The 72089-nt window shown below is 33.9% G+C and overlaps 1 protein-coding gene across 1 annotated transcript; it reads right to left on the reverse strand.

Moving 5' to 3' along the window:
- Positions 1-18707: 18707 nt before the first annotated feature.
- On the reverse strand, positions 18708-57880 carry LOC114332987 (transmembrane protein 127-like). Its single transcript, XM_028282793.2, has 5 exons — positions 57648-57880; positions 50025-50251; positions 35756-35923; positions 30772-30906; positions 18708-20792 (listed from the first exon to the last, which is right to left on the reverse strand). The coding sequence occupies exons 2-5, from the start codon at positions 50248-50250 to the stop codon at positions 20617-20619; spliced, it is 705 nt and encodes a 234-aa protein (XP_028138594.1). The 5' UTR covers position 50251; positions 57648-57880; the 3' UTR covers positions 18708-20616.
- Between the last annotated feature and the right edge of the window lie 14209 nt (positions 57881-72089).

Genomic DNA, 72089 nt, shown 5'->3' on the forward strand with positions numbered 1-72089 from the left:
AAAATATCTAACTTTTTTATTATCCAACATAATGGAATGAATTAAAAAACAGAATATTAAGAAAACATGGGGCTATAGTTTTAATTTCAGTATTTTATAAATGCTAGAATATTCCACAGTGTGATGCGAACTTTGAGAAAAAAATCACAGTTTTATTGGTAGTTGGTACACCCGGTATATAATGACAATTTATCTATCTAGAAAAAATATAACTACAGCGACATTGTTAAAGAATACGGCTATGCCATATTAAAAAATCACTTAATTAGAGAACAGGCTTAGGAAATTCGAGACATCAAAAATTACCCAAAGTGGTAGTGCGTTAATTTGTTGGAGAAGTATATCTACGATATCCTGATTGTCTCCTTATTAGCTACTAAAAAGGGAATCAGCATCAATGCAGAACAATTACAATATAATAAAAAAAGAGAAAGTCTCTGAAGATATCTACTTGCTCCAAGTGATAAAATTTAATAGAGTCAAACCGTGAAGATGAATTGTGGAAATTATAAAGGGCCAAGAGCCATTTCAAAATTGAGTTATTAGAGAGATATCGCAAAGGCATTTTTACCGCATGCTAATAGCGGAATACGCTATTTTGACATGTACGCAAGCGCAGAGTGAATGTTACGCTAATACCGGATAACGTGTCCCGCTACTTAGGTCGAAATAAGTTAACGCTAATTTGACATTTGGGATGAAACACAAAAATAATAATTTGTTGAATACAAATTTTATAAACTAAAAATTGTAAATCATCTTGTTTCCTATGTTGAGAAATGCTTTTGTTCTTATTTTGTCTACAATAGACTACTTTTTGTGCTTAGGATATTAGTTATTCAGATATTTTATATTATTTTTATACTGATTATTTATATTTATTGTTGGTTAAATTATTAAAATTAAAATGCCTCAATATCCAAATTCATTTTTCAATAAAAAACATTTACAGTATTCCCCAACATTAATTTCTAGGTTACATTTAATTCCAAACGTCGGTTGTCATAATAACGTTAAGCCCCGCCCCAAAACATTTGCGATAACTCTCTTGATGCCTGTGTTGAAATAGACAGTTATCCGTTATTTACGTCTTGACACGTTATTAACGTTAACTTTTGCGATATGTATCTCTCTATTGACGTAGAAATATTCAAGGTCCCCGCTTTTCGTCCTAAGAAAGGTTCTCAGTACCAGCAGCAAAACTAGAGTTTTAGGAGCTTTGCATAGATGTTGGTGGCTGTATTACGACACCATTTTCTTTAGAAAGGTCGTAAGTCCAACGATTCAGATGTCGCTATGTCTAGACATCTGCATCTGTCAGCTGTGTACTTTTGTTTTGAATGTGATAACAGTTGATTGCAATATATTAAAATGGAAGAAAATGTCCCAATCAGCTCCAAAACAATATCCCAACGAACAGGTTTGAGATACAAACCTAATGATTCCATTATAACCTACTTTAGTATATTCTTTGCAAATCGCATTAAATGCAAGTTGAACTGTACAGACGTAACGCAAAAAACAAGACGTTCTCTTTTTCAAGACTTTTTAATATTTTTGTGCACTGTTTTGAAAAGTTTTAGGACTAATGCGATTTGAGTATTTGCACGATGTTTAATGAAGATGACTTGGTTTGTAAGTGTATGAGCAAGATAGTCGAGGTCAAGTTAAAATATGCTATTCATTTCCTAATGGCAACGAAAAATTTGTCCGGGTTTGTACGAAAAAGGTTTGTCTGGTTCATAAAAAATCAAATAATTGAAAAATCGAGAGAATACAACAGAGAAATGCACGTAATATTCATAGATCTTAAAATGGCTTTTGATACAATTAATCGGACGAAAATGATGCAAGAGCTGGAAAATCTTGGAATCCCAGAAAAATTAAGACATATGCTAACAGTAAGCCTAAAAACACCACAGCAAAGATGGCGTGAAACAAGGTGACTATCTCCCCATCACTGTTTAACTTGATACTGGAAGTAATAGCATATGCAGATGATCTAGTCATCATAGCGAAGACGAAGATTACACTTATAAAAGCAGTGGAAAAATTAGATAAAGACGCGAAGAGCATAGGGTTAGAGATATAAACCAGCACAAAACAAAATACATGACGATAGGGAAGGATGACTCAACTCAGAAATATTTAATAACACAGAACCATAACTTTGAAACTGTATCCACCTTTAGCTACTTGGGAATAACAATAGGGAACACCGGAAAAGAAAACGGAGGAAATAATTCTGAAAAGCAAAAAAAAACATGGAATGAATATAAATATGCTGAGAAGCAAGACTCTAAGTAAGAGAACAAAGATGAACATAATATATATAAAACCTTAAAAAAACCTGTAGTTACATATGGGATGGAAACGACGATTAACAAGAAAGAGGAGGATAGCTTTCTGAAATTTTACAGAAAAATAATGAGAACGATACTAGGCCACAATGTAACAAGAGAAGGATAAATAAAAATGAAAACAAATGCCGAAATTGAAGAAGAATTAAAGGGAGAAAATATAGTCAGATACATAAAACCTTTTCAAAAAATAAAATAATAATTTTATTTTTAATTCAGCTGCAATGCGAAGGCAAAATAATCTTACTTTTCAATTAGAATACGGAGCGCAGTTCAGTCCTCTGAATCGCGATTTTCGGCTCTTATTGGAGCCTCATCGGAGAGAACGTAGAACGCCTCCATGGAGAACAAGCCTACGTTCTCTCCGATGAGGCTCCAATAAGAGCCGAAAATCGCGATTCAGAGGAATGGACTGCGCTCCGTACTCTAATTGAAAAGTAAGATTGTTTTGCCTTCGCATTGCAGCTGAATTAAAAATAAAATTTTTATTTTATTTTTATATTGGTCTTTACTGCTTCGAGTAACTAGGTCCATTTTCTGTTGGAATTTACCAGCTGAACGGACGGGGTCGTGAATTGTAAGTTTTTTGAATTCCCTCTTGTCTTCTTCGCTTCAGCATCCATTTGGCTTGCAAATTTTAGAAGCCTTGGAGGTGTTACCAAGGAAATGGACCAATAAGTTTTCAATTTAAAAATCTTTTTAGTAATATTTTAATATTTTCTAAATATTATTAATAATGCTATTAGGATCGAAAACTTCATCTTTTAAAATCTTTTCGTTTGGAATGGATACATATACATAGACGCCCACACTCAGATATGTTGAGAAGGGTAAGAAACTGGACACCACTATGGCCCGGGTGTAGAAGAAGACCTAAAAGAGAATGGCTGAATAATGTGTGGCCGGAAAGTCCCTTTACAATAATGAACTGATTTTGTTATACTACAGAGGGAAAAAATAATAACACAATTTTGTCACAACATAACACTGTCAACAACACAACTTGGTACGACGCCATGTTAGTATGCTAATCCGTCTCAGCATGTCCGGGGTTACTGACGTAAAAGCTTGGCGAACTCCGTTTAGCAAGTCGTCATTCGAAATATATCTGCGTTGTCTAACCTCCTCTTTAATGATATTCCACAGTGAACTGTTCGGCGTTGTCAAATCTGGACATTTTGGAGGCCAAGGAATTGGAGAACCTCGCCCAATCCATCGTTTCGGGAAAATTTCATTGAGGCGTTTGCGAACAACGAGAGCAAAATGGGGTGTGTCGTCATCTTGTTGAAAATAAACAGTGTTAGCAGTGCCCTGAGCTGTCAATTGTGGTAATAACCACTCATCGATTATCTGCAGATAAGAGTGTTAAGTTATAGAGCCTTCAAAAAAATATGGCCCAATCAGATAAGCTGCAGTAATTCCAGCCCATATCATAACATAAGGCGGGATTTTTTCACTTTCTCAAAGAAATGACGGTTGTCTTTTGCTCAGAAATAAACATTTCGATTTCAAGAAATCGTACACTCATCGGTGAACAGAACATTTTGTTTGTCATATGCTTTCGGAAAGCGTTGAAAAGTAATTGACATAGTTCAATTTTATACTTGCTTGTGGCCGCCATCATGTTTCAATCGCAACTATTGTTGTGTGGCGACACCCTTTAATTACTAGTTTTGCTAATTTTATTTTTTGATAACTTTTCTCAAAACGAAATAATATGGGTCATATAAAATTTACATTTAATATATAAACCAGATGCTAGAAAGGACCGTTAAGTTTTACGAAACGAAATGTATCCCTAACCATATGTTTTTGGTGTGTTCAGTTTAACAAACTGAATTCCCCATAAATTAATTACCTTATCAGACCTTATGTAAATAACGCACTTTGGAAATGCATTCGAAGACGTTTCTTAAAACTACAGAAAGGTTCCGAGCTTTTAAAACGCCAGATGTAGTAATTTATTGCCTTTTCTAACCATATTGTAAAACCGCAAACATGATGAATAATAGTGTTGTGGTCTCTGCAGTATCGTCACGGCAGGCACGCAGTTCAGACGCACCGTCGCTGCCCTCAAACAATAAACAACCCTCTCACGAGATGAATAAGCACGCCTTTTAACCAAAAATAAAATAAATATTACTGTTCATTGTTTACACTTATTTTTAATCGATTCCGTAACCTACCATCGGAACAGTTGTCTGTCTGTGTGACCAGAGAGGTGCCCTTGACGATACGCATGTGCCGGAAGGCAAATAAACATTGTCCCGGTGTTGAAACATTGTTATGACTTTCCGGCCACCCTATAGAAGAAGAGCAATGAATGTCAAAGACTGGAAAGTTCAGTGCAAGAACAGGAAGAAATGAAAAATAGTCACGAAAGCAGCAAAGACACACAGCAAGCTATAAATGACAAAGAGGGAGTAATCCATTTCAACTAAGAATTGGATTTTGAACGTCACGGCGTTAGCTACAATCCCTAGGGATTCTAAATGCTTCATGAATGAATGAATGTAAGAAAATCTTTTAACATCAAGATACTTTTGATGATAATGATAAAATATTGCGCGTGATTCTAGAGTAGACAAAAGTTGTGGGGAATGTTGTTACACTTATAAACACCGATGAAAAAATGAATTTGGATTTTTATTGAACTCCAAAATCAATTCTGTACAACTAAAGGAAGTCATAGCTAAATTTCAATACCTTTACCACTTGTTTTATTAATCAATATCCACCAGTTCTAAGAGGTACAATAAATGAAATCGTATAAGACTAGATTATATCTTTCTATCACATAAATTTGTTACATTAATTCATAATATATAAGATATATATGACTCTGATTTAGCAAAATATAAATTTATGATATTTTCCAAGATCAAGCTACCATTTGTAAAATATTTCAATGTCTACTGATAGTGTACACTGAATATTTGTAACGAAATCAATTACTTAAACTAAGGCTAAAAAGAAATGAGAACAGGCAAGTTTTCAAGTAGAAAAAACATGAAGCTAAAGAAGACTCCACAAAACTTAATTTAGATCTAAATTACACAGGAAATGAACAGAAGGTAGTATAGGACAGATATTATAGAGATACATTTATTCAACAGATGATAAAACGTTAGTTACATAAACGTTAGATAAAAGTTACAAGCAATAACAAAAGAAAGAAATAAAAATTAGGATTCGAATAAAGAGATAAGAAAAGCTTAAATACCAAAAAAAACGAAATGTTTTTAGGAGACAGCTTCAGTTAACTCTTATCAGGCATTTTTGTGAACAGAAATGATAAGAGCATAAACTAAAGAAAAACTAAAAAAAAAACACGAACACATGGTAAAATGGGAGAATGGAAGGAATAAATAATTTTTTTTTCTTTTGTAGGGAGTAAAGACAACGAATATGTATATCAAATTAATGATAAAAAAGACGAATCTTACAATTCCAAGTTTACTACAGTTTTTCTCGTTGAAGTTCTAGACAGTAGTGAAGAAAAATTATAAATATGTAAGTGTACTCTTTTATTGTTATGGAATGTTAAAATGTAAATTTTTTACCAAATAGTAGCTTAATCGAATGTTTCTACATATAATACTACAGCAGAGGACTATCAGACTATAAGAATAAAAATAAATATAAAATCACTAGATGTTGGTCCATTTAAGAATAAAGTTGAATCATTCTCCAGGGTTTTTACATCAGAGTTCACTGAAAGCATTAAGGTGACAGTTCCCTCAAGATTAGGTGACATTTTCTTCTTTTAGTCTCCATTTTAACAATTTGGCTCATTGAACTAGTAATTTTCTAAAAAGACTAAGTTTTCAATCTAATTGCACATAAAACAACATCCAAAAATGTTATTCTACGTCCTACCAGACTGAAAACAATGGGAACCTTCTGTGGTTACACCTCCGAGGCTTCTACAATTTGCAAGCCATAACGGATGCTGAGACTAAGGAAGATGAGGGAATTTTACAATTTATAATTCACGTCCCATCTGCTCAGCGCGGTAAAGTTCCAACGAGAATGGTTCCCTTCGTACTCCAATAGGAGTAAACATGTAAATCAAAAATGAATAACCATTTTCAATTTCGTTGCAACACGAAACTACAGTCGCATCATTATTCCAGTTAAATCAGAGAGTGCAGCAAGCACCTCTACCGGTTTCGAAACTTATTAGTCTCTCATCAGGAGGCACATATGCTGCTCTCTCTGACCCAACTAGGACCAACCCCGGCGTGCAGTCACGGATTGCAACGAACGAAATGGCAGGGATGCCCTAGCGGCAACTGCTATCAAAAATATTTATAAATTGTAAAATTCCCTCATCTTCCTTAGTCTCAGCATCCGTTATGGGTTGCAAATTGTAGAAGCCTCGGAGGTGTTACCAGAGAAGGTTCCCATTGTTTTCAGTCTGATAGGATGTAGAATAACATTTTTGGATGTTGTTTTATGTGCAATTAGATTGAAAACTTAGTTTTTTGATAGCAGTTGCCGCTAGGGCATCCCTGCCATTTCGTTCGTTGCAATCTGTGACTGCACGCCAGGGTTTGTCATAATTTTTGTCAGAGAGAGCAGCATATGTGCCTCCTGATGAGAGACTAATAAGTTTCGAAACCGGAAGAGGTGCTTGCTGCACTCTCTGATTGAACTGGAATAATGATGCGGCTGTAGTTTCGTGTTGCAACGAAATTGAAAATGATTATTCATTTTTGATAGTAATTTTCTCTTTTTTATGTTCTTTTTTTGTTTATCTCCAAACTAATCTTCAATAATCACTTTCCACTATCTTTTCTTTTAGTCGCCTAAACAAGATGGGGTTAATGCAACATATTTTAGTAAAATTATTAAATATTCTAATAATTTTTCAATGTTGATACAATTAATCACTTTTTTGACTTTACCATATTTTTAAACAGACCAATTTAATTTATTAAGTACAAAATGTTTCATCTGTTTAATAAAAGTCAAATTTGTAAAAAAATATACTAATGATATGCATTCAAAATATAGTTTGTTACTTTTCCTTAAACTGAGATCTAAAATTTGGATTTCTAGCGGATTTAGTCGGTTCACTTTCCTTTTGAGCCCAGTATTGTTGATGTAAGTTTTTTTTTTATTTAACCTCTCAATTTATTTACAATCTGTAAAACAAGTTACAATGAGTAAATGTTGTGACCACTAGTGTAGGTGACTTGGAGAAAATGATTCATTAATCATTTTCTTTACAAATATCTTACATAGATATAAAATTGTTTGTCTCTGGGAATTACGGCACATATAACTAAAATCGCGATGGTAAATCACTAGGTGTATTTCGTCTAAGTCTTCGTCTGACTGGTTGTCTCATCAGGTTTCTGGCTAGTACATTTGGATGTTGTGTCAGTCTGTCTTCGTATTTCTGTGCGAAGTTAGTAAGTTCTTCTTTTACTGTTGCAATTTCTAGATCGCGTTTAGTAATATTATTTGCAACATACCATGGGGCATTTGTGATTATTCGAAGAACCTTCGACTTGAACCTCTCCAAGATTTCGATATTGGAGTTTGATGCACTACCCCAAAGTTGGATCCCGTAACTCCATATTGGCTTCAAAATTGCTTTGTAGACAAGTACTTTATTTTTCATCGAAAGTGATGATTTGTGACCAATCAGCCAGTAAAAATTGTGTAATTTGAGACCAAGTTGTTTACGCTTCATAAAAATGTGTGTTCTCCAGTTTAATCTTTGGTCCATGTGCATTCCAAGGTATTTGACTGCTGCTTGCTGTTTTAGTTGGTTGTTGTTGATATATACAGGCGGGCAGTGACCTTTACGGTTTGTGAAGGTAATATGAACCGACTTTGTTTCATTTGTTTGAAAACGCCACCGTTTGAGCCAAGTTTGGATGTTGTTGAGGCTGGTTTGCAAAAGTTGAGAAGCTATCCGTGGGTCCTGATGTACTGACATCACGTTGATGTAATTTAAGTCTCTTTTTATTAAGTCTAGAGATAAAAGTGACATTGAGAGTATATAAAAAGATGCCGGACAAAAGTGATGTGGAAAAAGTTGATGTTGAAAATTACTCTGATTACTTCGATTCTTCGTATCAGAGCGGGTACCTATTTTGATTTTGAGTACTGTATCTACTCGGTTGATATCGGAGTCGGACCGGTATTCCACGAGTGTTCGGTATCAGTACAGTTAACAAAAATTTTATCGATGAAGGGCGAAGGCTATGAAGAGTTTTACAGGATTACAGGGGCTGAGAAGTAGCTGAAACAGAGGGAGGTATATCATTTAACAAAGCATGCACCCAGAAACAGATGTCTATACGATTTGTCGAGGTAGATAATTCACAGAATTTCACAGATGTTAGTTCTTTTGAAAACAAAAAATGCAACACATTAGATTTTAATAATAAATACACACTATTCTCATCAGACCTAGAAAAAAATAGCTTAGATTGACCGGAAAATATGTAGAAATGATAATATTTCTAGACTATGATCATCAACTTTAATTTTACATGTAGGTATGGCATTGTTTTTATTAGACCAGGGGCCTGATTCTAATTCATTTCGACAGTCGCAATTTTATTTCGACACCGCCATGACAGCCGGAGAGTATAGCGATTCTTGGGGATATTAACCTTATCATGTTGAGACTGCTCAGAATTTGGGTTGGCGCTTCGGTTTCTTGGATTTTGTTGATAGTCTGGGAAAATTATCGAAAAAATACCATTTTTGGGAAAAATTATTTACCAGCTATTTTATTGCTAAAATCGAATCTTAAGATTGCATATATTAGTAATATGGGGTATGACAAGTCCGCAGAAAGTGTGTTATTTTATTTATAAACAAATTAGCACTCCTAAATCTTCTTTTTTTTTTCAATTAGTGGTCTGTAACTCCTATAATTTTTCCTTTGAGCCAAAAACACTCAAATAAAAATTCACCGTAATTTAGTTCTGCACAAAGTTATTTTTTTTCCGATTTCCTTCAACAAAAATTTTACTCAGAAAATCCGAGTTTTCCCAAAAAATCTGCCATTTTCAATTAAAATTTTAGGGAAGTACCTAATTATTTATCAATAATTAAATAATTGAAGACATGAAAGATTTATTATAGTAGATTATACAGAGGGGCTAAATTATGGAATAAATTCATTTCTTTAAAACGGACGATTTTGGAGCAAAATCCCGAAAGAGGTCGATTTTTATTTTTAAATTACAATTTTTTGGCATATATTTCATACTAGTGACGTCATCCATCTGAGCGTGATGACGTAATCGATAATTTTGTTAATGGGAATAGGGGTCGTGTGGTAGGTCATTTGAAAGGGCGTTTAATTCTCTATTCAGTAATATAAACATTAATATCATTAGGTATTTATACAGGGTTGCCAAAAAAAATTTTGAATTAAATTAATTGGCGCAACAAGAAGAATGTATGTAATTTATTTAACTCAAAATACATTGTACTGCTGTCAGAAAATAGAAAAAAAGGTTTATTTCACAAATAAACATTTCTTTTCGCTTAAATTAAATCACAAACAGCCTCCCTCCTACCTATTGGCAGTTTGAACTTTTAATTTAAGCTAAAAGCAATGTTTATTTGCAAAATAAACATTTTTTTCTATTTTCTGACAGCAATAGAATGTATTTTGAGTTAAATAAATTACATGCATTCTTCTTCTTGCGTCAATTAATTTAATTCAAATTTTTTTTTGGCCTCCCTGTATAAATAATGATATTAATGTTTATAATACTGAATAGAGCATTGAACGCCTTTGTAAATGAGCTACAACACGAACCCATATTCCTATTTAAAAAAATAATTACGTCATCACGCTCGGATGGATGACGTCACTAGTTTGAAATATATGCCAAGAAATTTAATTTAAAAATAAAAATCGACCTGTTTCGGGATTTTTCTCTAAAATCGTCCATTTTAGAGAAAATGAATTTATTCCATAATTTAGCCCCTCTCTGTATATCAGGAGACCGGCGACAATCTAACCAATAGTTTAGCAATAATTAAAATGTTAATTAAAAAATTTCGGTCGAAATAATAACCAGAAAGATTATGATACACCAGAATAACTATGATTTTCATATAAAAAAGCACTATACCTATTCAACGTACCTTACAGGATTGAAATTACAGGATTGAAATTGGACCATTTGAGCGGTCTCAGGAATGTTATAAAGAAACAATTTTTTGGCTTATAAACAAATAGAACCCCTCAGAAAATATTAGATTAAATTAAATTAAGTTAACGCTGTTGAAAAGAGCACGGCTTCTGTGTCCTTTTCGAAGAAAAACAAATTGAATTGCGAGGAGTGATTCCAGGTATAACCGGTCAAATTTGACCGGCATTTGCGACAGAGTTATAAACAACAGGATTTTAATCTTTGAACCATTAGATACCTTTTAATTCCGGTCCTCTTTGTACATACAAATTTTCATATCTTCAAGACACTCATAACAAAAAAGATTTATGTCACTGTCACCAAATTATTTAATTATTGATAAATAATTACTTCCCTCAAATTTTAGTTGAAAATTAAAGATTTTGTTTGGAAAACCCGAATTTTCCGAAGAAAATTTCCGTCGAAGGAAATTGGAATAAATTATCAATGTGCAGAATTAAATTACTGTCAATTTTTATGTGAGTGTTTTGGTTTAAAGTTAAAATTTTCGGAGTTATAGAGCAATAATAAAAAAAAAGATTTCGGAGTGCTAATTTGTTTATAAACAAAATAGCACACTTTCTGTGGACTTTGCACAGCTATATTACTAATATAGGAAATCTTAAGATTTGATTTCAGCATGTCCAGCAATAAAATAGCTGGTAATTAATTTTCCTTGTTTTTTACTAATTTTCCCAGATTATTACCTCACATCTTTCATTGAGTTCATGATTCATGTTGTGGACATTCTCAATTATTATATTTCTAATTTACTATTCTATCTAATTCCTCAAAACAAGCAAATTTCAATTAAACCCAGCTATATTATAATACCTTTTGATTTAGTTTTCCTTGCAAGAAATAAACAAAACACATCTAAACTAAACCTAACCTCGCTTTTGGCCATTCATTCATCTCCGTGTCAAATAATTTCGACAGTCGCCATATTGAAAGCGACTTGTTTTTGGTCGAAATTTGATTTAGAATCAGGGCCCTGGGCATTTAACACTAAAAACACAGGATTTATTTTTATTTAGCGTATGGCTTAAGTATATCACAGAATATATTTAGATTTATGCATTATACAATGCATCACAAACAGATGTCCAATTTTTTTATATATTCGATTGACCCTTCGGTTGCCATTACAAAGTCTATAGGGTCGCCTGTGTATGCTCTGCGTGGGCAGTCCTGAACAATGTGACTGATCGTCAGTCTTGCAGCGCCGCAGTCACAAGAAGGCGAGGGGAGTTTACCCCATCTGTGGAGGGAGTCGGCGCATCTTCCACAGTTTGTTCGAATTCGATTAAGGGCTACCCAAATCTTACGGGGACGTTCAAATTCGCCAGGTTTCCCTATGATGTCCGGTAGACTATGGTAATGCGGATCTGTCCTACTTTCCCAATCTTCTCTCCATCGGGTATTTAAGTCAAAGTTGGATTGCTGCAGCGCTTGAGCAGACTGTAGAGGGGGTAACCTGGATCGGAGACGGTTTCCAAGAATATCGGGGATGTCGTTGTGGACTAGAAGCTGGCGACTGTCCATTATTTTGTTATATTCTTTAACCAATGCATGTTCGCGGCGTAGGTTGGGTGGTGCTATATTACTAAGGGTAGGTAGCCACATTGTAGGGGTGGGCTTAATTGTGCCTGTTATCATACGCATAGTACGGTTTAGTTGGGTGTCGACCAGGTGGGTATGCCTGCTATTTAGCTACACTGCAGCACAGTATTCTGCCACCGGATATATCAGGCCAAGAGCAGAGGATCTTAATGTTGATGCTGTGGACCCCCATGTAGTGCCGCAGAGTTTCTGTATTATATTGTTGTGTGTTTTCAATTTTGCTGCTGTTTTCGTCAGGTGTTCTCTGAATGTGAGCGTTCTGTCTAGAGTAACCCCAAGGTATTTCGGGTATTTATTGTGTTTTAACAGCTTGTTATTAAAATACACTCGCAATTCTCTGTTTGCCAACTTGTTGTTTAGATGAAAAGCTGATACTTCAGTTTTTGTAGTACTTGGCTGTAGTCTCCATTTCTTAAGGTATTCGCTGAGGATGGATAAGTCATTCGTGAGAGTGATTTCTGTAGTTTCTAAAGATTGGTGGCTTGTTGCAAGGGTCCAGTCGTCAGCATATCCAAACTTCCGAGATTCGGTTTCAGGCATGTCAGCAATATAGAGGCTGAAAAGTAAAAGGGCAAGGACAGAACCCTGTGGAAGACCATTGTTAAGTTTCATCTGTCTACTCGTCTCCTTTCCCATTATAACCTGGAAGGCTCTGTTGGTCAGCAATTATCTTTCTGCAGGGGATAATGCGGGCCAGTTTATATATTAATCCCTGTCTCCAAACAGTATCATATGCTGCTGTTAGATCTATAAATACTGTTGCTGTCTTTTGTTTCTTTTGAAAACTAGCTTCTATAAAAGTTGTTAATGACAGCACTTGGTCCGTACAGCTTCGATGAGGGCGGAAGCCAGCTTGTTCAATGGGGACATTTTCTAGTATCCTGTGACTAATTATGTTGAGGAGAAGCTTTTCTAATAGTTTATATACCATGCTGAGTGGAGCTATGGGGCGGTAGTTTTCTGGCTTATCGTTTGATTTGCCCGGTTTCGGAATTGCAATTATCTTTGTTCGCTTAAGTGAGAAAGGAATGTTACCTGACTGACGTATATCATTAAAGAACATTGCAAGCCACTGTTTCGTGTATGCACCACTGTGTATCAAGAACTCTGGATGGATACCATCAAAGCCAGGTGCTTTACCTGATTTCATTTCTTTCAGCGCATGTGTGATTTCAGAAATAAGTATTCTTGCTGAATATTCGGAGTTCGTTCTGTTCATTTGTTTTAATGCCCTTAAGTCTCTTTTCACGTTGGTAGTATGTGTTCGATCTCGTGGAGCTCTGGATAGAGATACTATATGGGAGGCAACCTTGTTAGGAGACATTTTAGACTCTCTGGATTCCAGCTGGTTAGTTCCTCCAATTTTCCGCAACAAGGACCATGCCTGCCGGCTTGATTGTTTGAAGTCAAGGTTTTCGACAGTCTTTATCCATTTTTGGCGTCTAGCTGTATCGATGTTCTGTAAAAGCTCATCGGCTATTTCTCGGTCACCACTTTCGAGAAATTTCGTGTATAAGTCTTCAAATGTTTCAGTCCATCCAGGCATATATTCTTTGCGATACCCCCTAGGGATGGTTTTCTTGGCAGTGCTTATTACTGCGCCCACAAACCTCTCATAATGTTTGCTGGTTGGAGGGACCCAGCTCAAGGTCCGGTCTAGTTGTTCAGAGAACTTCTTCCAGTTTGCTTTTCTAAGATTCCACCTGGGTCGAGGATATGATCTAATTATTGGAATTGATATTCCGATGGTGATAAGCACCGGACGATGTTGAGTATGTGGGAAGTCTTCAAGGACACTTCTCGTAGTTGTTAGTGGTCTGTCATCGGTATCTTTTGAGACAAAACATAGGTCTGGGTTATATTCTTTTCTCCATGCAGCTGATTTAAATGTTCCTCTGTCTTTGGCATCAAAAACTAGATATGTGTTTTGCTCTTCGGACCATTCTACTAGTGCCTCCCCATTTTCATCATTCGTGGTGTACTTCCACATTTCGTGGTGGCTGTTGAAGTCGCCGATGTATATAGTAGGATGTGGATGAGTCTTTAGCACTTCTGGGTTCCATGTAGTGGCTGGAGGTTTGTATATGTTAACTACGGTAATATCTCCGATCTTGGTGACTACTTCATGTATATTATTTTCATTGGAAGCAGAAAGTAGGAAACCATTTTCTATATTGCAGCGAATGTAGGTTGCGACGCCGTAATGTTTATCATAGGTGGCTCCCAGTAAATCGTAGCCAGGTATCTTTCCCCTTAAATCAAGCTGGACTTTGTCTTCAGTATGGGTCTCTTGTATGGCAACCAGGTCAATGTCGTTATCGTGTAGGATTTTTTGCAACACTTGGCATTTTGCCTGGCTTATGCCCTCGATGTTAAGGTGACAGACTGGGATACACGGTCCGAGATCTCTAGTCAGTTGGTTCTGAGAAGAACCTTTATTTGTTCCCATCGTATGTTTACGTATAGATAAGATTTGTGTTTGTGATCTGTGATGTTGGCAGGATATTGTTTTTGTTTTTCGTTCGTCTGCCGCCAAAACACAGGAATAAATCTATTTCTAAAAATAGTAGGTACATAGAGACTTGCAACTTTTTACATTGTATTTAGGATTAGGATGACGTCTGGAAAAAAGTATACAATAAAAAAAGTGGAAATGCATTACTACATTTTTGAAGTGTATAAAACGCATCGAAAAATGCATAAACATGTTAAAATCAGTATATTAAGGGCCAGATTTTCTTATTTCGGGGTATTTAGGGTCAATGAACACGAATTTGCAATCAGAACCGACCTCCGAAGCACCTGGGTGCCCAGGGTTACTGCTAAGGTACGTCATCTAGTGTTTCGAGGGTTTGCTTTTGGCACTTAATTGATGCAAACAGATTACTCGAGATTACTGACATTGTGGAGCAGCAATGGCAGAACAATTACATATCATTTAATTTCTATCCATTAAATAGATCGGTGAAGGTCGTTATGATTACCGGTCCTCAAATACAAAAGTAATCAAAGTAATCAAAGTAACGAATACTTTAAATGATTACTTTATACAAAAGTAACGATTTGTAACGAATACTCGAAAGTAACTACATATAATCAACATCACTACCGGACAAACGAAGCATTATTGTATCCATTAGTGACCAGCCATTCGTTTGATGTCACCAGTCCATCTGGTTTGAGGTCTCTACTTCTCCTATTTGCTCTTGGTCTGTATTCAACAATTCGTTTCGTCCAACGGTTCTCTACCATTCTTCCTATGTGTCCTGCCCAGGTTAATTTTAACATGGCAATCTTTTGGATTACAGCTGTTACTTTTGATCGTCTTATTTATTCATTGGAATTGTGATCGTTGAGCTTAATTTTGAGAATTCTCTGTTGCGTAAGAAAATATATTTAAGTAGTATTGGAAAACAAGATTGTTTTAAATTTATGCCACTTTAAGCAGATGGCACATACGTCTCTGTACTCATTTCATAATTGGAAAACTGAGGTAGGTAAAGAATTCGTCTAAATAAATAGATCACCTACTTTTTCTACATAACAGACAACTTACTAGAACGCAAAAGGAAAGTAACCACTTATATATTTTTAAGACACTGTTTCGAATATTTTCCCGCATTTGTATCTAACGACCACGATTCAGTTCTATAAGAACTAAGTTTTATAAAATATAGAAAGTGAAAACAAAATTAAAATGCAACAAAAACCCAAAAAAAAAAGCAAAATTGCCTACATTACCTCAATGACAGTTAACACATGGCATCAATGACAAATGACAATTGCATTTTCATTTTACGAATTTAGCAGCAGGTAACTGTTTTTAGTCACTAAACGGTCCAAACGACGAAATTTCAAGTAGAAATCTTTAATTTTCTACAAAAATTGAAATTTCTTTAATATTTTTCAATATATATTGAGGTTTTCCTATTAAATTGCTTCAGATGTATTTGTAGAACGGAGAACAAGATGTGATGTAGCTACATTCAAAATTACACAACACCTATACGCAAATTGTTATACATACCAACTGGACGTAGTAATAATCTAGGGAACATATTCGAAACAGCCATTCTAGTCATCAACTGATGTAACAACAACAATTATTTAAGTCAAGCGAACGCTACAATTTTAAGTAAGAATAAATACATATTGAGAATAATATGCAGGATATCACAAAAAGGAATTTTTGTATATTTAATGTCACATAATACTATTAATTAAATCTGTAAACTAATACTTTACGGTTTATCACCAGTTATAGTAAACGATTTCGTGTTTTTACAATAACCAGCAGCTATTACTTTCTTCCCAAAGTTGTCTTAAATGTGTACTACATCGTAAAATAATCTGGTTGTATATTTAGTGTAACGTATGAAATAACTAACTTCCAGCTAGAGACGATGTTCGATATTCGAAAATGAAACCTGATCTAAATTACCAACTTTATAAAACTAAAGAGACTAAACTGTTTATTAGTGTTTTAGTTTTATATCCGGCTCGAAGGACCAATCTTTAAATTAGGTATCCATACTTCTTCGAAGATGTGAAATAGTTAGCAGTCAAATATTGTGGAGTAAATCATTTATCACCATTGCTGGTTGCTTTCTTAAAAACTAATAAGGTAAGTGAAAAAAATTGACTACAAAATTTAGACAAGTTATAAAATACTACATACTGTATTTACTGTAATTACTTTGACAGTCAAATTTATATTAATCAGTCAGTAATGTATTAAGAAAAAAAATTAAAGAAATATTTTTAGTCTTGAATCTTTTCTTGTGATATCCTGCATACTAAAATAAACTTTATTCGTTTTGTCATATTCGAGAAAGATTTTTGAAACAATCTTAAACATAGAGAGAATTTTATCAGAAAGCCATCTACTCTGCTTAAGAAACTAATTACTAAGCTTTGGTACTTTCGTTTAATTTTTTAAGGTCAGCATATATAATTGGCAGATTCTCTTTATACAGCGTGAGTAACAATTATTAAATAGTGGATTAAAAAAAACGAAAGATGTAATGTGGTAACCTGCGCATTCTTTCATGTTTCCAGTAGTATCCACTCCATTTTGTTGTCTTTAATAGTAATCTAAGGCTCAATGCACATTTGCGTGTTTTCAAGCCGCGTGTACGCTGCGGGCGATCGCTGGCGGTTCAGCAGTACATGAGTTGAATTTATTCACTGCACACTCGCGTGCGCGCCGCGGGTCAGCTCGAGTGTGCAGTGAATAAATTCAACTCATGTACCGCTGAACCGCCAGCGATCGCCCGCGGCTTGAAAATACGCAAATGTGCATCGAGTCTAATATATAGCCTTTTTACTACAAAAGAAAGATTACGTAGGTCAAAATTTCTGACATCAGAGCGCTGCCAAATCATTAGAATGTGACTTTTCATCATGGCCACGTTAATGTCATTACTTGTCAGATATTTTCTTTGTGTTTGTTTACCGTACAAATAATATCTCTGATTCTTTATTCTAATAATTAATGATGTCAAGCGGTTGTCATTTCTTGCCGAAATATAATAATAATACGCCGAAATATTTGTAATGTTAATTAACGTAAATAAACATCAACTTTAAAATTAACATTTTTCTAGCACAGCTATACGACACCCAGTCGGAACTGACCGACCTTGCAAAAGTGTCAACATGGTATTATAATAAGAAAAACGTAATCGCGATTACATTGAGAATTGTAGAATTATATTAACTAAATAACCAAAAACATTTTTTATTATTAATAATAATAAATTTTATGACACAATCCTTTAAGTTAAATACTCCAGAAAATAATAATTTTATTTAAATGTATTAGACAATCGTAAGATACTGATATGACAGTTCTGTGTTGCTACATTTTTACTTTATTTCGTACACAATTTGATTCAAAATATAGCTTTAAAACACTGTACTGTTTTTATAAATAGGTACCTACATATTAAATATAGCTTAATTTAAAAACTATTGTAATTATTGTGTTCCTATACTATTGTGTTTGTGTTCGTATTGAGAAGCATTTGCCAAATCAAAAACTTCTTTAAAGATGATTTTGAACAAGAACGAAATAATGGGATTATCTTTTACCATTAACTTTAGAGAACTACCTAAGTTAAAGAATTTAGATTTCTTAGATTAGGTTTATTATAAATAAAATTATTATTAGATTAAGAAAGTTTTCTTATGAATTTTAGCGTTTTGCAGTACTTAGTTTTAAAAATATTAAATAAGTAATCTATTTTAATGATTATACCTACATTATGATAATATTGTTAATTAATATATTTCGGCAAGTAATGAAAACCAATTGACATCATTAATTAGAATAAATAATTATAGACATTATTTTTATAGTAAACAAAAAAAAAAAAGAAAAATATATCTGACAAGTAGTAACATAAACGTGGCCATGATGAAAAGTCACATTCTAATGATTTGACAGTGCTCTTACGACAGAAATTTTGACCTACGTAATCTTGCTTTTGTAGTACAAAAAACTATAGTTAACCTCTTCCAGCACCTTTATACAAAGACAAATTACTAGTTTGATAATCATTTATTTGTAACTTATATAACTTACATCACATAAGAAAACAAAATGTATGATGACTCTAACCAGGAACAGCAATTTGGACGAATCAGTGTGAATGATCAACTAATAATACAAAGAGGAAAAGCATACACATACCTTGGCACCTTGGTGAGAACGTCAATGAAAATTGGGACCATTCCCTAGAAAGTAACTGTAGGGTAGAGAAAGCAAGATCTGCATTTCAAAAAATGGCTAAAATATTCAAATGTCATGATTTATCAATCCCCATGAAAATTGAGGCTTTAGAAATGTGGCTTTATCGTCAAATCCTGAATTTATATTACACCGATAACGTCAGGACGTTTTATTAAGATTACAAAAAGAAAAAGAGCTGTCAACCACAATAAAAACAGCCAAAATCGAACTCCTCGATCTCGGTCTCATCATGAGGAACAGCGAAAAGAATGGATATTTGGCAGATGTTTTTATATCTTGAGTTTCTTAATGTATTATTTTTGTTTATATTAGCATTAAATTACGGACAACTTCCAGATGAAAAAAATATTACTTGAAGTCCTCTCTTTTAGTCCAAGAGGCAGCGCTGAAAAATTTCTCTGAATTTACTAAAGCTAGTTATTTCACAGTTGATTACTGTGATTGTGTAGAGAAACATACTGCGGTAGGTCAAGCGAAACGTAGAACAGGTGGTACTGACAGCTTGTCAAAGTTGCTTACCTGCGGAGGTAATTAAATCATTTTACTAAGGCTGAAAATCAGTACACACATTCTAAATTGAATATAAATAAAGGATATTATAGTCGGTCAGCTGTATGACGGGACAGAGCCGGTCAGTCGGCCCCAATGGATGTACAGGGTTATTCACTATATTTTGACCCCCTCTAAACTGCTTTATTTACAGAATTAGAAAAAAATGTAAAATACAAAACTTATTCAATTTTTAAATTATGATTTTTTTACATATATATCGTACTAGTGACGTCATCTATCTGGGCGTGATGACGTAGTCGACTATTTTTTAAATGAGAATAGGGGTCGTGTGCTAGCTCATTTGAAAGGTTATTCTATTCCCTATTCAGTAATATGAACTTTAACATGATTGTTTATACAGGGTGTCCAATTTTTTTTTAATTAAATTAATTGTTTAATTAATAATTCAAATTTTTTTTTGGACACCCTGTATAAATAATGATCTTAATGTTTATATTACTGCATAGATAATTGAATAACCTTTCAAATGAGCTAGCACACGATCCCTATTCTCATTTAAAAAATAATCGATTACGTCATCACGCCCAGATGGATGACGTCACTAGTCACCTATATGTAAAAAAATCATAACTAAAAAATCGAACATCTTTTGTATTTTACATTTTTTCTAATTCTGTAAATAAAGCAGTTTAGAGTACATTCATTGGGGCCGACCGACCGGCTCTGTCCCGTCATACAGCTGACCGACTATAATAACTTTGATTTATATTCAATTTAGAATATGTGTACTGATTTTCAGCCTTAGTTAATGGATTTAATTACCTCCGCAGGTAAGCAACTTTGACAAGCTGTCAGTACCACCTGTTCGCTTGACCGACCGCAGTATGTTTCTCTACACAATCACGGTAATCAACTGTGAAAAAATTAGCTTTAGTAAATTCAGAGAGATTTTTCGGCGCTGTCTCTCCGTCTATTAGTAAATAGAATGTTGATTATACAAAAATATTCCTAATTATAGTACCTTCGAAACAAAAAAGTTCAGTGTGATATTATATTTCACTGAACTTATGAAATACCTTTTTAATGTTTTATTGTTCATTGCTGACGTCTAAAGAGAAATCTGCCAATAAAAATACTGACACCTTCTACACGAAACTTAACCTCTGCAATGGTATTTATGGATGATCAATCAAGGAGTGTAAGGAGGGGGTGGTATGCAATAAGGCGGCGGGGGCACTGGATGATGAAATGTGTCCAGACCGTCGTCGAAGGCGTCCAGAAGACATCTGTCGTCGTCTCTCAGGTACCGGGAAGTATGGAATGGAAGAACTACGGTGTAGACTATTCCGCAGCATGTAACAGCACCTAAAACATTATATAAATTATATTTTCCTCTATTTAGTTTCAGCAAACACAAATTAGGGTAAAAGTAAAAGATGGTTTTGCTTGTTTTTGATTCAGAGGGATGCACAATCGCTTGACAGCTTTTTCCACCATTTCAGGCTTTTTCAACAGCGCTAGCGTGCACTCCTCTGAATCGAAAAACAGCTCAACCATCAATTTAAGGGGAATTTGAAAGATCATTCAAATTCCCATTGGGACGGGATCCAGCGACATCTCTTAACAAATTGAAGAGTCTCAGATGCAGAATTCACCATTAAAATAGTAAAAAGTTATTTAAATCTGAGACTTTTCGTGTTGAAAGTTCTTTCTGGTACATCCTTAATCTGCGACTTTTACAATTTATAAGACCGCAGACGACAAATATAGAAAACAAAAAGGATTCCTTGCAATCACATTCCGTTTTCATTCGTCTCGGAAAAGGACAGAAGAGGAACTTTCTAGTACTCAAATCTGAGTATCAAATTAGGGTATCGGCAACTCCAGAAGAGTCGCGTAGCCTTGTTGGTTATATTGTTAACATAAGTGCTTCAATTGAGTTTGGAATCCAGAGTTACCCCTAGATACTTGACCTCATTGGTTCTATCTAGTTCCTCCCAAATAGTTTCAGTTCACTCCAGTAAGTGTAGTCCAGGCTGTATGCTCGCCCCCGTCAGGTAAATTATTCTGATTCGTTTTTTTGCACAAACTTACTCAAAAAGAGGTCCTTATAACAAATCCACAGGGTGCCACGCGGTACCGCGGTCGGAAAATTGTTTAAACAATGTTTTTTAAACAAATTCAAAAAATTAATTTTTTCACTTCGAACGTTTCTTTTAGAGTCTGGGTAATTCTGAGTACAAAAGGTCTCTTGTGATTTTTCTCTAAAATTGAGTGTTGTCAAGTTATACGCGATTAAAAATTTGAAAAACTCGAAAATGACCATTTACAGGGCTTAATAACTCGGTTAAAAATTATTAGTATAAAAGTTTAAAGCCCCCTTACAAGAACCTGAAGAAATTTTTGCCATTATTTTGTTATAAAGCTAATATTTTTAATTACTAACAATGAGCGCTAAGCGCGCGTTGAGGCGGCCGTCAATGGTGAGTGCGAGAGAGATGCACCATTGGACGGCCGGAATGGCTCCTTCTTCTTCAAGTGCCTCATCCTTTAAGGACACTGGCGATAAAGTAGCTCATTTTTCTTTTCTTTGTAATGTTGAGGATTTCTTTTTCTTTTGACATCTTTCCTAATGTTCCCGTGTTTGTTACGTTTTGTGTTCATGATATTTTCCACATTCTTCGATAACACTACATCTCAAAGCTTGCAAGTCTTTTTTCAGTTGCGTCCGTAATTGTCCAGGCTTCAACTCCATATAAAAGGACAGAGAATACGTAACATCTCAATACTCTAGTTCTAATTACTATTCCCAGTTTTCCATTGCATAATACTGATTTCATTTCATCTCACTGCGTTGTTTTATTTCAAGGCTGCGGTCCCATTGTTTATTTAGTTCACATGCCAAATAATTTTATCTGGGTACTCTCTCTAAAGCTTTTCCTTTAACGTAAATTTGTGTTCAGGGCCATTCTATACAGGATGTTTCATTAATAATTGTCCATATAGTAACTGAAGAAACCTTAGCACAAAATACGAAGATTTCACCTAAAACACTTAAAAATGTGGTTCCTTACTGAGTTACAGGGTGTTTCATCTAAAAATTAAAAAACTATTTTTGATCAGCATTTTAAAACTATTCGACGTATCCCTTTCATACTTGACAAGAAGTATAGGTACTGTACAAACTATTAAACTATGTTAAACAAACGTTTCTGGCTTTTACCAGAGGCGTACGACGGGGGAAAGTGAATGGTTGACCCTTTCCAAATTCCACGCCACTGGCGGAATTGCTATTTTAGTTCAATTTTTGGATTCTCCAATACTTTCTATGAAAATAATATACTGTTCATTCGTAACGATAAAGTCATTGGTTTTCGAGATCTTTGAAGTTAAACATGAAACGACACGGTTATGTTGATTAATGTATTGTGTCGCTTCATTTTTAATTTCAAACATCTCGAAAACTAATCATTTTATCGTTACGAATGAAGAGTATATTATTTACATAATAAATATGGGAAAATCAAAAAATTACACTAAAATAGCAATTTCGTCAGTGGCGTAGAATTTGGGAAGGGTCAACCAGCCACTATTCCCTGTCGTACGCCTCTGGTAGTAGCTAGAAACGTTTATTTATCTTAATTTAGTAGGACGTACAGTACCTACACTTTCTGCCAAGTATGAAAAGGATACGCCAAATAGTTTTAAAGTACTGGGTACAAATAATTTTTAAATTTTAATCACATTATGAATCATATCACAAATTAATCAAAATAACTGTGCCGTTTCATATTTAACTTCAAATATCTCGAAAACTAATGACTTTTTCGTTACCAATGAAGAGTATATTATTTACGTAGAAAGTATTGAAGAATCTAAAAATGGCACTAAAATAGTAATTCCTCCAGTGGCGTAGAATTTGAGAAGGGTCAACCATTCACTATCCCCTGTCGTACGCCTCTGGTAGTAGCTAGAGACGTTTGTTTATCATAATTTAGTAGGGTGTATAGTAGTCGCACTTCTGCCAAGTATGAAAAGGATACGTCGAATAGTTTTAAAATACTGAGCAAAAATAGTTTTTAAATTTTTAGATAAAACACCCTGTAACTCAGTAAGGAACTACCCAGTTACTCCAGTTACGATATGGACAATTGTTAATGAAACACCCTGTATAATCTCAAAAAATGAAAAACGCAACTTTTGCAGTTAGACCCTCCATATATTGATTTTTTCGGTGCCAATATCATAAATATTTTTTTACTCCACATTTTTATATAAATTTTAACCCTTAATAACCTTTTGATTATATTAAGTCACATAAGTTATGATCCACTGTAATATTTTAGTCAGAATATACAGTTTTATTCAGTTTTTAACAACAATTCTAGTGATCCAAATGAGAAAAACAAATTGCGCGGATAAATAATGTACTTAACTAATTAAGTGACCTTCAATATACGTTTTTATGGCATTTTACCTTTTGTTGCATTTTAAACAATTGTTTGAAATGTACAGTATACAATATTATTATTTATTTCCAGCAAAACAATAACTTTCATTCATTTAGTAGTTAAAATTACGATAATTTTTAAATAATTTTGCTTAGAAGTCGTTTAGTGGCAAACACTGTTTATTTCATAAACGATAATAACTTCCCTAGAACTAGAAATTACGAAAAAGTAAATACATTTTCCCAATTTTAGGCAATTTCCCTTTGTTTTGCTGTATATCATATATAAATCCAAGTTTAGGTCAAATATACAGGGTGTCCCGAAAAGATTGGTCACAAATTATACCACAGATTCTGAGGTCAAAAATAGGTTGATTGAACCTTACTTACCTATATACAATAGTGCACACAAAAAAAGTTACAGCACTTTAAGTTACAAAACAAAAATCGATTTTTTTTTCATATATCGAAAACTCTTAGAGATTTTTTATTGAAAATAGACATGTGGCATTCTTATGGCAGCAACATCTTAAAAAAAAAATGAAAGTGAAATTTGTGCACCTCATAAAAATTTTATGGGGGTTTTGTTCCTTTAAACCCCCCAAACTTTTGTGTACGTTCCACTTAAATTATTATTGTGGCACCATTAGTTAAGCACAATGTTTTTAAAACTTTTTTGCCTCTTAGTACTTTTTCGATAAGCCAGTGTTTATCGACATATTTTGTAGTACTTGAAGTACGATTATAGAGACCTGTTAATAATCTGAAAATTTATTTATAATTTACATTTTTAGGTATACGTATTTTGAAAAAGAAGCCACATCTCGACAAAACGTGACTGATCAAAAAAATACTAAGAGGCAAAAAAGTTTTAAAAGCACTGTGTTTAACTAATGGTACCACAATAATAGTTTAATTGGAACGTACACAAACATTTGGGGGGTTTAAAGGGACAAAACCCCCATAAATATATTAAAAAAGAAGCCGCATCTCGATAAAAACTGGCTTATCAAAAAAATACTTGGAGGCAAAAAAGTTTTAAAAGCGTTGTGTTTAACTAATGGTACCGAAATAATGAATTAATTGGAACTTTCATAAAAGTTTGGGGGGGGGGGGGTTTAAACGAACAAAACCCCCATAAAATTTTTATGGGGTGTACAAACTTCACTATAATTTTGTTTTAAGATGTTCTTGCCATATGAATGATATATGTCCATTTTCAATAAAAAATCTCTAATCGTTTTCGATATATTGAAAAAAAAATCGATTTTCATTTTGTAACTTCAAAGGGCTGTAACTTTTTTTCTGAGCAGATTTGTACTAAGGTAAGTTAGGTTCAATCGAACTATTTTTGACCCCAGAATGTGTGGTATAATTTATGACCAAACTTTTCGGGACATCCTGTATATCTCTAATTTCGACACGAAGATTGATGACACCCAACTAAACCAGACAATGCGAATGATCTCAGGTACAATTAGACCAACACCGAATTATTGGATTGCCCATTTTGAATTACATGCCACCTCTGAATTTACAAAGACGTTATTTTCTTCTCATAGAATATAGAAAAATCCAGGCTAACCATCAACTACCCATCCACCATGAGAAGCATGATATCGAAATGAATAGACTGCACTCCAGATACCCTTAATTGTTAAAGGCTCTCACCTCGTTACATTAGGAACATTTCAGCCTCACCAACGCCTGAAGACGACATTGGGAGAGGGGCTCACCACAGAAAGTACACCAAATGACCTGTATTGATCACAAACAGCCAGAATTTGAACTGCCCTGCAATACATGGACAATGTTGAACAGAATAAGAACAAGCAGCGGTTGGTCACAGTGTGACTGTGGTGCTCAATGACAAATTGTCCAATTATCCTTCACGTTATTGAAGATTAATGCTTAGACAGGGCTCGTCTATATTAGCACGCCTTAACTGATAAGTTTAAGATACAATCTAAGTGGAAATCCATTGTGGCAAGATGAAAATTGATCTAAGACTCAACGGTGCAACGCGAACGTTTCGTAAGCGGAGCTTAAGGCAGTAGCATGAGAGCTGTTAGACATTTTTGAGTAGGTATTTTAGGCAATCTGAAAATTTTTCAGGTAACTCTTCTATGATAGCCTAATACAAAAATGCCGGTCTGGCTGGAGAGTAGCGGTTATTTTCCCCAAAAATCCCCCCCAAAAGTTAAAGAAATTGGTATTACAAAAAATATCATTGACGTGACTTTAAATGCTCAGATATAAAGAAAATAAACAGGTCAGGCGATTTGCTAGAGATTTTAACTCTGCAAGATGCTTGCATGGGCGCCCCAGGATTATTTTCAGGGGGTGCATCTGAACTTCAGAAGATTGCATCTGAATCTGTATATACTATTAACCAGTAGAAAATGTACAATTATACATGCATAGCTATGTACTATTTTTCCGGACAGGGGGTGCAATTGTTATTTTGACAGGGTATTTTTGAAGTTATACTTCTTTAGGCGCGACTGAGAGTAAAATTTTTCATAAATCTGCGCGCATGCGCACACAGACAGTATGACGTTTAGTTCCTAATCTTTCAAATTATGTATCAGCGCAAATAAGCCATTAAAATAATATATTCGTGTTTTTTACTAAATGTATTATTTATTATTATTTTTGTGTCTTTGAATTCGTCTTACTTGGGCGTAAAATAAAAAAATATCTATTTTTATATTTCACTTGTCACCGTTATGTGTAATTATGTATATCCGAAACGTCAATAACACGTGCCTTGATAGCCTGGTTGGTAGAGCATTGGACCAGAGATCGAGAGATCGCGAGATAGCGGGTTCAAATCCCGGAAGATTCATATTTTTTTTTTATTTTTTGGCATTGTTAAGTTTTGGTTAATTTTTGGTAATTATTGTTAACTTCTTGTATTGTAACTGTTAAGTATATTTATTTCGTTGAAATTATATAATAGAAGTATAACTTCTTACGTGCGTACAAAGTACACACACATTCTTTTTTTTAATATTAAAAATAAATATTCTAAAAAAGACAGGTTTTTTTTGGTGAAATTTTCTAACTGCCAGGTGATCAAACAAATTACGCGTGCATGTGAATGAAAAGGGCTATAGGTAAGCAGCAGTGTGAGAAAGAGCGTATACCGATAGCTGTTTGTGGCCTCTAGCGCAGCTAGTCCATTCGCTCGAGCAAAATTACGTGACCTGGCGATACCCATGTTGTTGTGCCTCAAAATGTTGGAGTAATTATTATATAGTTTAGATTTTTAAGTAACTTTTTATTAATTAAAGGAAAATAATACGTACTATACAATAGAGTTTGCAAATATGATAGAAAAAGATAAATTTATTATTATAAATATATAGGTTGAAAACCATAAAAATATAAACTAAATTAATTACGTGTCCGAATCTTGTACTTCTTCTTCAAACTCTTCATCTGAGCTAAAATATTCATTTTCTTCTTCTTCGTCAGACTCCCCTCGAGACTCACGATTCCTCTTCTATATGATGTGTAAATAGTTGTAATATGTGTTTAGAAGTAATTAGAAATTAATTAGTAGTTAATTGAGTTGCTACGTATTCTCTGTTCTTTTATACGGAGTCGAAGCCTGGACAATCACGGACGCATCTGAAAAAAGATTTGCCATTTTTGAGACAGAATCTGAGTCTCGAGGGGAGTCTGACGAAGAAGAAGAAAATGAATATTTATCTCAGATGAAGAGTTTGAAGAAAAAGTACAAGATTCGGACATAGAATTAATTTAGTTTACATTTTTATAGTTTTCTACCTATATATTTATAATAGTAAATTTATCTTTTTAAACGCTTTTATTTAGTTCAATAGTTTGCGTCAAATCTTTAGACGTTAATTTGACTGCCTTTTCTTCAATGCAAATGAATGAAAATTTGCAGACATATGCATTCACGGGAACAATACACGAATAGTCAATAAAAAAATTTCGTGTTTATTAATTGTTTAAAAAACAAAAAACAAAAGATGTAAATCTTTGAAACACACTCAGTGATCAAAAGATCTAAGTTATTGGTTTACTGACCAATCGTAACTAAATTAAACAAATGAAATAGAGAATGTGGAAAAATCCCCTTACGAACAATTCACACATCCACCATTTCAGGGTGGGAAAAATTTTTTTAATAGAATCAAAGATCCAAACACCTGTTCTTAGAAATGTGTTTCGCCCTCTTCAACCTCCTTGGGCTCATCAGTAAAGATGAGAGGTTGAATATCTTTAGACACATTCCATCAAAAAACAACATTCGAGACCCAGACATAGCAGGAGCGTATATCTACGCCGCATAATCTGACCATGACAGTCTCACGTTTTAATTCCCTAATTACTATAAGTAAAATATATGTTTGAAAAACAAAAAACAAAAGATGTAAATCTTTGAAACACACTCAGTGATCAAAAGATCTAAGTTATTGGTTTACTGACCAATCGTAACTAAATGAAACAAATGAAATAGAGAATGTGGAAAAATCCCCTTACGAACAATTCACACATCCACCATTTCAGGGTGGGAAAAATTTTTTTAATAGAATCAAAGATCCAAACACCTGTTCTTAGAAATGTGTTTCGCCCTCTTCAACCTCCTTGGACTCATCAGTAAAGATCTTTGATTCTATTAAAAAAATTTTTCCCACCCTGAAATGGTGGATGTGTGAATTGTTCGTAAGGGGATTTTTCCACATTCTCTATTTCATTTGTTTCATTTAGTTACGATTGGTCAGTAAACCAATAACTTAGATCTTTTGATCACTGAGTGTGTTTCAAAGATTTACATCTTTTGTTTTTTGTTTTTCAAACATATATTTTACTTATAGTAATTAGGGAATTAAAACGTGAGACTGTCATGGTCAGATTATGCGGCGTAGATATACGCTCCTGCTATGTCTGGGTCTCGAATGTTGTTTTTTGATGGAATGTGTCTAAAGATATTCAACCTCTCATCTTTACTGATGAGCCCAAGGAGGTTGAAGAGGGCGAAACACATTTCTAAGAACAGGCGTTTGGATCTTTGATTCTATTAAAAAAAAAAATTTTTTCCCACCCTGAAATGGTGGATATGTGAATTGTTCGTAAGGGGATTTTTCCACATTCTCTATTTCATTTGTTTGAATTAATTGTTTAAATAAAAAAAAAAAAACGATTTTAATGGAAAACGCTTAAATTCTCTTGTTTTTTACAATGTAAAAACTTGAAACTTTTACGGATTGTATAGCTAATGATATGAACAATACATAATTTCACTTTTTTTTACGTTAATTGTTTACGTTATGCTTCATTAATAAACAATAAAGTTTCAAATTTTTTGCAGATTCCGACTACTTTTCATGTTAGTACATCATATTATGTTTTATACATATTTTAATAAACATGACGATATATTTTAATGTTTGAAAAGTGTAAGACTAAAAAGTAAAAAATAAAAAAATATGAAAAAAAAAATTTAAGAAACGCTTTTCTTTAGTTACGAGTGACTAAAATTAAAAATATTATAAAAAAATCAACCAAAAAGCAAAAAATAAAAAAAATTGAAAAATATAACACATTCGTTAAACAAAAGCGTGGGGCGAAAACCGTTTATTCGATGAAGACGCGCCACGCTTTTCTTTGACGGATGTGTTAGATTTTTTCAATTTTTTTTTATTTTTTGCTTTTTAGTTGATTTTTTTATAATATTTTTAATTTTAGTCACTCGTAACTAAAAAAAAGCGTTTCGTAAAAATTTTTTTTTCATATTTTTTTATTCTCATATCATATTTGCAAAATCCATTGTATAGTACGCATTATTTTCCTTCAATTAATAAAAAGTTACTTAAAAATCTAAAATATATAATAATTACCCCAACATTTTGAGGCACAACAACATGGGTATAGCCATGTCACGTGACTTTGCTCTAGCGAACGGACTCGCTGCGCTAGAGGGCACAAACAGCTATCGGTATACGCTCTTTCTCACACTGTTGCTTACCTATAGCGCTTTTCATTTACGTGCACGCGTAATTTGTTTGATCATCTGGCAGTTAGACAATTTCACCAAAAAATACCTGTATTTTTTAGAATATTTATTTTTAATATTAAAAATACCCTGTCAAAATAACAATTGCACCCCCCTGTCAGGAAAGAAAGTACACAGCAATGCATGTATAGTTGTATATTTTATACTGGTTAATATGTACAGATTCTGATGTAATCTCCTGAAGTTCAGATGCACTCTCTGAAAATAATTCTGGGGCGCCCATGCAAGCATGTTGCAGAGTTAAAATCTCTCGCAAATCGCCTGGCATGATTATTTTCTTTATATTTGAATATTTAAATTTACTTTACAGTCACGTCAATGATATTTTTTGTAATATCAATTTTTACACTTTTTTTAACTTTGGGGGATTTTTTTGGGAAAATAACCGCTACCCTCTAGCCAGACCGGCATTTTTGTATTAGGCTATCATGAAAAAGTTATCCGAAAAATTTTCAGATTGCCTAAAATACCTACTCAAAAATGTTTAACAGCTCTCGGACCACACGTCTTAAGCCTAAGAACTGTTGGTGCACTAGACATTACTGACTCAATGTATGTGTAACAGTTGAACGTTTTTCGCTGAATGACGATAGTACAAAAATGATATGAATAGAACATAGAACCAGTTATCTGCTTACCGACGAATCAAAGAGTAGATTTTGTCGAAAGACCGATAAAAGCAAAATGCACACTGTTCTTCAAATATTTAAAAGCAAAACGATAGCGATTACAAAATAACAATTTGGCATTATACAATATCTCACAGAGAATCATAATATATTTGTAAATTTAAATATGTACAATTTGTATAAAAACATTTATTCATAGTTATGCAGACTTACCTGATGCAGCTATGAGATAAAAGCCAATACCATAACTAACTGAGGATTGTTGTTTGGGATAGACCTTGGCCAATGACATCTCTAGAAGAACTAATGTGTAATATGATACACCAATTATTACCATTATCCAAATAACTAAAAACATCCATTCATTAAAAATGTTAAACCTAATCAAATGAGTACAAAAGTATAATTCATGTTTTAATATTAAAAAATTCAAACTAAAACAGATGGTAAGAAAATCTGCCAAAAACCGTCACTTCACACATATTTTCTTTTATTTTTGATTAAGTATTTTATTCCTTGCCAGATCACGAAAAAAGATAGAAGTAGTAGAAATGGATTATCTAAGGAGAGCGTGCGGTACATCCAAAAAAGATCACGTCACGAATGAAGATATTAGAAAAAGGACAAATACTGCATATTCCAGTGTAGATAGAATTGGAACGAGAGAACTAGTGTGGTATGGTCACGTGAAACGAATTAATGAAAATATATGGCCAACGAAAGCTTTAAATTACATACCACAACAAAGAAGAAGAAGAGCCTTCAGTTGCGTGGGAAGAAAATGTACGGCGCATCATGAGAGATAGAGTAGACGAATGGATGGACAGAAAACGATGGCGGTCGAAATGCGAGAAGCGGCAGAGGCTGTAGGAACCTCGCTTATAGATAGATAGCTAGATTTTATTCTTATTCATTTTTAGTCTGGGTTGATTATCGGAGAATAGGCCATTTTTGGGAAAAGTTATTTACCAGCAATTTTATTGCTGGAATCGAATTATAAGATCCTATATATTAATAATATAGGTATGCAAAGTCCTCAGATAGTGTGCTACTTTTTTTATAAACAAAATGGCGCCCGAAAATCGTGTTTTTTTCAATTATTGCTCTATAACTCCGAAGATTTTAACTTTACAACAAAAACACTCAAATAAAAATTCACCGCGATTAAATTCTCCATAGAGATGTGTTTTTCTCGATCTGCTCCGACGAAAAGGTTTTCCCAACAAAATCTTTAATTTTCAAATAAAGTTTTAGATAAGTAATTATCTACCAATAATTAAATAATTTGGTAACTTAAAACCCTTCTTGGTTTAGATTCTAGTTCCAGAAGCTGGTGAAAATTAAACGAATATTTTAGCAACAATTCAATTGTTAATTAATAATTTACGGTCGCAATAATAACCAAAATAATTATGATACACTGATCAAACTTTGAAATCTTATAAATATGAGATGCCTATTTAATATTTTGTCGACAAAATATAATTTTTTTTATTTTTTTGCATAATCTTTAAATGTTAAAAATAAATAGTTATAAACAAATTAACGTTTCTCAAAAAGTTTTTATTTTACTATAATTTTAAAAAATAGCTAAAATGCGCATTTCAAATATCTTGAAAATGAATTCTTTAAAACTTTTTTGCAACCATTTGCAAAAAAGTTATGAAACAGCAAAGTAAACATACGATTACTATGGTGTTTATAATTTTTTTTAATTCTTTCAAAGCGTAGAAGTGAGTTTAAAGTACAAGCTAATTATTTACAAAAAATAACGATTATCAGTTTAATGGTTATATTTTAATTAAAGATTATAAATATATTTTTTTGTAATTTACACGCGCGAAAGTAGAGTAATACAGAACTGTAGCTAAAATATTCACTCAGAGGGACGATCGGCCGCGCGACGTACACTTTTAATAAATAATGTATATGCTTCGAGTGAACATTTTAGCTCCGACTCTGTATCAGGCCTACTTTTGCGCTAAAAATTACAAAAAAAAAGTATTTTTAATCTTTGATTAAAATATAACCATTGCACTAATTTTTGACATTCTTTGTGAGTAATTAGATTGTACCATAGACTCACTTTTAAGCTTTGAAACAATTAAAAACAACGGAGAAAACGTATATTTACTTTGCTGTTTCATAACTTTTTTGCAAATGGTTGGAAAAATCTTTTAAAGCATTCATTTTCAAGACCTATGAAATACGCATTTTAAGTATTTTTTAAAATTAGAATATAATAAACAATTTCTGAGAAATGTTAATTTGTTTATAACAATTTTTTTTTAACATTTAAAGGTTATGCAAAAAAACGAAAAAATTATATATTGTCGACAAAATATTAAATAGGCATCACACCTTTATAATCTTTCTAAGTTTGATCGATGTCTCATGATTATTTTGGTTGTTATTGCGACTGTAAATTGATAATTAACAATTGAATTGTTGCTAAAATATTCGTTTTATTTTCACCGGCTTCTGAATTTATAATCTATACCAAGAAAGCTTTTATTTCATCAAGCTATATAATTATTAATAAATAATTACTGACCCAAAAAAATTATTTGAAAATTCGAGATTTTGTTGGGAAAACCCACATTTTCCGAGGAAAATTTTCGTCGGAGCAAATCGGGAAAAACCTGCCTCTATGTAGAATTAAATTGGGGTGAATTTTTATTTGAGTGTTTTTGGTGTAAAGTTAAAATCTTCGGAGTTATAGAGCAATAATTGAAAAAAGTACAATTTGTCGGCGCCATTTTGTTTATAAAAAAAAAGTAGCACACTATCTGCGGACTTCGCATACCTATATTAATAATAAATAGGATCTTATAATTTGATTCCAGCAATAAAATTGCTGGTAAATAACCTTTCTTTGTACGTTACTAATTAGACCAGCGTATTATAACTATTTTTTTTTTCAAAATTTAAAGATTATGCAAATAAAAGGAAAATTTATATTTGTCGATAAAATATTAAATAAGCATCTCAACTTTATAATCTTTAAAAGTTTGATCAATGTATCATGATTATTTTGGTTATTATTGCGATCGTAAATTGTTAATTAACAATTGAATTGTTGCTAAAATATTCGTTTAATTTTCACCAGCTTCTGGCATTACAATCTATACCAAGAAAGATTTGATGTCACTAAGTTATTTAATTATTGATTAATAATTACTTACCTAAAACTTTATTTGAAAATTAGAGTTTTTGTTAGGAAAACCCGCATTTTCCGAGAAAAATTTTCGTCGGAGCAAATCGTGAAAAACATATCTCTATGCAGAATTTAATTGCGGTGAATTTTTATTTGAGTGTTTTTGTTGTAAAGTTAAAATCTTCGAAGTTACAGAGAAATTATTAAAAAAAATACGATTTGTCGACGCCATTTTGTTTATAAAAAAAGTAGCACACTATCTGCGGACTTTGCATACCTATATTATTAATATATAGGATCTTATAATTCGATTCCAGCAATAAAATTGCTGGTAAATAACTTTTCCATGAATTTTGCTAATTAGCCCAGAGTATTTACATTTAGTTTAATTAACTTGTGTGTATGTCTTTGGCACTCTATATTGATCGAAGCTCTAAAAGACATTGGCTTGGACGCCAGAGATGTTCGAATAATTGCAAATTTATATTGGAATCAAACAACATCAGTTTTAGTAGATGGTGTGGAATCACAGGCTCTTAATATTAAAAGTGGAGTACGGCAGGGATGCCTCTTGTCACCCCTGCTTTTCAACGTTTACTCCGAAAGAATTTTCAGAAAAACACTTTCTGAAAAACAAGAAGGAATACTTGTGAACGGTGAAGTCATCAATAATTTGCGATATGCGGACGATACAGTAGTCCTAGCTTCTAGTCAAGAAGATCCGCAAACACTACTTGATAGTGTCGTTGAGAGTTGTAGGGAGGCAGGTCTGGATCTGAACATACGGAAAACCAAAATACTCGTAATAAGTAAACAACAGCATATAAAACCGTCTATATATGTAAATAATACCAAACTTGAGCGAGTTGATAAAATCGTTTACCTTGAACAGCAATTAAATTGTAATGCCGAAAGTCACGGCGAAATTAAATCTAGGATAGAACAGGCTAGAGCAGCTTTTAGAAGGATGTCCAAGGTGTTATGTAACAGAGACCTAAAATTGGCATTGAGGATCCGCCTACTTCGCTGCTACGTGTTCTCGGTCATACTTTATGGTGTCGAGTCCTGGACTGTGAATAAAATCGCTCTAAATCGCCTTGAGGCTTTGGAAATGTGGTGCTATAGAAGAATTTTAAAAGTTTCCTGGGTGGAGAAGATTCGAAACTCCACAATACTAGAACGTCTCAGCAAGATTACTGAGATCATAAAAAGCTTCAAGCAGAGAAAGCTGGAGTATTTCGGACATGTAATGAGAGGTCCCAAATATAGGTTGCTACAAAATATTATGCAAGGAAAAATAGCAGGCAAACGCAGTCCAGGACGAAGAAGAACCTCATGGTTTAACAACTTGCGAGATTGGTATGGTGTTGATACAAGCATGCTATTTAGTGTGGCAGTGAATAAAATTAAAATAGCTATGATGGTAAGCAACGTTCTGAAAGGACATGGTACATGAAGAACAAGTAAGTCTTTGCTACGTTACCAATAGATACCGCCCCGTAACAGACTTAAGGGACGCAAAGCTTACAAAGCATTCACACATAGTCCGTCATGTTGCAGCCGTCACAAGCAAAACACAATTTTAAATCCCATCCAAACAAGTGTAAAAACTGGCCGCTCACTTGCAGAGTCCAGTGCACTGGAAGAAGAAAAGGCATCCATTCATCATCGAAGGTACCGTAACATATAATTTACATACACACACACACCATCCAAGTAATTTATAAATTTTACCGGAGTTGAGAGAGAATCAAGGCTTGCGCAGAGTCGCATCATTGAAGTAAGTCTGTCCTCCATTGGATTGTGGAAGAAGACCTACTCGTTACCACTCTTATATCTTACATGCATTAAATTCCCTTAATTTTACTAACTAACGGGTTTATAGGGTTGCATTTTTCTGTATGGTGTAAGTTTCCTGAATCTTCTTAGGGGGGAAATCCCCTATTTCCCCCTCTGTAGATCCGCCACTGCAAGAAACTCTAAACTAGCAACTCAAACTGAAAAATCTTATAATAAATGTTATTCTGTCATTTTACTTACCAGTAAACGTCCCCATAATAGCATACTTCCTGAGTGTCTTGTATACATAATGCTTGGGACCAATAATCTCCAAAAAGAACCCCATCAAAGCAAATATTATTGTCATGAAGCAGAGTAGGATAGTGATTCTCATCAGATTAACGATTTTTGAAGTGATGCAATCATAATCTGAAAAATATACAAAATATACATTTAAAAAATATTAGAAAATCGTAATTTTCTTTTGTAGTTCACCTTGTAATACTATCATTTGTGAATGAATTTTTGGAATTTTTGCCACGCTGAGCAGACAGGAAGTGAGATGCAATTCATAGATCTCCCATAGCCTTCTTTGCCTCAGCCTTCGTTTGGTTTGCAAATTATAGAAATTGCGAAAGCGTTACCACAAACTTGGTCTCAATTAAAGTTTTATTTTTTTTAATCATCATCAGGGCTTTTCATTCCGGGTGGAATGTTTGCCGCTTTTACTTAAAACTCTCGGATTCGCTTGCGGTGAATCACTCCGCATTCCACTTGTATGTTGTCAAAGTTTGTTGTATGACTTGGCTTTCGTTACAATTTTCTTCCACTCATTTCGATATGTGCATAGTTCCCTCCAGTTTCTCACTTCCAGAATTTTGATATATCTCATGACCTGGTCCTCCCATCTCACCCTGGGTCTTCCCCTTGGTCTTTCAGTTTCTGGTTTCCATCTGGTGATCTTCTTAATCAGTAGGTCGTTTTTCCTTCTCTCTATATGTCCCAGCCAGCTCCGCCCCTGTGCTTTAATAAATCTAACTATATCTTCTCCCTTCATTATGTCTCTTAGTTCATGGTTCATTCTTCTTCTCAATTCTCCTTTGTCCATTCTTATCGGGCCCATGATGCGTCTGAGGATTTTCCTTTCGAACATTCTCAATTTTTCTTCATCTTTTTCCGTGAGGCACATTGTCTCAGCTGCGTACGTAACTAGTGGTCTGATTGAAACTCTGTATATTTTCAGTTTTGTATTTCTGGATAAGTTCTTGTCCTTTAGAAGCCTATGATATCTCCAGTATGTTTTGTTGCCTGCTAGTATTCGTTCCGTTACTTCTCCACTTCTCTTGTTTTGGCCATTCACTATTACTCCCAAATATCTAAATTGTTGAACTCTTTCAAAAGTGTAGTTTTCTATTTTGATTACTCTCGTCCTTTTATCTTCTCTTCTAGAGCAGAGTAGATATTTTGTTTTTCCTTCGTTAATTTCTACACCTCTTTTCCGTGCTTCTTTTGCCAGGATTGTTACTGCTTCTTTTAATCTTTCCATAAGAATTTCCATGTCTCTTCCCATAAGAATTAAATCATCTGCATATGCAACTATTTGTGTTGAGGAGTGGGCTATAGTTCCTTTAATTTTACTGGCCTTGACTGCTCCTTCTACTGCGATGTTGAATAATGTGGTTGACAGGGAATCGCCTTGTCGTACTCCTGTTTCTATTGCAATTGATTTTGTGTTACCTTTTCTGTTGTTACTTTAGCTCGAGCTCCATCCATGGTCATTTTTGTTAATCTGATTAATTTGCTGGTATATCTTGATTTTTCATTTCAATAATTAATTTATTTCTTCCAATACAGTCAAAGTCTTGTCTGAAGTCTATGAAGAGGATCTGGAGTTCTATGTTGTGTTCGTGGCATTTTTCGATTGTTTGTGTAACTATGTGGATCGCATCTGTAGTGGATCTGCCTTCTCTGAATCCTTGCTGGTAGTCCCCAATTTTTTTCTCTGTGAATTGAGTGAGTTTTTGTTTGATGAGGGCTGTTAATATTTTTTTAATATTATTTTTAATTTTAATGAAGTAAAACTTTGGCTTGTAATATCTTTTACTCACAATCGGTTAGTAATTTATGGATTTCTAACCTTTGAAATAATCAGGAAGCGACTTATTACTTACTTTACTTTCCCAGCTAGCCGGGAAAGTACTTTCCCGGCTAGCATCTGTCACTTTTCTACCTGCAAATGTCAATGTCATTTTTGATTAAAAGATGTTTTAGAAAGAATAGAATCCACTCAACATTTATTTAATTAAGAAACAACAACAACAAAAAGAAAACTATTTGGAATTATAAATATTAATAGTTACATTGGAATTATGATTACTATTAACGGTTAAAGTAAGACCGTGTTGCTCAAAATTATGAGTTTCAGAAATAGATGATGACAATAAATGTCAGATTCAACAAACTTGTTTTGTTACCTAGCAACGATCTCACAGGTTACTTAAAATAATTCATCTTATCACATAATGAAAATGGATACAGATATTTGAAACGAAATTATTATTGGTAGATTGTGAGTATTAGAAATCCATAAACTACTAACCGATTGTGAGTAAAATAGTATACAAACCTCGCGGGAACTCATTCTAGCCTCGCGTCTGTAGTTTACCTCGGTGCTTCGCACCTCGGTAAACTACCTTGCCGCTCGGCTGAAATAGAGTACTTTTCCGCTAGGTATGTAATATACTATTAATTTACTTTGTCTGTCAGTGAAAAAGTCGTTTGTAGTTCGAAATGTCACCCACAGCTAATCAACCAATTCGTTACGTTTATAGTTGATTCGACGTTTCACCACAAAAATTGTTTTTTGTTAATAACTCAAAAACCGCAATTTCTGACTCGTGTTGTTTCTGAAATGACCGATTGAAATAGCTCCTAAATTAAAACCGCTATGAAATTGTATGCTCAATATGTATTTGTCACACATGTTTTATTTTTGATTAACTGTCATATTAACATTACATACTAAGTTATAACCGAAAAAATCCCAAGCTTTAAATAACTTACAAAAACGTATAACACTGTTTGTGTAATATGTATCTATATTATTTAATTTATAATAAAATATAAAAAATGATTAAAAATTTCACAATGTTTTTGGTCTTTCACTTACGATTCAGTTTAATAACCTTTAGGATATACTTACAGTGCGCTGGAATAATAGTCTAAGAGCTGGGAGCGGATTTTGTGCGTGATAAGTAATATGGAAAAACTATATGGGGATATGTTGAACTAGTTGTGTACATTACTTTCCCCAACGGCCGGAAACCAGAGTGGGGGCCGAGGGTAGATATAGGGGGTCAAAGTCGCGGTTTTTATTATTTTATTTGTGACGCTCTTGATAGAGATAGTGCACCAAAATTTGGAAATAAGTAGGTCATCACGTAACTAATTAAAATCTCGAGGGGCGGAAACCTGCGTGGCCGACAAAGGGGTGGAGGAAGGGGTGAATATAAAAATTATAATTGGGTTTTTTGTGACGTTCCTGATCGATATAGTGCACCAAAATTTGGGAATAAGTAGACCATGACATAACTAAGTAAAATCCCCAGAGCCGGAAACCAGATTGGGGGACGAGGGTAGTTAAAAGGGGTTAAAATCGCGGTTTTTATTATTTTTTTTTGTGACGTTTATAATCGAGATAGTGCACCAAAATTTGGGAATAACTAGGTCATGACGTAGCTAATTAAAATCTCCAGGGGCGGAAACTTGCGTCGCCGACAAAGGGATGGGGGAAGGGGGGTGAATATAAAAATTATAATTGGGTTTTTTGTGACGTTCCTGATCGGGATAGTGCACCAAAATTTGGAAATAAGTAGACCATGACATAACTAAGTTCAATCCCCAGAGCCGGAAACCAGAGTGGGGGACGAGGGTAGTTATAAGGGGTCAAAGTCGCGGTTTTTACTATTTTCTTTCTGACGCTCATGATCGAGATAGTGCACCAAAATTTGGGAATAACTAGTTCATGACGTAACTAAGTAAAATCTCTAAGGGCGAACGCTGCGTGTCCGACAAAGGGGTGAGGCCAGGGGTGAACATATAAACTATAAGTGGCTTTTTGTGACGTTCGTGATCAAAATAGTGCCCCAAAATTTGGGAATAAGTAGATTATGGCACAACTAAGTAAAATCTGCAGGGGCGGAACGCTGTGTGGGGGACAAATGGGTGGGGGCAGAGGTGAATATAAAAATTATAAGGGTTATTTTGTGACGTTCGTGATCGAGATAGTACGCCAAAATTTAGCAATAAGTATATCATGACATAACTAACTAAAATCTCCAGGGGCGGAACGCTGGGGTGGTGGGTAGGGTTGAATATACAAATATAGGGTTTTTTTGTGACCTTCGTTAACGAGATAGTGTACCAAAATTTGGGAATAAGTAGATCATGAAAAAACTAACTAAAATCTCCAGAGGCGGACAAGGGTGAATACGCAAAATTTTTGGGTTATGCTCATCATCGAGAATATGTAGTAACTTTCACAATTGATTCATTGTAAAATCAAAATCCAAAAGGGCGGACAGCTAGGTGGGGTCAGCTAGCTTTGTTAAAAACGGTGTCACAATATTTTCATAAAAAATGTAGAGAAAAAATTAAAATTTCTTATATTTTTCAAAAAAATTTTATAACATTGATTTATGCAAATAATTATAATTATTGTTTTCGAAATTTTTAATATTAATTGATAGAAACAATGATGAAATTAGAAAAAACTTGTCCCCCACACAGCGTTCCGCCCCTGGAGATTTTACTTAGTTATGCCATAATCTACTTATTCTCAAATTTTGGGGCACTATCTCGATCACGAACGCCACAAAAAACCACTTATAATTTATATATTCACCCCTGCCCCCACCCCTTTGTCGGACACGCAGCGTTCGCCCTTAGAGATTTTACCTAGTTACGTCATGAACTAGTTATTCCCAAATTTTGGGGCACTACCTCCATCATGAGCGTCAGAAAAAAAATAATAAAAACCGCGACTTTGACCCCTTATAACTACCCTCGTCCCCCACTCTGGTTTCCGGCTTTGGGGACTTTACTTAGTTAGGTCATGGTCTACTTATTCCAAAATTTTGGTGCACTATCTCTATCAGGAACGTCACAAAAAACCCAATTAAAATTTTTATATTCACCCCTTCCCCCACCCCTTTGTCGGCCACGCAGGTTTCCGCCCCTGGAGATTTTAATTAGTTACGTCATGAACTAGTTATTCCCAAATTTTGGGGCACTATCTCGATCACGAACGTCACAAAAAACCACTTATAATTGATATATTCACCCCTGCCCCCACCCCTTGGTCGGACACGCAGCGTTCGCCCTTAGAGATTTTACCTAGTTACGTCATGAACTAATTATTCCCAAATTTTAGTGCACTATCTCGATCATGAGCGTCAGAAAAAAAATAATAAAAACCGCGACTTTAACCCCTTATAACTACCCTGGTCCCCCACTCTGGTTTCCGGCTTTGGAGATTTTAATTAGTTACGTCATGGCCTACTTATTGCCAAATTTTGGTGCACTATCTCGATCATGAGCGCCAGAAAAAAAAAATAATAAAAACCGCGACTTTGACCCCTTAGAACTACCCTCGTCCCCCACTCTGGTTTCCGGCTTTGGGGATTTTACTTAGTTAGGTCATGGTCTACTTATTCCCAAATTTTGGTGCACTATCTCTATCAGGAACGTCACAAAAAACACCTTTTAATTTTTATATTCACCCCTGTCCCCACCCCTTTGTCGGCCACGCAGCCTTCCGCCCCTAGAGATATTAATTCGTTACGTCAAGTCCTACTTATTCCCATATTTTGGTGCACTATCTCGATCATGAGCGTCACAAAAAAAATAATAAAAACCGCGACTTTAACCATTTTAGAACTACCTCGTCCCCCAATCTGGTTTCCGGCTCTGGGGATTTTACTTAGTTATGTCATGGTCTACTTATTCCCAAATTTTGGTGCACTATATCGATCGGGAACGTCATAAACAACCCAATTATAATTTTTATATTCACCCCTTCCCCCACCCCTTTGTCAACCACGCAGCGTTCCGCCCCTGGAGATTTTATTTAGGTACGTCATGACCTACTTATTACCAAATTTTGGTGCACTATCTCTATCAAGAGCGTCACAAAAAAAATAATAAAAATCGCGAATTTGACCCCTTATATCTACCCTCGGCCCCCACTCTGGTTTCCGGCCGTTGGGAAAAGTAATGTACACAACTAGTTCAACATATCCCCATATAGTTTTTCCATATTACTTATCACGCACAAAATCCGCTTCTATCTCTCCGACTATAAGTGTTACCCCTCCCTAAAGGAAGTAAAGTTCGAAACATTGATGCCAGAATATACTACGATTGGTTTAAAAATCGACCTGTCCGAGAGTTTTGCTTATGTGCTAAAAATAAATAAGTTAATAGGGAGGGGTAACACTTATTCCAGCGCACTGTATGTAAAATGTTATTTAAAATTAAAATTGAATGCAAAACGAATTCCAAAGGACCAAGATTTCTTACGTTGGAAAACAAATTCTGGTCACGACCGAAATCCGAGCACTACAATTTACAAGGCACACGGATGATAAATGAATAGACGTGTGGAATCTACAATATGTATTTCACAACTCGTCAATTTATCTAGGTAAAATTCCAACGAATTTGATTCCTAGGTAAAGAAAGACAGTTTAACCCTCTAACTGGCAAGATTCTAAAAATTATTCTATTTAGCTCAGTATTATTTCAAGTTTAATAATGTATTAAGAAACTTAGAAATGCTATTAAAATTTTATTATCAAATTTTTGTTTGGCTCCCAGATAAAATCAAGTAAAGGGGTCCTCAGGTGCCCCTTGCCGGTTTAACTGAAAAATAGAACGGTTGAACGGAACATTAATTTGAACGGTTTTTATTAAAATAGACTTAAAAAACAAACACAACAGAATAGGTGTAAACTATTTTTATGGTGACAATTATAAAAACAGTCGACGCGAATGTCATCAATTGGATGTTTTCCTTTTTTTTTCCAATCCGTTTCAATAGTTCTTGGATTTCATCTTCGGTCTTTACCGACAAATCAAACATTTCTTTCTCAAGTTGATATTAAATGCCATTTCAAGAAGCAAAATACACAAATAAGTGATCAAATGTTGGAAAAAAATAGCATAACAACACACAACAATCACAACAAATTGAGACGAAACTTCACATAAACCGGCAAGGGATTCCTGAGGAACCCTTTCTATTTTCGTTTCTAAAGCACACTCAGAATATTTGTTTCGTAATAGTTCCAATGTATAGTGAAACTCGAAGCTGTAAACCACTCATAAAAAATGTTTGCACTAAATTTAGATTACTTGCAGTATCAAAATTTTACTCCGAAAAAAAATTAACGAGAGATATTTGTTCTGCGTTCACCTCAACCTGTCACACAAAACTTAGGCATAAATGTCATTATACGACGTAATGAATTTAGAATGGATTTGAAACGTCTCTAGTAGAACTAGAGAAGAATATTCAAAACAGTTTGCGGCTGTATTAATTTTACCTGTGGTTTAAATAAATAATAAGCGAAGGGGCCCTCAGGGACCTCTTGCCAGTTAGAGGGTTAATAATTAGTTTCGATACAGAGACCACCACCATCCGCTTATGCACATCTCGTCCTCTTGGACTCATCAGAGCGACCCGTAGTGTGCTCTGAAACCAAACCAAATCTCCTTGTCATGTTAGCAAATTATTAAAAATAATAATTTGCAACATACGCAACAGCGGCATCTATTATAAGCAAAACGAAATCCCAAGATTGGAGATCTAAAGATTTCAGAATACTTGAGACCATGTTTGATACAACTGCAGGTTTTAATGCAATATTTTTTACACTTGCAACTAATATTTTTTTAATAACAAGTCAGGCAGTAAAACTCTGTATGAACAGGCTCAAGACCATTTTGAGTGAGCGCCCAGCATTCATTGTATTTACAAGCCACTGTGGCACTTTGAAATATAATTGAAAAAAAAAAAAATTGAAGGAAAAACTCCATTTTTTGCATTTTTTCCCAATTATTGCCATTTTGAAATAATAAACATAAAGATTTTCAATCTCTAGCTAGTCAAATTTTATGTAAAACTAAAACATGAAACTTTTACTTTATATATTTTTTTGGAAGCAATATCTCTCGAGTTACAAGCGAAAATATGGGCACAAAAATAAAAATTTTCGATTTCTTTCATATATTGTTAAATAAATAATTAAGCACAAGGTTTGCGATTGGAGCATATTGTCATTATTGATACAAGGTACATCCTGAAGTGATTCCAAGATTCATATTTTGAAATAAGTCAAACAGATTTTTCAATATTCACTACAATTTTAATTAGCTCTACAATACAATACTACAATAGCAAGGGTCTGAAGGTATTTCCTCTTCCTGTGGTATTTTACGTGATAGCAAAACGTAAAACTAACTATCAGTGTGAATAAACCACACTGATAATTCAAATATTTTATTTATGACGTTTTGACTTCAAGTCGGAAATTTATTTACTATTTTCATAATACTTTATAGTTCACTTGTATTTTGAGAATAAAAATAACAAGAATAAAAAACCGGCAAACGCCGTAAAAATGAGTAGCAACAAAATTCTAGTTTTATTTTATAAGATTTTTTCATAATATTTGCCCAATTTGAAGTAAAACGCGCCAAAAAAGAGTAACTTTGATACAGTTTGAATTTTGAAACTCTTTTATGGCGCGTTTACTTCAAATTTAGCAAATATTAAAAAATCTTTTAAAATAAAACTAGAATTTTGATTTGCATCAAAATGAAAATACATTTTCGCGCCACGTAATATTCATATCAGATCTTTTGTAGCTGGAATATTGTATGCGCCACTCATTTTTACGGCGTTTAGCGGTTTTTTTTATTCTTGTATCAGGAGTTTTTCAAAGTTATTTATAAATTAAATGTATAAAGTTGAATGCAATGTTTCTCGATTACACGTTAAGCTTTATAAATGGTCGCCTTTGTCGCATTATCTCCCAAATGATCTAGTGTCCATCGAATGTACACTAGATTTTTTTTTATTCGAAATAGATTGAAAAAAATATTGGGATGGCCGGTAAATGAACTCGGATTGCCCGTTGCCAGATCAAATTAGCGTCGTAACCACTACAACTACATAAACCATTTAGGGAATATCGTTAATTGGATTATACTTTTGTAGCTTAATAACTTCTAAACGGCTTAACCGATTTTTTTCACTAAACATGAGTTTGAAACGTATTGACAAGTACAGTAGAACCCCGCAAATCCGAACTAAGTTAGCTTAACTAATATTCAAAGCTTTCGTTTTCGTTGATTTTGAGTCACAAAATGTTCTCTCAAGAGTGTGGACTGTGTACAATATTTTTGGACTAAGTTGACTGCAAAGAAACCGAAGTAAGTTTACATTTAACATTTATAAGCACCACGTTTACGTAGTTTACGCACTTACGTTTACGAACATGTAAACTGAATGGAACCAGATAGATTAGCGAACATCTGTAAGAACAACAAGCCGTATAGCGGAAGATCCGTTGGAAAGCCGCCGAAAAGGTGGAAAGACAATGTACACATGTATAGTCAACAACAACTGAAACAGAATAAGAGGCAGACAAACAGAAGTAATCCTAGTCGCACGAAGAAGAAGAAGAATAAGAAGTTTACGTATAAAGTACGTATTTATTTTTAAGAAATATTAAATGTCAACGTCCTGTTAATCCTACATTGTTCAATTTTCTGGTTTTACTCTGTATAATAAACATGTTTTTAAGTTTTTGTCGTGAATTTTTAATTTTTTTTCACTTTCTGTTGGTTCGGATTTGCCGAAAGTTCGGATTAGCGGGGTTCGGATTAGCGGGGTTCGGATTTGCGGGGTTCTACTGTAGTATCTTATTCATCTAAGGTCAAGTATGATAACTGAAGCCTATAACTTAAAAATTCGAATTTTCCCGGATATAAGGTATACACCGTTAGATTCGTCTAGACAAACGCTCAGTTATTGGCGTAATTCGTAGGTTGAAATTTTGAGTAATTGTCGAAAAACCAAAATTTTCAAAGTTTAGTTTTTCAGTTTTTCGGTTATACTGAGCCGTGTGTATGTCTGATCCTGACAGCTTAGACACCATTTGAAAGCTTAACTCAACGCTATTGATTTGGTGTATTTACTGTTCTCCTGTCTCTTCTTGAACCGAAGAAACCAAAATCCAACCTTACCGCCAAAATATATGCCGTTTTGTACCTACCAAGTCCTATAGCTGGCTTATGGCTGGTCAAAAGTCACAAACTACACCGGTTCTGAATCGGCCCTCACCACCTCTTCAAACACAGAAAACAAACATTTTCCCTTTTTTAAATAAAAATTGACTCATATTTCTGAGCTCGGTAACTTTTGAACGGTATAACCGATTTTCAAAATTAGACATGCGTTGGAAAGGTAATAATCGCTTCTATTAGAAGCCGCAAAGGTCTGAGTTAAATTTTCGAAGTTTTTGGGAGTTTTGGGGACTAGAACGAAAAACAGACCTTAAATAGGAAGGGCCGTAAAATCCACACCCTTGGACCAAAATGGATGGTTGACATATGAATGGGTGACTCTTTTCCTGAACTTTAAGATGGGAGTTGGCCCAATTTTCAATTCAGTCAGATTTAGAAAATCGAAAATTTCGTGTATATATAGTGTCGCGTGTAGGGGGTGTAGGTGTGCGCCACTGGCGAGAACTGCCGTTCTCTGGTAATATATATATATATATATATATATATATATATATATATTCAAATAAGGTTTTATTAAATTTCATTATACAGGGTGTGGCATTAGTGCAAGGAAGTCCGATTACTCATTTGTCGTAAGAGATATGAAAAAAAAAAGAATGTGTGTGTACTTTGTACGCACGTAAGAAGTTATACTTCTAACACCAAACTAATTTTGTGCTTACCGCTTTAAAAAAAAAGGAAAAAAGTATAGGATTGCTCCGGACTCGAACTCAAGACCTCTCGATCTCTGGCCGAATGCTATACCAAATACGCTACGAGGACTGTGTCTATATCGGTTCGGACATACCTAATGACAATTCACGGTAACAAACAAGCAAGGTGAAGTATAATAAATATACAATAAAATGTTTTAATAATACTCATCTTACTCCTGAGGAAGACAAATCCAAAGACACAAAAATTATAATAAATATATTTACTAAAAACACTAATATTCTTTTCACACCTTTTCTTGCACTGATATATTTATACATAACTTGAAAGATAGCAACTAAACGCCATACTGTCTGTGTGCGCATGCGCCCTGAATTATAAAATTTCACTCTCAATAGTAAACAAGTATTCGCGGTGTGCAAGTACTTGGAAAGGGAAACGAGAAACGACCGTGCGCGAGTCGCGGAGAAATATTGCAACTATCTTAAATAATTCATATTGTCAATTGAAATTGTCAAATTGACGTATATTTCATACCTTCTGTCATTGACTCAGAAAAATTATATATTGCTCCACAATATTGATATGATATGCAATTATTATATAAAGGTAAATTTAATTAATTGTATTTTGCTTGCAGTACTGCATTTTAATAACGGATTTTATTTACTACATACAATTGTTTACGTTTGCTAAACATAACCTGCATCTTATTTTTTTCTTCTTATTATTTTTTTGGACTATGGTCTTGACAATTATCCAGCAACCAGGACTAATATAATTGGCCAATATAATTAAAAGTGCGAATAAAAGTACAGAGCGTAGAAATAGAGGTCGCTTTGCCGAACTTGCACGGTCCCAATAACTTCAAAAAATATTAAGGTAAAAGTTGGGGCATAGAAAGGACCGTACTTTAAATATATTTTCAAATATATCGGGCCACCCATATTGAAGGGGTGGAACAAACTTATCTTTTTTTAATGGAACACTCTGTATATTTTTACATTTTTGAAGTCTCCTCGATGTTTTCATTTTATAATAATAAGGTTTTGCAACGGTATACGAGGTAATAAGAGATACGTTTTTTTTTATTAATTTCGTAGCTATATTAACACCCTGTAGAATTGTTGAGATTTGATTTGGAATGAGTATTTTCTGATTTTTCTTAAATAGAACACCCTGTATTTTAGTATTGTAATGAAATGCTATTTTGTGGTATTTTATTATGACTTAGATATAAAAAATATAATTACTTATGTCTTAAGCATTCCCTATGTCTATTGCTTCAATGTCTGAGTTATTTGTGAGTCTTTGAGCCAAATATTAATTGCAACAAAAATTAGATGAATTTTTATAAGGGTGGCCATGCACACATTAAATCAAAAAATGATTTTTAGAAAAAAAAAAATAATGCATAATAATATAAACTGGTCCATAGTCGAGACATAAAAATACTAAAGTAGTTAAGATTGTTGGTGTGTAAAATATTAATAAAAACACACAATATTCGACCTAGTTGGTTATGACTTTGATACTAAACTTGCTTAAAAGTTTGACATTAGACTATTTTTATAGTTTCTTAACGAATTTTCAAAGGAGGAACTGATTGATATGGTTTTTGTGCTAGAAAAGTGAAACAAAAATGTGGTACTATAGTCCGTCTCATCTTGGCTTTACAGTATAAGAAACATAGGCAATGCAGTCCCTATGAGTTTTTAGCGCTGTGATGCCGATTTTATCAAAAAGAATTTGTAATCCAACATTAGAGATATTAAATTAGAACTGTGTAAAACTTAGAAAGGCAATCTACAATTTTAGGATTCATATGCGTAATAACTATAGTATATTATCAGTAGTAACTGCACAAGAGCTCTAAAATTCTATATTAATTTTAGAGATCGAGTGCAATTTGTTGCGATTATTTTATGAATAAAACTGTTCAACACCAAAATTTTATTGTAATTTATTTATGTAAGTACAAATTAGTACAATTAAACACACAGTTGTTATAAATATTAATTTGACGGTTAAAAGTCATCACTTTTATAATTTTTAAAACATTAATTGTCATGAATGTCACTGAATGTATTTTTTCGTAGCAACGAAGGGCATCTGACGTAATATACTTGACGACGGGATATTATCAAAAATTATCGATTTAATTTAGATTTATGTAGCTTTCTATTGGTCAGAATCTCCTATGAATGAGATAATCAAATAAACTTAAAGGCTTATGAATCCTAAAATTGTAAATTACCTTTCTAACACAGTTTTAATTTAATGTCTCTAATGTTCGATTACAAATACTTTTTGATAAAATCGGCATCACCGCTCTAAAAACTGTCATTCTCTGTTCCTTATACTGTAAAGTCAAGGTGAGACGGAGTATAGCAACAAGAATGTACCTATCATCAGAAATTCCCTGATAAACAACAAACAAGTAGAGAAGCTTTTTTTCAAAGTTTACTAGAACTGTTCTAAGGGACTGGACAAGTGGATTGCGAGAAATCTGATCAAACAAAAACTGAAATAAATTATATTTATTAATTACTAAAAGTAAATGAAAAAAATAAATTAAATATAATCCTTAGTGCCCTTAAAGTACATGATGGCATTTCATAGCCATACTAAAATATAGGATGTTCCATTTAAGACCGCTCAGAAAAAACTCATTCCAAGTTTCAACCAACCCTGTATACCAAAATTACCAAAAAACGTAATTATCTTTTAAACCACCTCTTATCACATTAGAAAACCTTATATTAAAAAATCGAGAACATCGAGGAGAGTTCCAAGAATAAGGTGTTCCATTAAAAAACGTTAAATTTGTTCCACCCTGTCAATATGGGTCGCTCTCTAAATTTAGGCCTGGATCCCGCATACCAAAAAAAAGTTTATTCAAGCAACCTGAAAATTTGTATAAGCTTTTTATAGCTTTTGTATAAGCTATTTGCTATAAGTTAAAACAGCTTAACAGTGTCTAGTCGGACAAACTTTGATGTATGGGAACACTGGAACAGGGGAAGTTTTAATTGTGGAACAGGTTAGAGGTTTCGAACGTCAGACTACGAAAAAGTCCCATGTATTTTGTCGAACAGAACTTCCAATTGATTGGTTACCCTTTCATTTGACATGTTCTACGTGTCGGACTTATTAAAATACCCAACTTATTTGTCGGACAAACATTTTTTCATATATTATATAAGGTTTGCTATTGAATAAACTTAAAAACAACCTGCTACACGGACAACCTGTCCACGAACTTGTGGACAAGTTCCACAATTAAGACTTCCCCTGTTTCAGTGTTCCCATACATCAAAGATTGTCCGACCAGACACCGTTAAGTTATTTACAAATTTTCAGCTTGCTATTAATAAGCTTCTTTTTACGCAGGATCCAGGCCTATAATGCCACACCCTGTATATTATGTGAAATCAATCTCACATAAATGATGTTTACACCTTTAAATCTATAACACATAAAAATGCAAGTATTTTTTACTTACCAGAGTAATCGATGTCCTCGTCAGCAGAAAATCCAAACCAAAAGAATTGTCCCAATGTAAGGTATGGAACGCAAACAGCTCCAGTTATTGAAAACCATGTCAAGTCTACCAAAGACATACTAATTAAAGTAATGGTTAACATGTGGAAAGTTGCAGAAATGACATTGCTCTCATCCTCTTTCGGGTGGACCCATTGGGTAATGCAGTTTATAAGCCTTTGAGACATTCTGAAACAAACATATAAGAGGAATGCAATATGAAATTAAAAGTATAGCACAATGAACTGTGTAAAAACAATAAATGTGTTCATTAAAAATGTTTCTTATTATCAATAAAAAATTATTACAGCATGTTTAGTATTAAATTCGATATACACAATAGTTTCCCAACCCTGAAACTTGACAAAGAAAACCAAAGTGTGGAAATTACTAGGAGGGCAAGACTAGTATGGGCAGGATTTATATCCAACTTAGTTGGATACTTAAGAACCACAAAATACCCTAATACTTGAGGAGCTAAGTGTTCAACCAGTGCATTCTCCCTATCATGACATATGGATGTCAAACCTGGACCTAACCAAGGCAAATATGAATAAAGTAGCCACAACAGAAAGAGTAATGGAAAGAGCAATGTTGGGTATACAACTGTCAGATAAAAAGAGGAACAACTAGGTAAGATCAAAAACAATTTATTCTAACAGTCAGAATTTGGCTTTTTGTAGCATTCTTAAAAGCAACTAACAAGTAAACACATTTTCGTGCAAAATTAGTTATTAAAAATGTGTAAAATGCCATTTTGTGACTTAACACTGTGTACCAGGTTATTCTACGAACTTTTCGAGGACTTAACTTAATATTTTTTAGATGTCAATGAAGTTTCTGGTATCCAAAAGGTACATCAGTCCCTTCAAAATAATACAGAAGATTCAGTCAATACCCAGATATTTTTCAGGAAATAAAGAAATCACTACAAAACCTTTTACAATGGGTACCTCAAGTTTTTTATACATTTTACCAAAACCTCCAACATTCAGATGATTCCTTAAGAGAAGAGGATATTGACGACTAAAGTAACTTCTTTAAAACGCTTATATTATAAGCCTCGTAATTATTAATATCCTAATAATAATATTACTATCCTCTTCTCTTAAAGAATCATCTGAATGTTGGAGTGTCATATTATGACATTTTCTTTTATTTTTACTTTTGATATATTTTTTTTTGTATTAGGGTATATTCGGATTAATAAAATGTTGTTTGTAACTAAAATTTATGTTTTAGTAGTAAAAAAATCTTAGTAATGTCCTATGTTAAGTCACAACTCAACTATTGGAAAGTTGGGGTTATTAATGTTAAGTCACATCAAAGTCAAAATTTAGAGCAAAGTAAAATAAATCCTTAAGAATCTCGAAATAAATTGATCAAACAGCTAATTTTCGCAAAGACCCCAATATAAAGTCGATTCGCGGTTTCTTCACACTTGTTTAAACACGACATAAACTTTCAAATTGGTTTCCTGACAAATTTAGATTTGGTGACTTAACACACCTTACCTCTGAGGTGCTGATATACGGATGATCTCCAGGATCAATCAGGGATGAATCAGGGATACAAAATGGGTAATCGAACCATGACAATACTTTGCTACACAGATGATCCAATCTTAATAGCCGAAAACGAAGATGACTTACAACGCCTACTACAAAAATTTAAAATAACCGCTGAAAAGTATAACCTGACATCAACAGGGAAAACCCAATCAATGGTAAGTATCCAAGAACCCAATTAGATGTAAATTGTGTCAATCGGTAGTGGACAACCATATAATCGAACAGGTAATGGATTGTAGATACTTTGGGTGAAAATATCTAGTAACAGGCAACTGTGGCAAGAAATAAAACAGCAGGCAACGAAAGCAGTGAGAATATCTGGTTTCCTGAGGGATATAATCTGGCGAAATAAATATATAAGCACTGAAAGCAAAGCCAGTATTTATAACACGTTAGACCCGTACTGACATACATACCAAACAAATAATGAGAACAACAGAGATGAAAACCCTAAGATCCATAAGAGGTATCACACTCAGAGATAGAATACAAAACGAAGACACACTGAGAGAGCTAGGCGTTCAAGACGTAATGAGATGGACAAGAGCATATCGATGCATGTGGAGAGACCACATAGATCAGATGGACCCTGAATGTATGGCAAAATGGGTGAAAACACAGAAGCCCAACACCAAGCGATCCATAGGAAGACCCCAAAAAACGATGGTACGAGAGATGGAGCTCTGGATTATAGCAGAGACTGTAACAGAAGAAACAGGACAGAGTTCTATTAAAAAAAGAAGAAGAAGAGAAGATCTCCAGTATACAAATCAAGGTAAGTTCACTACAGATAGAGAACCCAACATTTTGAAATTGGAGGTGAAAAAGCAATAAAAGCCCTAAAGAATTGAAAATCTGGTGTAGAACAACAGGTAACAGCAGGAGTTTTAAAAACAAAGGAAGAGGTTGGAGTCAATGTTACGCACCTGTTATGTAAAAAGATTTGGGAAACATAGGAGTAGACTGATGACTGGATACTCCTGATGACTGGATACCATTTACTTTCATTCCTATTCTCAAAAAAGAACCTCTACTAGACTGCAACAATTATAGAAAAGTATCCTTAATATGCAGGCAAGTAAATACTTACCACTACCTCATTACTCCAGGCTGTGGGTGAAAAATAGGTCGATTTCAGGATATAATTCAGGAATTTTTTAAACCTATCAGGTGTTGTAAGGACGATGCCAGGAATAACTTCTACTAAAATGTGACCAAAAATATTGTACAGGGCCGCTTCAGCTCTAAATGTTTATAACGAAATTTGCCCCCTTATTTTCAAACCTAACATTTAGCTCGGCTTCAGTTGGTCGTAGAAATTTTTTATTTTTTTTATAAATCTTCGTTTCGTCTTCAGCAACAATAATCTGTAAGTTAAAAACCCATAGGATGTAGAGGGCCGCTTCAGCTCTAAATGTTTATAACGAAATTTGCCCCCTTATTTTCAAACCCAAAAATTAGAGGTTTAAAAATGCTTTACGCATTTATTTACATCAGAATATGAAAATATAACTCTTTAGAAGGAGATTGAATGTTTCACCAACTCTCTACGATTTTTTTAAAAAAAGTTATAGCCTTCGACATTTGACCTCTTGGGATAAATAATTTATAATATCTAAGCAACAAATTCGTTAATCCGGCCTTACAATTTTTTTTTTATGTTTGGAATTGAAAGATCTTCATTTTAAAGCTTTAAAAAATAAAAAAAATATTTGTACAATAAATAATGAAATTGTAAAAACGGTCATTTTGGACCTTTCGCATGCTGTTTTGCAATAACCAATAAACGAAATTAAACTTACCATAGCTCAAATTGTAGGTTTTTTAATTTACTACAACTTTCTATTAAAAAATTTTTCTCTAAAATGAATATCCTAAGCTGCAAAATTAAAAATCTTTAAAAATTGCAAATTTAACAAATGAAAATCGCAATAAAAAAAAGCTCACAATATTTTTGGTCACATTTTAGTAGAATTTATTCCTGGCAAGGAGTCCTTTATAACACCTGATAGGTTTCAAAAATTCCTGAATTATATCACGTTTTTTCACCCACAGCCTGGGGTACATGTAATAGACAAAAGATTAAAAGCTTTGCTGTTGCCACAGATCTTAGAGGAACATGTGGGTTTTGTCCTAGGTAATTGTACAAGAGAACATATTCTTAATGTCACTACAGTTAATTGAAAAAACTTGCGAATTTAATACCCCTATGTTTATGAGCTTTGTTGATATGATAAAGTTAAAATGGCAGTATTTGTAGTCAATACTGTAGGAGATAGGGACACCATACTACTTTTTTTTCTCTGATTCTGGCTTTGGTGTAGAACTAGAACCTTTAGCCACGTAATTGTATAACTTATCGCTAACTAAGGTGTAATGTGTAGTGTGTGTGTGTTGAGTAAGTGTCTTGTTACTTTGCAAAGTCGACGTCATTGTCTTTGCAAAGAGACGCTAATTGTATCCGAACGTCTGCGGTCCCTCCGGTGAGTACCGACCCCACAAGGACAGAAAACCATACTACTTTATTCAGCTAATAAGACATCTTTATGGAAATAATAAGTGCACACTAAAAATAAAAACACACATTCAGATTATTTTAGAAACGAAACCAGTGTCAGATAGGGCTGCATAATCTCTATATCTCTGTATCATTACCTCTATAACTCTGTTTAATATAAATATATAGTGAATACATTCTGTGTAAGGTACTAGATACATGAAGTGGCGGAATATCAGTTGGAAGAAAGAAAATCAATCTAACTTGAGATATCAATAATGCCTTCAAAACAAGAAGAAATGGAAAACATAATGAGACATCTAGAGGAAAAGCCATAGAATATTGAGAAAGCAAAGGGACGAGCTAAATAGGAGAAACAGAAAAATCATGATAATAGACTAACTACATAAAAATCTTCAACATATTAACGAGATCAGAGGTTTGAAAGTAGTAGATAGTTTCATATACCTACCTGGGGTCTCTTATATCAAACGAGGGAAGTTATGACAGAGAGATACACAGAAGGCTTAGCATCACAAGAATAGCTATGATGAAGCTTATAACAATTTGGAAAACTCAACCATAATAGTAAACAGCTGTGGGGAATACCCCACATGTTCAGAATATCATGGGTTGAACATCGAACAAATAATATATCTGTAATAGAACAACACAATATAAAAGAGAGGTTGCTTAAACAAATACAACAAAGAGACTTTGTTGTATTTTGGAGTATTTTGGACACATTGCCAAAAAACATGCATGATGGAAAAACTTTTAAGAATTTGATGGTGTCACAACATCCTTATAAGGGATTAACACATTCGCTGCGTTAAGAGACAAATACACCTTGTATAACACTAACAGTTGGACTGTGTAGTACAGCACTGTTCACTATAAGACATATAGTTCACATATAAGAAGCAGAAAGGCAGGACCTCATAACTGAAAAAGTTGTATAACATGAGTTACTTCAGTGTTCGCTTTCGAATAAGTGTATCGGCACCTATTAAACAGCGGTTACAACTGGGAAAATTTCCGGAAGGCTTCCAGAAGGCTTTCCCAGCTGTAGCCGCTGTTTAATAGGTGCCGATACACTTATTCTAAAGTGAAAACAGAAGTAACTCATTGTAAACAAATTTTTCAGTTACCAGGTCCTGCCTTTCCGCTGTCGATATATAAGTCGTAACACACTTAACGAGAGTTTATAAATACCTCTCAAGTTATCTCTTCTCAGCAAACGTGTTACGGACCAAAGAGGAGAAACTAGAAAGCAAAAGTAGATCTCAGTAGATTATTACAATCAATTGTAGTTTAACACGTTAATTGCCATGACACCCGACATTTGGGTTTCAGATCCTGTGGTCGTATACGCCCCGACACCCATAGGGCAACCTTCACTACTAGCGTTAACATCAAAGCCTGTAATACAACTGCAGTGCTTCGAAACACATTTATCTATATGAAAGTGTTTACAAGGGGGCCTGGCAGGCAATACTAGTGAATGAGCTCGGCACTTTTTATGAAAAAATATTTTTATTTTAATTAAATAATACAAACAGTTTTTATTAATTATACAGAATAATGGTGAACATCAAAAAACATAACAAACAATAAAACTTATTACATGCATCACATGAAAATTTTGATTTTGGTCCCTTCTTCTGAGCTGTTTTTCTGCCTTCTTCAGCGCTTATTTTCGCGTAACATTCTACACATTTTCGACGATCTTTTGAAGCAACTTTATGTGAAATATGCTTTCTGTTATCATTTTCCGGCACTTTCCGGACATCTACTTCATCGATTTGTAACATACTTGGAGCAATGCTCTGTCTAAAATCCATTATTGATATTTTGGTATTTGTCACCGTTTTGTATATTATAAAAGCGTTTACTACTGCTGAACCAAGTAATATTTCATATGCAAGTTTTCTATACAACTTTATCCCTTTACGCAAAGGGGAAGAATATGATTTCAACTGATCGGATATATCTATCTATGAATGACTTACATGAATTATAGTCAACTATTAGAGATGGATTTTCTAGGTATGTTCCTCTTCTTGTATATTTAGTGGTTGTGTCAGTATGAATAGTGATTAGGCAAAGAATATCACGTTTATCCATTTATCCTGCCATTTTAAAACACCTACTTCGGTATTACTTTCCTTTGCGTAAAGGTGTCCTTTATTTAATTTTGCGCCTCTACATCCTTTGTTTTTAATTGTTTTTTCTACTTTTCCTTAAAGTACCGACAAGTTTCAACGAATGGATTGTAGATTAACCCTTTGACTGCGGGAACCGCATATTTGCGTAATTTCAGTAGTGCACGAGATGTACGGGAAACGCATTTATGCGAGAGGGCTAACCGCTTCGCTGCGGTTAGCGATTATTTGCGGATAGATGAAAAATAACGTAAACAAAATATAAAATATAATGTCATCAGATGTTTTCTTATGAATGGGCGTGAACCACCCACCTAAAGTGCCTCGAGCGGGATGAGTAGGAGGGGTAACTGAGAAGGTGTTTAGTATTGCGAATGCGTTAGTACCGTAAAGTGAAATTGTCGCTAATTATTACGTTTTGTTTGAGATAAAAATACTGGTAATAACTATTACATCATGCCGCTGCCACCAAAAAGGGGTAAACATTATTCGATGGCGGAATTGGAAGAACCACAAGAACAAATGAACCCTATCATTTGTTTTACTACATTATTTATTATATATATTATAATAGTTCTAGAATTGGCAATAAATAGTTGAAATACAATAATAAAGTAAAACAAATGATATAATTCCAACAATTAAGTCAACTGTAACCTAAAAGCCAAAAATATTTGCTTCACTGCGGGAGACGTCTATTAGCGCCGCAGTGACAAGATGCAAATACTCTCAGTAGCTCCGCAGCGAAAGGGTTAAACAAAACATCTGCAATTTTAGCACACACCGACTTGTTAGAATTCGAAATAAATGACAACCGATATTCGGGTTTCGCGGCGCTCTGTCGTCAGAGGATCTGAAACCCATAAGTAGGGCGTCATTTTCAAAATACATTTTTAGAGAATTTTTTTAGCCTAGCACTTTTTAACAGGCAGTACATCATATCCAGTGTAAAAACCTAATGATTTACTAGAAAAACTAAGTTGGGCCTGGGGGTGGGATATTTTTCGCTTCATTTGGGCGATTAACCTGTTAATTCCATATAAAATAATATCTAAATTAGACAATGACACTCTACAGTAGACTACAAAAACATTAAAAGAATGCTAAACATAGCTTTGAATTGGTTTTGCATTGGAAAGTGACCAAGAATTAGGAAAATAATACAACCACAAAACCAGGATAGTAAAATTACATGTAATTATATATCAACCAGATATTTCTAGTTAGGTATACACTAGGAATATTCATTTACATTGTTATCATATTAGTTTATTGTTACAAGCGCGTAAATAATATACAAAACATATTTTACGATTAAAACTTAGCAAAAAAGTAAATTCATAAATACTTGCCTAAAATTTTGATGGGAGGAACTTTCTAAAAGATTAGGTTCTACTCATTTTAACAATACAACTGAAGTATTCTACTTGGTAGATATTGATTATACTACCAAGAATTTGTCACTACAATAGAGTCTACTGCTACTGTTATTACAGTATCTCCAATGTTTTTACACTATTTTTATAATAATAACAAAAAAATGGTAAATTTTGACGCATTTAAGAACACACACAGCTGATTTCTACAATCTAATAACTCAATGTCAATGTCAAATGTCAATAACATAACTAAACTTCTTTTACTAAACGTTCTAATGGTCTTTTATCAGTTAAGGCTGACAATATGATATAGCGTAAATTATGTAAAAATTATTTTATTAATAATTATTTAGCATAATATGTAATATTATAAAGTGATTTTATCTTAGAATATTATATTTTTATTTTCATCATTAGTAGTTTAATATAGTTTATGTGTAAGTTTTAATATTTATGGAAATATTACGCCAAAATCAAGAAATTATTTCGAAACACGGACACAAAACAAAAATTTGTGAAAAAATATTATACTGTATAAAAGGTATATTTAAAAACCCTCAAAAGGGCCACATCAAAATCACATAACTAGTTTTCGACTGGTTTACCAGTCATCATCAGTGCTTACCTAAAATGAATATCTATAACGTGCAATGTAAATACATGCTAACCACCAAGATCTTATTTAACAAAAATATATGGATGAAAGCCCAGTAAAAGAAGTCAGTCAAGGAAACATTGGTTTAAAATGCTACATTAAGTGTGGATGTTTAAAATATTTAGCTAATCTGCCCCAGCGTAGCATCTGAGCTGTGGATTTGACTTGTTTACATGTTGAAAATATGACGGCAAGTATGTTTCCTTGACGGACTTCTTTTACTGGGCTTTGACCCACATATTTTTGTTCAATATAAGATCTTGGTGGTTTTTAAATATACCTTTTATACAGGATTTTACTGTTTTTTGTATTACATGGTATACAGCCAACCACAGGAAAACTTTTTCCTTGTGAATTTTTAAATATTATACAATACAAAATACTGAAGAGAACACTGCTACGGTCCTGGTTCCTGCCTGTTGTAAGAGGCAACTCATACCCATGCATGGCATGGAATGAGAGATGGTGATATTGGCGAGCCTTCGATTGGCATATCGAAATCACAGAAACGCACGCGACCATTAGTCCATTTGTCGCACTGGCTACCGGTCTGTGATCTTAGTACCCGAGACGAGCTCACGTTTTACGTTGGACCACTCCACTTTCATTCTATATAACCTTCGTATGAATGACTGCAAGTTCATAAACGTTTAGTCAGAGAACAACAAGCACGTGGTTGTTGTTCTCTGGTTTAGTTCCAATCCAGGCACGCAATTGCAAGACGTACCCAATTTGGAGATGAGTGGTAGAGGAGTAGGCTCCTCGGCGGTGACTGTCCAACGTGCGAGGCCGGGATCTTATCCTACCTGCATTCACTGGTTCGCCCTCATAGGGATAACAAGCAATTGTGCTTGTAGGATCGCATGTATGACGGGGAAGGTAGAGCTCCACCCAAAATTGGCTAGCGTGGCTAGCGTGGTACTCATAATTTGGAAACGGACTCGTCAGAGCATTGGTTCTGCCATAAATAGGATGGAATATCTCCTGAATGTCAAACAAAACTCATATCTGCCCGACTATACCCAAAACGTGGCCTGTTGGATTTTCTACGTTCAGGAGTCCTCGGGCTTCATATCGACACGGATTCCTTGAGTGGGTATGAGGTCTGGATTTTCTTGGGTTTTCCTGGCTTGAATCCTTTCTGCTGCGCAAGAGCCTTTTGTGAAAACGACAGGCATGGGGCGGGCCTGCGCCTAGCCCAGAAGATCGTTTAGTAATTAAGAGTGTGTGTTGCCCTCTGAAATGCAATCCAAGCAATGATAGCGCCTTTCAATGTCTGCCGCCGTTGTCTTTGACTTCGAGCCCGGTGTAAGCTGCAGTGGGGCGGAATGGCGGGATCACTAGCAAGCTGAAGGTACTCCAGTAAAGTGTATCTGTCTTTGAAAAAGAAATTTTGAACTTTTGCCACCTACCCTTCGTGCCATTTACCAAACCAGCCCAGACATTAATTTTTTCTGGATATTGTGTATGAATCTCCTCCATCTTCCATCTAGTGCGGATTAAAATCTGACTAGTATCGAGAGTTATATGCTTGTTCACATAACCATTTAAACAGAATGTGGCTTCATCACTGAATACAACAAAATGTTGCTCTACCTTTGATATATTGCGATAGAATGCAAATTGAATTACTTTAATTTTAATGAAAGGAAAATTACAGATACAATATTAAAAGGATTAGAAAGACATTAGGTATTAGGTATAGCCATTTAAGCAGAATGAGAGAAGGGAGACTGGTAAAGATAGGACGAGACAGATCACCAAACGGCCGAAGGAGTATAGGAAGGCCAAGGAAGAGATGGAGTGACAACCTGTATATCTGATTAGGAGGCATCCGAAGATGGAACAGGCGCGAGCCTATTAAGGAAGCAGGAAGAAGAAGAAGACGAAGAAGAAAAACATTCGTGGTAAACAAGCTTAACAACCGTGTTGATTGCTAATCTTTGTAACGAAGAAAAAGATTATGTATGTCCCGATAGACACATAATGAGAAACAAAAAGTACCTCCCCGCGCAACTGATCATCCAGGGTAAGATTGAAGGAAAACGGGGCCCCGGTAGGCGCCAGATTTCATGGCTTAGAAACATCAGAGACTGGACCAGCTTTGATTCAATCTTCTTTGTTTAGAACCGCATTGGACAGAGACAGATTTGCAAGTGTAGTCGCTAACCTCCACTAAAGGAGACAGCACCACAAGAAGAAGATGTCCCGATAGACACGAAAGGGATAAATCACGTATTTTAGTTACATCGTTCGGAGCAATTTTTTTTATAGCCCAATAAATGACCGATTTGGAGTGTAAATTTCAGGGGCAACTCCGAATTCCACGAAAATTTGGATTTAAGTTCTACTTACCATCCACTTCAAAATTGAATTTGTGCCGTAGGTTGCTTTTACCTGGGGGGTAACACCCCCCCTTCTCAGCGGCACCCCTTCTCGCGGGGTGAAAAACGCGTGTCTAAAATAAGCCCGGAACTGGATAAACTGACAGATTATAAGCAACTTTTGATCTATAAAGTTTTTTACGTAAGTCACTACTTTTCGAGTTATTCGCGATTGAAAATGTTGATTTTTCGACAAAAAAACTACGTTTTCAGACAGTTTTTCGCAAATAACTCAAAAAGTAAATATTTTATCGAAAAAAATATTCCTAAAAAACTGTAGCTTATAAAAAAATGAAAAAAATGGTGTATCAGTAAAGTCTATAAATTGAGTAAAAGCAAAGTTGTGGCTCATGATAAATACGTTCGTATTCGTCTAATTCCAAACCAAATAATTCAACGCGAAATCACCGAAAAATTAAGCACTTTTTGGGAAAAGTTTATTAACATTTTTAAAGTATCTAAAAAAAGCTTTACATCTGTTTTTTATAAAAGTTTCTAGCGTAAAAAATAACCGAGTTACACTGAAATAAATGTTTGCCCCTTTTTTTGGTAAAAAAAATCGTGAAAACCTCCGTCTATTTGTCACCCTAAATAAAATTAATCGTTACCGCTTTACCATTTATTTTAACTGTATGTGTATTGTTTATATGATCTGTAAGTTTGATTGGTTTAAAGTGCATATCTAAAAAAAATTAATTTCAAAGCAAAAAAAAATTTCTAAAAATTTTTGAAAAATTTCCTTTTTTCAAAATAACTTAGAAAGTATTAGTGATAAGAAAAATCTTAGAGTAAAAAAATGTAGATTTTGCTATTATAAATATGTTAGTTTTATTTTGTTTTTCCGTGAGACAAAAATTGGTTAAGATATGGCTGTTCAAAATTTTCATACACTCGTGATTAGTGACCCGTTCAAGATTTTTCAACTATAACCCTTTCAAAAATAAGCACTTTAAACCGGCGAGACTGACAGATCATATAAAATAGATAAGTAAGTAAACTGTTTGTAAAGCGGTAGCGATTAATTTCATTTGAGGAGCTAAACACGGGGAGATTTTCATAATTTATTTACCAAAAAAAAAGAGGGCCAACTTTATTTTAAGCATAACTCGCTTATTTTTAATGCTAGAAACTTTTGTAAACAATTAAAATAAAGCATTTTATAAACACTTTAAAAAAGTTTAAATGGGTTTTTCCCGAAAAGTGCTTAATTTTTCGGTGATTTTACCTTGAAATATTCGATTTGGAATTAGACAAATAAGAACGTATTTTTCATGAGCTGCAACTTTGTTTTTACTTGTTTGATAGACTTTATTGATTTCGGTTTTTTATAAGCTACACTTTTGCTAGGAATATTTTTTTCGGTTAAATATTTACTTTTTGAGTTATTTGCGAAAAACCGTCTAAAAACGTAGTTTTTTTGTCGGAAAATACACATTTTCAATCGCAAATAACTCGAAAAGTATTAACTTAAATAAAAAACTTTATAGAACAAAAAATGCTTAAAATCAGTCAATTTATCCATTTCCGGTCTTATCTTAAACGTATGTTTTTTCACCCCCGAGAAGGGGTGACTGTCGCCCTCCAAGTAAAAGCAACCAACGGCACAACTTCAACTTTGAAGTGGAGGGTAAGTAGAATCTAAATCCAAATTTTCATGCAATTCGGAGTTGCCCCTGAAAATTACACGGTATCGCCGTATTTCCCGTTCATTTACTGGGCTATTAATGCTATAGACGTTATTCATTCAGTCAGTCGCAATCAGTTTATAGTTTAGGTAGGTATAACTAGCTCAGGGGTGTAATGTGTAGTAGTGTAGTGTGTCTGTTGTGTAAATGTCTTGTTACGTAGTAAAGTCGACTTAATTTTCTTTACAAAAATTGCTTTTAATATTCTTTCAAATAATTTAAAAGTGTATTCATCTTGTCTTTTACTTGTCTCTCTCAAACTTTATGCAATAACCTTTTGAAATGAAAGATAACTAAAGACAACATTTCTCTCAACAAATTGTTCTGCCACTGGTTTCTTGCGATTGCACACGTTTTTAATAACACTAATGGTAATTTTTCGGAATTTCAAGGTCTATATCATATTATATAGGTCGAAGTATGGGGAAGCAATAAGAAGGGAAACCCTTTATCTTCTACATGCGTGATGCGTTAAGGATGGTAGGAATTTATATTATAAACTCTGAACCACGTTTTTCATAATACTTGAATTAAAAATGTTGAGCTGCGTAGGCCCAGCCGCCCAGGAAAAGCTAGTAGGTACAGTCGAAGCGAAGATCGGTGGGATATGCGCATGCGCATTTTATCAATGAAATTCGATATTTTTAAGATATTCCAGAAGCCGCTACAGATAAAATGTTTTATCAATCTATTAATCATTCAGAATTAGTCGACGGATATTAGTAGGTACAGTTAAAATAATTAAGACGATAACCGGACAATAATGATTTAATGAGTGAAATTTTAAGTTTTTTTACTTTAATGACAAAAAAGCAAGCCCATTAGCAGAACCCAATTAAAAATTATTTTGCACATCATATTTGAAACATTATTTGGTTGAAAAATCTCATTTTTGTTGGCAAAAAAATATATTAATTTGTTTGGACTAAATTACAGTTGTGTTTATCTTAAAAAGGATATGTTACTATCAATATTCACACAGTGTTGGAAATTTTCCCAGCGATCTCCGAGGGTACAATACATTCGCTAAAATACAACAGTAACCATTCTTTAGAATATACGTAACTGTGGCAATAAATATTATCAAAAATAGAACGAATATTTAACAGAATTCGATAAAAATAAAAAAGATCATAATTGAAGATACATAATAATAATAACACAATCGAGAAGAATGGCTGCTGCGTTTTCTCACTCAGGACAACAAGCGGAATCCTGAGACCTCTTGAGAGCAGTATCCGAGGTTGTTTAAGCGTCCTCCGAAGAAGTTTCTATTTTGTTTCATAACCTTCGACGAAACATGGATCCACTGGTACTAGTAGCGTACTGATAGATCAGCGGGCCCTGGTTCCAGTTGGAATACCCTTCCTTCTGGTTGGGCCCTTCCAATAAAAACACACATTGTATATCAAAAGTTTTTATGATAGACATTAAATATAAATCAACAAAAAATATAACAACTCAAGCTAATTTAAAACAGTAATATAATATAATCCTATCGTTTTGCATACTGACATGACTGATCACTTTACTCCAGCCGTTTTTATACATAAATAATCCCGCGTACCAAAAAAAGTTTATTAACAAGCGAGCTGAAAATTTGTTAATAGCTTAACGGTGTCTCTGCGGAAAAACTTTTATATATGGGAACACTGGAACAGGGAAATTTTAATTAGCTGGAACAGGGAAAAAATCGCTGTTATGTAATTCCTCAAGTTCTTTGTTTATAACAAACTTATCGACATCTGGATCGACTGTTACACAAAAAATTCGTGTTCTACGGGTCAAAATACATAAAAAAAAACTTGGGTAAGTCCATCTGAATAAAGGAGGCGTTGTACACCCCTGGCGACATCATTAAAAAAATTAAATATTTATATAGGAAGGTTTTCATGCATAGTTTTGTTATTCTCCTTTTCATGAACATTTTTCAGTGCGTCACAAATTATAGAAAAAAAGGTAAGTCCGTGATAATACACATTTATGACATTTATTCTAACGTGACATTTTTGTTAAATCTGACAGTTGTCAAATTTTATTTTCAATTTGGAATAAAACCAAATCAATTGTGTCTATTGCATTTATAAAATGGTATTTTCTTTCATTTGTATAGTCTTATAAATTGTACAGATTATATTGATAATATTATTATTTTATTTAATAAATAATTCTTTTTTGATTATGGCGCCATCTATCGACAACTAGAATAATCACCGAACTAGAATAATTACCAAAGTATTCAAAGACGTGCCTTTTTTCTGTCACATACAATTTAATGCGTTAGAGAGAAATCGAAAAACTGTGACGCACTGAAAGATGATCATGAGAAAAAGAATATACATATATGAATGATATTTGTTAAAAAAACCTAATTATAATAGAATTTATTTAAAAAAGGATTTGGCTCCCATTACCCCATCATGTAGGTAATGGGTCCATTAGTTATTTTAATAGTAAAAGTAAAGATAATTTCTAACAAAGTACATATAATAAACTGAATATATGTAGTAGGAAAAAGATGAAAACAAGAACAAAAATGAAAAACAACTCTTATTCTGCTTGTTTAAACCAAAGTCACAAACATCTCCTTTAGGGCACACTGCACGGATTTTTCTTTTGGAGTTTTATCATTTTTTTGTTTGCTTTTTTTACTAATTGTTTGGTATTGCCACATTGTACCACCACCATCGTATTACACCACTTTACACTTTACATTATTACTACGACCTTGGTAAAACCATTTTATTTATCACATTGGGGCAATGAAGGTCACAGTGGCTCCCATTAGCCCGAGGTGCATTTTTTATTTAAAATGTTTAAAATAAAAAACAGCATAATTTAACAGAAAATCAGATCTGATGCAATGAAACTATACGCTGTGAGCTCGTACGTAGAAGGGATGTTTATAAATTCGCGAGCGCCAGTAGTGGCAAGTCTGTAAACGTTTACCGGAAATTTGACATAAATGTCAAAGTGATTAATTTAAAATTAAAATTAAAAACATTAATTATAAAAAATATTAGTTGGTCAAAGCTGTGGTATATATTTTTACCTTAAATATACTTACGTTCAGTGGTGTCATGGCAAAATTAGCAGTGCGGGAACGCAGTGCCGGAACGCATTGCTAATTTTTGTTTACAAAACCTAAATTCTCTATTATTTTTTTTTCTTTTCTTAACCAGTGCGGGAACGGCGTTCCCACGCGTTCCCACACCATGACACCACTGCTTACGTTTTAAATACTGAATTTACGTTTTTTTAATGTTCCGTAATATGTAATTATAAATAAATCAATTAATCTTGGCGCCATCTACACGATAATTGTGAAAGTATCCGAATTAAGAAATTAATATTTCATCAATAGAACGTCAAAATGATTAGCAAAATCTTAAAAAAATCTGTTACAATTTAATTACTTTTTAGCGTTGTAAATATTAAGTGATAACAATTAAATAATAAATTTACAAATTACCGGTGAAAGTTGAATTAGTAATCCGCCAGGAGCGACACCAGCGAAGCTCAGAGCGTATACGAATCTATAGTGATAAAATATTTTAGATCTGACAAAAACCAGTAATACTAACGGCGCCAATAGTTACCATGTATCGCTAGAACTTCTGTGAAGCAGAAGTTCGGAGACGTATTGGTATGGCAAAAAATGCGATGAGTCGCCTAACCAAAGTTTGGGAAGACATATATATATATATATATATATATATATATATATATATATATATATATATATATATATATATATATATATATATATATATATATATATATATATATATATATATATATATATATATATATATATATATATATTCTATTCAAAAAATTTTTCCCAGCCCGAAATGGTGGATGTGTGAATTGTTCGTAAGGGGATTTTTCCACATTCTCTATTTCATCTGTTTGGTTTTATATATATATATATATATATATATATATATATATATATATATATATATATATATATATATGTATCTCGCAAAATATCAAGATGAGACTGGTGAATGCCCTTGTATTCTCAATATTTCTATACGGAGCAGAGACTTGGACTCTTCGCGCATGCGAGCGCCAAAAAATTGATGCCTTTGAGATGTGGTGCTGGAGAAGAATACTGCGCATACCTTGGACAGCTCATAGGACAAACGATTCCATTCTAAACCAACTCAAGATTAAAAAAGGATGTCCACAATATGTCTGCAACGAATACTGCAATTCTTTGGTCACGTGGTTCGCAGAGGTGACGACAGTTTGGAGAGATTAATTGTTTCTGGAAACGTTCCGGGGAGAAGATCAAGAGGACGATCACCAACTAGATGGTCCGACCAAATAAAGAATTCAGCTGGAAACTCATTCTGCGAAGCTCTTAGAGCAGCTGAAGATAGAGACCAATGGAACAACATTGTTAGGAATATTGCAAGAAATCACGATCCTCAGTAATGGGGAAACGACAAGAGATCGCTAACAATTTCACCCAACTCCGGCAGTAGTTTAATACGAACTGATTTAAATAATCGCAGTACCTATGAGCCATCACAGCTCAAGATCAACCGTCGAGTGCGTTCAGCAGTTATATTAAGGCATTCCAATCCGTAATACTAAGGTGGCTCCCATTACCCACTGGCTCTCATTACCCCCATCTCCCCTGATACAATGAAAAATAGACGAGCGGCACCCCCTAATTTGAGGCTTAGAAATCGAAAATGCGACCATGATAGGTGAATGGCAAATTTTAGTCATTCTTTATGTTTTGAGGCCGCTGAATCCGAATATGAAGTTTATTTCTATCTAGAATTGGTGGAACATGTTCATAAATCAAATTTTAAGCAAAAATGCGAAAAATCAATTTTGATGATTTTTCAATTTTCTCGCTGTATCTTCGGTCGCTGTAAATATATCCTGTTGAAAATTTGACTGTATAATCTTTGATGTATCCTAATAAAAATGAGATTTTTCTGGAATGTTTAAATCCATTAAAAGAAGAGTTGTTAATTTTTAAACAGTTTGTCGTCGCATTTCATTAGTTTCATGTTTACTTAATAAAGTTGAGTGACAAACTTTTGAGTTTATAATTTTAACTAACACCACGTTAAAACATAAGCAATAAAGAAGTTTTCTGGAAAATTTCAAGTCAAAATATGCAATAGGAAAAAAGTTATATGACTTTATAGACGAGTGACACACCCCAAAAACGCTTATTTCACGAGATACTGACCACGGTGTATTGAATGGCTAATTTTGGTTATACTTTATGTTTTTGATGGTGCTGAAAACGAAAATGAGGTTTATTTTGAATTTTGTTTGGGAAAACGTTGTCAAAATCGTAATTTTACCCTAAAAATAAAATAAAAAATAAATCACTTTTTTTTGCTTTTAACTCGCTACAACTCTGTTCCATTTTAATATTTTTTTCTGAAATTTTTATAGTATATATCTCTCACATTTCTGAAGACAATGGAACCTCTTCTAATCTTTCAATCTTATTATAGTAAAAGTTATGAATTTTTTAAAGTAAAAGGTGCAGATTCCTTAATTGCAAAGTTTAATCGCAAAAGTTGAGTGACAAAATTTGAAATTTAGCTTTTTAATCAAGTTTGTGTTAAAATATAGAGTACAAAGAATAAAATGTTTTATAGAAAAAAATGGTGCAACTTTTAATTTTAAGAAAAACGTGATTAATTTTTTTTAGGGTAAAATTGCGATTTTGACAATGTTGCCCCACTTAAAATTCAAAATAAACCTCGTTTTCAGCAGCATGAAAAATATAAAGTAAGACCAAAATTAGCCATTTACCACACCGTGGTCAGTATCTCCAGAAATAAGCATTTTTGGGGGAGTCCCACTCGTCTATTAAAAGGCACATAACTTTTTCCTATTACATATTTTGACTCTAAATTTTCCAAAAAACTTCTTCATGAGTTATGTTTTAATGCTTTGTTGGTTAAAATTACAAATTAAAAAGGTTGTCACTCAACTTTTTTAAGTAAACATGAAACTAACGAAATCTGACGAAAAAATGTTTAAAAATTAACAACTCCTCTTTTTAATTTGTTTAGTCATTTAGACCAAATTTAATTGTTATCTAAATACTTCAAAGATAATATAGTAAAATTTTAAAAAGGAAATATTTACAGCTACCAAAGATACAGCGATTTAAATTTGAAAAATCATCGAAATTGAGTTTTCGCATTTTTGCATAAAATTTGATTTTTGAACATGTTCCACCAATTTTTGATAAGAGTAAACTTCATAACTTGTCGAAACCAAAAGACTCCATTTTCAAACAAATATATGTTTAAAAATAATAAAATCTTTGGATTTCTTAGTTCGGAAACAGATTCTCTCTTATACCTATTCCCCATCCTTCTAAAATTTGCAAGGAATAAAGGGTGATGAATGCAGAGACGTGGGGGTCTATATAGTTGCACTCCACAACACATCTTTTCATCGAGGCAAAGATCAACGAAACTGTCTCTTTGTACTCAATACGTGAGTAAGAACGTAGGTAGATAAAGGCATTATTTTTATTTTCAATTCAGAGATCATTACCCTCTTTCTATGGCCATTTCGAACCCCTTAGTTCTCATCAGGAAAGCTACCGTAATGATGCTCTGAAAAGAAAATAAAAATCTTTGCCATTTCTGTCAATTATAAAATATAATTAACATTCAGACGCTATAGCGACATCTATTAACAACTTGTCGAAACCAAAAGACTCCATTTTCAAACAAATAAATGTTTAAAAATAATAAAATCTTTGGATTTCTTAGTTCGGAAACAGATTCTCTCTTATACCTATTCCCCATCCTTCTAAAATTTGCAAGGAATAAAGGGTGATGAATGCAGAGACGTGGGGGTCTATATAGTTGCACTCCACAACACATCTTTTCATCGAGGCAAAGATCAACGAAACTGTCTCCTTGTACTCAATACGTGAGTAAGAACGTAGGTAGATAAAGGCATTATTTTTATTTTCAATTCAGAGATCATTACCCTCTTTCTATGGCCATTTCGAACCCCTTAGTTCTCATCAGGAAAGCTACCGTAATGATGCTCTGTTTCCGAACTAAGAAATCCAAAGATTTTATTATTTTTAAACATTTATTTGTTTGAAAATGGAGTCTTTTGGTTTCGACAAGTTGTTAATAGATGTCGCTATAGCGTCTGAATGTTAATTATATTTTATAATTGACAGAAATGGCAAAGATTTTTATTTTCTTTTCAGAGCATCATTACGGTAGCTTTCCTGATGAGAACTAAGGGGTTCGAAATGGCCATAGAAAGAGGGTAATGATCTCTGAATTGAAAATAAAAATAATGCCTTTATCTAGTAAACTTCATATTTAGGTTCACCGACCCCGAAAACATAAGAATGTCCAAAATTGGCCATTCACCTGAAAGTTGATTTTCGTGGTGGGTATATTGTCATTTTAGGGGTTGCTGCCGCTCGCCTAAAACGTCGTGTGTGCCCGCTTCATAATACTGTCAATATTCTAGTGGACGTCACTGGTAATAACTTATAAGCAAATTGCTTTTTAGTTCGCTAAGGGTAATTATAATGTATGTGACGGTAATTCACTTAGTGGATTTTACTATTAGATTATTGGCCTGTATATCAACCCCCTGGGGAATTTCTGTATGACGAAAATTAAATTTTGTAGAGATTTGTTGGTTATCAGATTGAATAGAGAGAGATTAAAATAGTTCTAAACTCTCTTATAAGACAGTACCTAAAATATATAATAATTTTAATTTAGTAAATAATTCGTTGACAAATTCGTTGACTTCGTCAAAAAATTAAACTCAAAAAATTAGCATTAGGCAGGGGCGGCTCGTGATAGTACAAGATGGTGAGGCACACTACACTTGAGGATTATTATTATTATGGTTAGATTTTCTTTAATAGCCGGAAGGTCGATTTTGTGACGTCATAACGTCACAGAACGGCACCGTATTTATTTTAAGGCTTGCAAACGATATTAAATAACAATTTTATTCGCAAAAGAATAGCTACGAAAGTCTCTAACAGGTTCATACTCATAGCAGCTGTTTTTTTAGCTAAAAATAATAATTAATATGATACCACATATCAAAACAGCATGAATCAGATGTTTCGTCGTTGGCTCATCAGTGTTGAACACTTGAACAGCCATATTAAGCAAAATTTACATTATATACTACATGAAAACAACGGACAACTGATTCCAGTGGCGTAACTGGGGGGGTTGGGGGTTATAAGCCTTAAATGCCTTAAATCCTTAAATCCATACCCCCAGAGACCCACCAGTTGTAGCCCCCCTTAGGATCATTCTGGTTTGGCCGTTGACTGATTCTGTTATTATTAATCACTTGCCAAAATGAAATTATGGTACGCAAACAATATACCTGCAAACACGTGATAATTTCATTTTAGAACCAATTTTATTATATTGTAAATGTATTGCATATATGCACATAGAAACAAGCAAGTAAGCAAATTACGGTTATATAAGTTATATTATAAGATTGTTTTTTGATGTTAAATAAACTAAGGGTTAAATTTTATTTTTTTGGTTTTTTATTTATTTTATAAACAGCGTACTTAAAAGTAAATGAATTATTATGAAAGAAATCATAATTTCTAATTTTTTTATTAATTTATTTATTTAATTGACATTGGCAAATGACTTTCAGCCAGTCAGAGCATAATAACATATTTTAAACATCTATTGTATCTCTTATACTAATAGTAAGTACACGTAACTAGAACAAACTGCTCTAACAAACTACCTAAAACTGCAAAACCACGCTAGAGGCATATTTTTGCCTGCCTCTGAAAGGATATTTAATCCCGCTTCCAAAAATTATTCTCAGTCATGCTGCCGGCCGATCTCCGTCGGCTTCGTAATATGCTAGACGAGGTACCATCAGAGGCAGTGCCTCTAATGGTATGGTACCTTGTAGAGTAGGTATATCGGTGTGTTATGAAGAACGGGTCAAGGCCGTACTAATTTTTTTTTAAAAATACAAAAATAGACGGTTTAGTTTTGATTTAAATCTGTCTCCTGCCATCCCCCGATAGCGCTATTTCTAGGTCTACCTTTTGTCAAGGAGGCTATGCAAGAAGACAAATTTAAATCAAAACTTCCGTAGTTCTCGGTATACAATAAAACTATTTATACCGGAGTAAGGTTAGAACGCCCTCTAACGGGGAATAAGTGAAATAAATGGCGACTCGATTCTAGTTTTCTGTTGACCTAGATATCAAAATATCAACAGGCACCGCTGGGAAATATTCCAAAAATGCGGTTCAGAGAAACTATATGAAACGAGTCTTTGTACTCTTATACAGAGTATGGCATTAGTAAAAATACAAAAATAGACGGTTTAGTTTTGATTTAAATCTGTCTCCTGCCATCCCCCGATAGCGCTATTTCTAGGTCTCTATTTCTAGGTGCCTGTTGATATTTTGATATCTAGGTCAACAGAAAACTAGAATCGAGTCGCCATTTATTTCACTTATTCCCCGTTAGAGGGCGTTCTAACCTTACTCCGGTATAAATAGTTTTATTGTATACCGAGAACTACGGAAGTTTTGATTTAAATTTGTCTTCTTGCATAGCCTCCTTGACAAAAGGTAGACCTAGAAATAGCGCTATCGGGGGATGGCAGGAGACAGATTTAAATCAAAACTAAACCGTCTATT

Source organism: Diabrotica virgifera, chromosome 5, assembly GCF_917563875.1.
Source record: "Diabrotica virgifera virgifera chromosome 5, PGI_DIABVI_V3a".
NCBI lineage: Eukaryota > Metazoa > Arthropoda > Insecta > Coleoptera > Chrysomelidae > Diabrotica > Diabrotica virgifera.

Coding starts and splice junctions, on each gene's coding strand:
- LOC114332987 (XM_028282793.2), bottom strand. CDS start 50,250: ATGTCTCAAAGGCTTATAAACTGCATTACCCAATGGGTCCACCCGAAA. Junction 35,924..50,024: donor CGAGGACATCGATTACTCTG/GTAAGTAAAAAA, acceptor TATATTTTTCAG/ATTATGATTGCATCACTTCA. Junction 20,793..30,771: donor TTATCTCATAGCTGCATCAG/GTAAGTCTGCAT, acceptor ATAATGTTTTAG/GTGCTGTTACATGCTGCGGA.